Raw genomic sequence first — 72089 nt, forward strand, 5'->3', positions numbered from 1 at the left:
ATACCCTGCATACTTCTTCCATTTCAAAAATCTTTCTTCAAGAAAAAAGTTTCCTAAACGAGTGGATCCTTTGCTTCCCGCCCCGCCGTCCAATTGATAATGGATTCGTGAGACACACTCATAGGCTAATGCACGAAGATCATCATGTAGAAGAAGCGTGTAGATCGAGCAGAGAGAGATTAACCTCTTTTGTTCATACCATCTAACTAGGGGATATAGAAAATGTATGCTCCTTTCTTCTTTGAATCGACTCAGACAAGCAGTATTTTGATTCCCATTATTGACTCTTGGAAGTATCTTTTCGAGACGTAAATATTGGCTATTTTGAAGTTCAAATTTTTTCAAAACTATTGTATTGAATGGTATAAGAAATCCAATCAATCGATCTATTGGCTCATTCTTTGTTTTTGAATAGATTTGCAAAATAGAAGATTCTCCCCTATTTTGATGAGAATCGAACCCTAATGATGGAGGAACCACTTAGGATTCTGGAATAGATAGAGACTCCTATTGAAACTATTTCCCGCTAATCCCACTGCAAAAGGGAACAATGATTCAACTTGCTGCCGATGCACCAAATTCCTATACTCGAGTAGCATGAAGTCTAATTTTTTGAAAGGTAAAAGATTGCTCTTTTGTTTCATTACTCGTAGCCGATCAGAATCCTTTTGGTAACAGTCATTATTACGACGTACTAAAAACCTATAGAATTCGAAAAACCTGCGGAGATCTCCGGGATTTCTATCCATGGATCGTAGATGAATCCTATTCATCATCTTTCCGGATGTATTCCCGCTAGGATTCCTTACTGCCCAGACCTTGCACCCACCTGAAACCGAGGGATTCCTTACCTCATATGTAGGAAATTGTTGTTTTCTCCCCTTGAACCTGCAAAAAAATCTCCGTTCAATTTCGAGTCATTGTTCTGATATACTCCTTTTTTTCCATCCTTCGAGAATCCCACTGGCATAGGAACAGAATAAGAGAATTGAGAAAAATCTATTGATGGTTCTTTGACTGCGGTACCCCTATGAAGAAGTCTCGCTAAATCTATTGAACCTCTTTGTATCGAATCTCTCTCGTTCAAGCGATGCACAAGGATTGCTACTGCTAGTAACACGAGGATTTCCAGGGCGGTGCTATTACCCCTCTCCCGTACGGAACCGCACGGATCTGGTAGGAAACGTGAACCCAACATTCATAAGTCAAATAGTTTAATAAAAGGTTTATAGCTAGAGAACGGACCCATTAAGGATTCTCCTTGATTTTGGTTCTTGAATACTTCAAAGAAGTAGCGGAATCGATCGATTCCTACCGACTCCAAAAGGTTAGATAGGGAATATGAAGTTCTTACTTTGTTTTCTTCCACTTTTTCCACCTCATTCCTCCTCTCCATTGTATTTTTATGGAATAGATACTATTTGCTTATACTATTCTATTATAAGAAAAAAATGGGAAGTTTCAAGACCCAATGGAGTGAATGTTGCCCCGAACGTAGTAATTTATAGACATTTTTGGGATCCAAAAATTCCATTTTCCTTGGAATCTCGACCCGTTGCAAATTGGGGGAAACCCTATCTATTTCTTTCTTTTTTTTTCTATTGACCTTTTTTCGTTCACGCGAGAATCTTAAGGTATGCAACCGAATGGGCGAACGACGGGGATTGAACCCGCGCGTGATGGATCCACAATCCATTACCTTGATCCACTTGGCTACGTCCGCCCCTCCCCTTACTTGTTCTTGAAATGTAGAAGGGAATAGAATCTATTCTACTGGGTCATTCAATTGAGAAATGTTTCATTGGTCCATTTTTTGAATGGTAGATCCATCTCATAAATAATGTGTTTTCGATTCATTGCAATGAGCGCGGGATTACAACCATTTTGTCAATTGGAAGAAAAAAAATTGGATGCTTCTTACAATTGTAGAAGAGTATTCTAAATATTTTGAAGGATTCAGAATCGAGAGCCCATCACGTGGAGTCACGGCAGACAATAACAATTCTTTCTATCTGTTCGATAGGACTCAATTTCGTCTTAGTTTCGTGAAATACCAAGCCTTCTCTTTTTCAAAGGCTTGGTATTTCATTATACTACAGGACCAGGAAAGTATTATCCGTTTACAGAAGGAGCTTCAATAGAAGCTAAGTCTAGAGGGAAGTTATGAGCGTTACGTTCGTGCATAACTTCCATACCTAAGTTAGCACGGTTGATAATATCAGCCCACGTGTTAATTACACGGCCTTGACTATCAACCACGGATTGATTGAAGTTGAAACCGTTCAAATTGAATGCCATGGTGCTAATACCCAAAGCGGTAAACCGAATGCCTACTATGGGCCAAGCAGCTAAGAAGAAGTGTAGAGAACGAGAATTGTTGAAGCTAGCATATTGGAAGATCAAACGGCCGAAGTAACCGTGAGCGGCTACAATGTTGTAGGTTTCTTCCTCTTGACCAAACTTGTAACCTGCATTAGCAGACTCATTCTCAGTTGTTTCTCTGATCAAACTAGAAGTTACCAAAGAACCATGCATCACACTAAATAGAGAGCCGCCGAATACGCCAGCTACACCCAACATGTGGAAAGGATGCATAAGAATGTTGTGCTCAGCTTGGAAAACAATCATAAAATTGAAAGTACCAGAAATGCCTAGAGGCATACCGTCTGAGAAGCTTCCTTGACCGATTGGATAGATCAAGAATACGGCGGCACAGCTGCGACAGGAGCTGAGTATGCGACAGCAATCCAAGGATGCATACCTAAACGGAAGCTTAATTCCCACTCACGACCCATGTAGCAAGCTACACCATGTAGCAAGCTACACCATGTAGCAAGCTACACCAAGTAGCACGTACAGCTTTCGTTGTATGCAGCTTTCCATATGATTGAATAGAACAGATCAAAGTAATTTGAAAATACCTCAAAAAATCATATTGACTCGTTAGGCATCGAGTATCCGTTTCCTCTTCCTTCTCCTAGGACTATCTACTTATCATTTCTCTAGGAATAGAGAAAGATCAAAGTCTAGAAATAGAAAAGAGAAAATCTTGCATTTCAATCATCTGACTCAAAATGTCCGTGGGTTTCTCGATTTGATTACCAAATGCTGACAAAATCTTCGAAGAATCTCCGTAATGTTAGTCTGAACCCATTCCAAAAGAGAAAAGACATTTGAAGATCTTCGCGGTGGGAGTCCAGGTGAGACTCAGCCTACTAAAGAGTAAGACCTTGGACACTAAATTGTTTCACACAAATAGATGGATAATCATCCGTTTTTGCCATAGCAGGCTTCAGTCCCCTGTCAATACTTCCATTCTCAGGTCAGCTATGCGTTTGACATATCAAAACAATTGATACGGAATCATTGCGATGATACAAGTCACGACCGTGTTGTGCAATGCACTAGGATGCCCTTTCTTACGATCCTTCACTCCTAGAGCATCTAAAGTTCCTCTAACAATATGATATCTTACACCGGGTCTTTGTCAATCGTTAGATACATTTACGTTTACATTGTGGCTTTCTAAAATTTTTGATGCAAGAAAGAGAGGCAAGACTGTCATGTCCTCTATACCATCGGTAAGGCAAGGAGTGGCAACGGGACTTGCTTCAGCTAACCATGTTGTGTTGGAGAATGGAAATTGTGCTAGTGATTCCTCGAAGAAAAGAAAGCTTTGTTTTGGCTAGGCTCCATGTGAATTTTTTTATTTTTTTGTTCGCATTGGGGCCCTTTTTGTAAAATTTGGATACATATGCATAGACACAATCAAGGAGTGGCACTTTGTGGTTTGTTGATGCTTGACTTTGTGGTGCAAACTTATTGGCACAGTCTCTGGAACAAACTTTGGTTTTAGGCTCTACTTCACCTATGTGTATTATTAGTATTGAGAGTTTGTTTGTAATTCTTGGATACACTTGGACTTTGTAATGGCACAATCTTAGTGCATGTGATGTTCCAGTTGAACTACCAAGCATTAGGTCTTTTTCGATGACTTTTCCTAGTTGTGAGCACTAGAGTAAAAAATAACACATGTTGCATGTTGACAACAAAGTCCAATTGTCATCGCTTGGAAATCTTTATACAAACCTATTCAATATGTTTAGTGTACTCCCAACCATACATCCATCTCACAAGTATATCCCCCAAACTTTTTGAAACCCCCAAAATCATGTGTATGTTTGGAGAATTTACACACCTAGTTCAGTAAGCTGCAATGAGTCTCTAAGAGTGAAAAATGCAACCTATTGATTGTGAAAATGAAGTCAATGCCCTTGCTTGATCCTTCCACCTAGGTCGTTCATGTGGTGACATGGATTCATGTAGGATTTTCTACAAAGTAACTTTGGTGTTTTCTCTCTCTCTCTCTCTTTGTGATGTTGAGGATGCATGAATTATTCAAAATAGGGTTAGGATTTCTCTCTATGTGTGTGTGTGTGTGTGTGTGTGTGTAAGTGTGTGCATGCGTGCACACGTGCACGTGTGTATATAAACAAATTGGAATAGGAGAGAGAGAGAGAGAGAGAGAGAGAGAGAGAGAGCGAGAGAGAGAGAGAGAGAGAGAGAGAGAGAGAGAGAGAGAGAGAGAAAGAGAGAGATGAAGCAACCAAGAGCACACCCACAATGGAGACTTGAGTGCATAGAGAAGTATTGCTAAAAGCTTCCTCTTCTTCTTTTGTCTTCTTCTCTCACTCAAAGAAAACTTGATCTACAACATGATAGAAGATGAATATACAAGTATTAAAACATGTGTACATGTGGTTCGAAGTGTGAACCCACTAAGGATAGATTAAGTGGCAAAATGAATGTGCCATAACTAAGAGCTGAATATGTGGGCATAGTCCAACTATATAATCATTGGTATATCCTCCATATTGATCACCTGACACACTAGTGAGTAATGTCTTCCCACATCAATAAGTCATATAGTGGATCCCAACAACTCGACATCTCCACTCTGTGTTTGTTTCTTCCACTAGAAATCTTACTCCATATGCAATTTCCATCCTTGGGCTTGCCTTAGCAAACCTTAACCCTCCGTTGTGCCCCATTATTAGGGGAGTTTTGGACTCAAAAATTTCCCTTCTAGGGAATGCCATGTGACAATATTTGCTAAAAAGGGGGGCCATAGTAAATTTTTTCCAAATGAGCTCCAAACTTGTCATAGATTGATGATTTGATTCTACTCATCAAGATCTTTCCAATGATATATGCCTAATTGTAATATTCCCTAGGCAAAAGGGAATCTTTGGTATAACTTCATTGTCCCACTTTCAAACACTATGGTAATATTCCATAGGCAAAAGAGAATCTTTTGTATAACTTTATTGTCCCACTTCCAAACCCTATCAACCCATATATCACCGGAAAGATCTTGATGAGTAGAATCCAAATCCTTAAACTTTGATAAGTTTGGAGCTCATTTGCAAAAACTTTACCATGAGTCCCCTTTTCTAAGAAATATTATGACATGACATTCCTTAGAAGGCCCATTTCTAAGTTCAAAACTCCCCTAATGTGAGAGCCTTAGCTCAGATTCATAGCTTCATTGTGCTTTATGTTGACAAATTAACAAGAATTATAGGAGAATAATCAAAAGAAGAATCACCCATTTTAGCCTTGCATAAAAATGTAATTTAATTGGTATAGTGAATATATGGAAAGATTTTTATGATCAGATAAACTTTGTTGACAATCCCTACGTGGGAAAGATATGTGTGCTAGCAATACTAGCTAGGATAGCTAATACATTAAGTTAGGCCGAGGGGAAAATATATGAAGCATTATTACATGAAATGAAGGAAAACATCCATGAAGTTTGCATGGGATTGATTAAGTAGTTAGTTTATATGCCCTCTACTTATACAAAATGGTGAACATTTTCACTATTTAGTACTACAAAAATGAATTAATTATTTTAGTCTAGGAAGACTTTGCATTAACATAGATGTTCCTAACCAATAAATATTTTCAAGTGGGCCTTCCAATCTTGGAAACAAAATTTTACCTTGGTTTTCGTTTGCCTACTATATAATTTGAAAGTTAGGGGCCAAGGATTACTTGGAAGACTTCAATTTTCTATGTCTTTCTCGCTCTTTGCACCAAACTGTAGAGTTTTAGTTTCCCTATAGGTTTGGAAAGCCCCAAACTTTTAGCTTCCTAAACCTACCCCCTTTTCCAAATCTATTTTTTTAAATCAAAACCCCCTCCCTATTGAGATGACAAGCTCAACACATGCGGACATTGATGATGGATCGCCTGGTTAGATGAGTCCACACGTCTACACTTAGCACGTCAGTGGTCATTATGACTCTCACATGGCCACTGACTCATTAATTATTATATTGAGGTTGTTACACCTATTCAGCTGGCATAGTTATAGCGCCAGTCGACTAGTGTAGTCGGTTATGCATTGTTTGACTTAGTAGGCCACTTTCCTTTCTATTGTATCTTATCTATACTTTGTGTACATTGAAAAGAGTATGGAAGAAGAAGAAGAAACTAGTAAGAAAATGTTTTGGCCTCCATCTCTCTTCTTGTCTCTTGAGTGAGCTTCTCCTTGTGCATTCTGTGTGTGTTCGGCACAGCATCTTGAGCAAGTCCCCCCACCACGCGATTCTTGACATGGTATCAGAGCCGCACCACTGAGAGCGGCTGATTTCGAAGGCTGAAGTGAAGGAGAAGAAGAAAGGTTGGAGCAAGCAAGCCACGGGTAAGAAGCTCTCCCATTCTTCCACTCTTTCTCTTGGACAGTGCCTATGGAGGCACCAAAAGCAGGGCAGAGCAAAAAATCTCAGATTGCAGTGAGATTTGGTGTGTGCGAAGAGTGCTGTGTATTCTGTAGATAAGCCCTTCAAGGCTTACCCGCTACTATTTTGGCCATCCGAGGTTATTTCAGGCCCCATTTTAGAGCTACAAGGTTGCGACAACAGTTCGAGATACCCTGCAATTTTAGCTGTGTCTGCCATATACAGGTGCACAGGTTAGAGATTTCAGATTTGTAAGTTCAAAGGTGTTTATCAGCAAATAAACACAAGGTTTATCTGCAAACTGGTTGCCGATTGCATGTATTGTTGAGCAGATAGTGGAAAAGGCTGTATGGTGTATTGTTGTGCACTACAGGTCCAGGGTTGCAGAAGATTTACTTGTTGTTTGGTATTAGTTTTGTGATAATGGCGCAGAACAGTGGAAACCCCATTATTGAGAAGCTCGACAAGAACAACTACCCTTCATGGAAGTTCCGTGTCACGAACTTCCTTATTGGAAAAGGCCTCTACGAGTTTGTGTCAGGTGAAGAAAAGGAGCCGGAGGTGAGTGATCCTCCAACTACAAAAGAGACAAAGGTACGGAAGGAATGGAATGCAAAAGACAAAAAGGTCATATATTGGCTATCTATAGTAATTGACATTAATATGCTGGGACATATCAGAAATGCAGAGAATTCATATGCAGCTTGGACCATACTTGAAAGTATGTTTTTCGTAAATATAAAGGCACGAAAGATTCAACTCAAGCAAGAGTTGAATACATTGAAGAAAGGGAAGATGTCTATCAATGAGTATGCACTGAAGGTAAGGAGCATTGCAGATGCCTTGGCAGCGAGATTGATGCAATGCTTGATGATGATGATTTGGTTTCATCTACCTTGGGTGGACTTAACAATGAAAAGGCTTGGAAGTCTTTTGTAACTTCCGTATATGTCATATGTCAGAAAGCCATTTCCAGATTTTGATGAGTTGGTCTCCCTTATGATCACTGAAGAGATCAACATGCAGAGTGAGACATCTGAAAGAAGTGGTGAATAGGTCCAAGATTTCTACTCCAGTTCAGGAAGGGGACATGGCAGGTTCTCTTCGAGAGGCCGTGGTACAGGACGTGGTAGTGACAACCAGCAAAACAGATTGAATCAACAATTTGGCGATATGCATGTTTCAGGAGGTCATGGTAACTTTAGAGGCACTGGGAGCTTTAAAGGAAGAGGTGGATGGTAGAACAAAGGTTCTAACAACTCTGGTATTATGTGTCACTACTGTGGCAAAACAGGTCATATTGTAGCCCAATGTTATTCTAAGAAAGATAATATTCGCAGTGGTAAGTTATAGCAAGGAAACTATGCATCGTCTTCACGATTGTGGGAGCTTTTGCTCAATTGCCAAGACCCACAAACCGCTTATTGCTTCAAGCGTTCCAAGCGAGCTCTAATGGCTATCTCTCACCTAGCCGATGCGCCGTCAATCCGACGAGTGTAGTGAGCTTACCTTAGTGACGATATGAGTTGCCTCCTCTCTCACACACGCGGGTAGCTCGACTAGATGCAAGCTCAAGCATCCTCAAGCATCCTCCACCTCTAAGCTCCATCCTCCATAGCCGCGCACGCAAGAAGAGAGAAGAGAAGAGAAGAAGAGGAGAGGAGATGGCGAAGAGCTTCACCCTCTTGATCCCTCACTCTCACACACTCACTCCCTCACACTCTCACACTCCCTCTCTCAAGATCACACACAAGCAAGAAGATGAGAAGGAGAGAAGAAGAAGAAGACTCTTGTTGCCACACACCAAAGAATGATCTCTTATTCACTTTTTGAACTTTATATATACAAACCCTAAAATCCCATAGGCACCCATTCCTTTTTTACATGACCGGCCATTGTGGCAAGGTCATTTTTCCATTTCCCTCTTCTAGCCTTATGCCTATAGCCTACGCCCATCTAATATTTTACAATCGGAACATGAGGGAACCTGGCGCTCTTTTACAAGAGTTTTCCGAGTTTTTTGAGGTGCCTTTTTATTTTAAGTTGCGCTTTTTCCCTTGATTCATCTTTAGAGGCCGGTTACATGTCTTGCTCTTTTTCCATCTTCCTTTTGCTTTTTCCTTCATTTTTCCGCCATCTCGACCTAGGTTTAACATTACCCCCCTCCTAGACGGGGGCCAGCCCCATGGCACTTTGGTGTTGGGTTGGTGTAAGGGTTAGGGCCATATGTAAACTCAGGTGCTTGTGGAAGCTTAAGAATGATGTTTGTCGGGGCAGATAACTGGACGTCATGGGTGGACGAGGGCCTCCGAAGTTGGTGGTTTGGCGCTTTTGGGGTGCCTGAAGAAGAAGGTGCGGTGCTCTACCTAAGGGGAGTGTTGTTCTCAGCATGTTGGTGCATTGTGCTCGTGCTAGTGGAATGGGGAGGTGGGTCTAACCGCAGGCAAGCCTGGGTGATGTCCCACACTTGAGGACCCCATTTGTGCTAAAGGGGGATGCGGTGCCAGTGGCTTAGGGTGACAGGTCTAACCCGAGGTGAGTGTTACCTCCCTGGGTGTGTCCTGCCCTTGATGGGCCCTAAGCGTGAAGTTGTTGAGAATCACAGTTTGCAGTAGTAGAATGTGTGCACAAGAGGGAGAGAAGAGCTCAAAGTACAAGAATGAAATCTTGCATACTAAGTTTCTTAGAGTACAACTTGGGTACACTCTCTTACAAATGATAGTGACCCATAGGCTGTTTATATAGCTCTTTGCCAGCTAGGCTTAGGGTTTCCCCTGCCCCTAGGGCTATTCACACTCATCTGTCCTTATACTCCCTTGCTTACAGTGGGTTTCTATGCCCATCTTCTAACACCCCCCCTCAATGCCAGGGTGGCATTGGATTACAAGGCATGTAAAAGATCCCCCCCTTTTTGGGATGCCTTTATAAATCAAGCTTACAAGGTTGTTTTAGGTAGATGATTTAAATAGTCAAAACAATCGATCTTCAGATGAATTGGAGACATAGTTGGCCACCAATTATTTGGGTATTTCAGGAGTGTTGGGGCATTTTCTTGTTATATGCCCTGTCTTCTTGCATTTGTTACATTTCATCTTCTCGGGATACTTCTTCCAGCAGTTGTTTACAAGATGTCATTTTTTCTTACAGAAAGAACATTTAGTGAGAACTGTATGAACCAATACTTGTTCACGGGAATTTGAAGTTGTGTGACTGTTGCTGTTTTCTTTGTGGTTCCTCTTTTCTTCATCCAAACAGGACTGAATGGTACTTGCCAAAGTAGGATTTGGAATGTTGGTGAGAGTAGTTACAAGAGTAGGAAACACCTGCTTTACAACTTTTAGGAGAATAGCAATAGTATCTTCTTCAAGTATTGGAGCTTGTACAGAAGCAAGCTGTGCCATAAGTCCCTTCATATGAGAAATGAATTTTCCCAAATCTTCTCCTGAACAATATTTCAAGCTAAAGAATTCAATTTTAAGGAAGATTTTAGTATTCTTGCCAGTGGCTCCATAGAGCTTTTCAAGCTCATCCCATTTTTCTTTAGCAGTGTTTAGTTGATCAACATGATGAATCAGGGATTCATCTAAGTGTAGCATTATGATTGCTTGAGCACGTTGGTCATCCTCTATATCAATCATATTTGCAGAGTTTACAACTCTGCTGCCTTGAATAAGAGGCCAATACCCTCTCTCCATCATTTTGTATTTTATAATTACCTGCCATGGATGGAAATCCTTACCATCAAACTTTCGAATTTGAGGACGGACATCAGCATATGTTGTGGTCATTGGGAAGGTCTTACCACTTGTTAGGACAAGGGCAGTGTCTAGTCCCTTACAAATCTTTCACTGAATGCGGAAGAAAATTAGACAAAGTGAAGTCAAAGTTGCAATGAAGAGAAATGCTGAAAATCATATAAGTGCAATATTTCAAAGTATGACTTTGGTGGTCCTTTCTTATGTGCAAGCTTCTTCCGTGGTTTAATAGTCTTTTTAGGTTTTAATGAAGTAAACCTAGACTGGACTTCCGGCTCCTCCTTGTGGTACGGCTTAGTGGACGAAGCTTGTATTGGACACGGTTTGTCTATGATCTCAATGCTTGTTGCTGATGATTCTGAGAAGAGTATGATGACACTCATGCTATTGATTTCACTGACCAATGTACTTGAGACAATGTCACTTACGGTATGCAATACACTTCTTGTGCATAATGGTCTATGTGTTAATTTTACACATAACCTTACAACAATATATGAAGAGGAATAAAAAACTCACTGGGTTTTAGTGAATGCCCAGCAAGCTATTAACCTGATGATTTATGATTAGTGTTAAAAGAACACTATTGTCAAGCTAAGTGAAGTGCTTGAATGGAACCCGGTTGGAAGTCGGCTTCCCGATGCTTGGTGATGTCCGTTGAGCATGCCCAAGAGCTTTATACTCTGGAATAGGATTCAGAGACTCTGCTCAGTGATTAGAATCACTGTTAATGAAGCTCAAAGTGTAAAAATGCCAAAATGTCAAGCTTGGAGCTTGTTGGCTATGGCTACCCAAAAAAACACAGTTAGGGTTTAGCTTGTAGCAGCCAGCAGAAGAAGAATTTCTCAGAGCCCTCTTAGCTAAGGATAGCCCACTTGGGGTCTATCAAAGCCCTATGGTGGTGGCTGGGATTGTGCCTTCTACAGCCCGCGTTTCATCCCAAGATCTGCGCCTATCGAGACTGCACCATTTTTTGGAATCCACGCAATGCTACTCTTGACGTCCACCAATCCCGGGGTTTATCACTCCAGATTGATTTGTCCTGAGTTAGGAAAGAAGTTTCTAGAAGAACACAAGAGCTGATATGGCCTCCTTTGTCCTCCCCAAGTCCTCCAATGGAGGTAGGTTGCAGGCAGCTATGGAGAAAAGAAGGATAGGATGAAGAAAATGACAGCTCATGTGCACTTAGTGATGAGTGATGTTGAGGGAAACTGAGGGGATCAGAGATGGCTCTGATACCATGTTGAGAATCAGAGTTTACAGCAGTAGAATGTGTGCACAAGAGGGAGAGAAGAGCTCAAAGTACAAGAATGAAATCTTGCTTACTAAGTTGCTTAGAGTACAACTTGGGTACGCTCTCTCACAAATGATAGTGACCCATAGGCTGTTTATATAGCCCTTTGCCAGCTAGGGTTAGGGTTTTCCCTGCTCCTAGGGCTATTCACACTCATCTACCCTTATACTCCCTTGCTTAGAGTGGGTTTCTATGCTCATCTTCTAACAAAAGTGGGGGAGCAAAAAGGGCTAGGGGGTTGGGAGTGGAGCCGGCCAACCGAAGCCACCGGACACGCCTAACTTAAGAACCCCTAGGTGCAGTGATTGTGCTTTTTGTGGTGATAAGTGCTTCTACAAGTGGGTGATGTTGACTAGTCAGATTTCTTTTTTTTGGAATGAATGACAGCTAGGCCTAATCCTCTTTGTCTGAACGAGGGGGGGAAGGAGGGCGGATGGATTTGCACAAAAACTGGTGGCTTTGCATGTACCCTTTCAGGTTCATGCGGATGTGGAGAGAGGTGGTGGAAAGGAAGGGGTGATTACACCTAGTGAATTGGCTGTCACTCATATCTTCTAGGAGAGCTAGGAAAAAGGAAGGTAGTAGGCTAGATCTCATCATTAAGTGGGCCATAGCACAACTATCAATAGCATTGGGATCAAAAAAGAGGGGAGGCAAGCCATTTTCCTACAGTGCCGAATCTTTCTTGAGTAGGAGCTTAAGAATCCTAAGGTAATTATACGTAGTTATGAAAGCGGGATCGAGACATGAGGAGAATTCCGCGAGGAAGCATGTCATGGATTCGGTTAGGCTTCCTAAATAAAAAATTAGAGCATCCTCGAAGGAGGCGGCATTGGAGTTGTAGATGATGGGAAAGTCATGCCTCCCATGGAGGGTGGCGACAAAATCCACACCTACCCTACGAGGATATGCCATGAATATGGGGTTGTTCCTCTCGTAGGGTAGGGTGTTGCAAAATGCCATCCAGGCGAGCATGTTAGTATTGCATATTCGCCTTCTCTAGAGGGGTTGGCAGTCCTAGCCCCTCATGGTGTCTGGCACTTTGTACACTTTGTCTTGCCAAAATTTTGCTTCCTCTGTGCCCCACAGAGTGGGGTCTTTGCCCTATCATCCAGCCATTTTTGGCCTAGTTGGTTGCCAGCCGCGATCACCTCCTCCATTACTTTGATCGGAAGGACCCTTCTCAGGCTGTTAGGCATAAGAAGGAAGCTGAAAGAGAAAGGTTCCTTTTTTATTTCTTGCCGCTCACAGACCACCAACTCTGCATGGAATTGCATTGGGAGGTCATCGGGGCATGGTGGGAGGGATGTGGATGGCTGCATGACTGGCTTGGCCTGCATCCTTTTCCTGGCTTCTTCCACCAATTTTTTCCATTGCTCCTTGAGCGTGGCTTGTCTATCCAGGGGTGGGTCAAGTGGTTGATGTTCCTGATTGTGCAGTGAGGGGGGTTGTGGAATCACATCTTCCACGAATCTGTTCACATCGACTTCGAATTTGGCTTCCTCCCCCTGCTAGTTTCCCTATGGTGCTCTCTCTTCAAATCCTAGGGCATCTGCTTTGTGGGGGGTTAGGCCGGCCAGCAATAGGTATTTCCGTTGCTCGTCCAGGATCAACCTAACCTTCACAGGTTGGGGTGGCAATTGTAGTCCTACGTGTAGGGCTCTTCATGCAATTTTGAGCTTTCTTTGTGCCACCTCCAACGTCTCTCCCTCCTCTGAGTGGGTAGTGTCCCTAATGGTGTCGAGGAAGGCTTTTTGTTGGGCATTGAAGGCCACTTGGGCAGCTTCTGCCTTGCTCTCTACAATGATCTTTTCCTTTCCTACCAAAGCAAGGTGTCATGCCAGTGTCTTCACCCTCTTTTCATTATGCGCCGCCCACTCCTTTGCCTTCTTGTTCATGTCCTCCATGCTCTCCCCTTGCTTCACGGTCAGTATCATGAGCCTTTGCTCTTGGTCCTCCAATTCCGTGATTAGCCTCTCTTGTTCTTCTCTTTCCACATTCAACTGACCAGTTAGGTGCTCAATCTCTTCTTGCTGCTCCTCCATGTCCTGCTTTCTTTTCTCATCCCTAGCGTTGAGCTCAGCCATGAGCTCTTCAACTTTAGCAGTTTTTGTAATGAGCTCCTAGTATTGCATTATCGAGACCTTATGTTCTCTTTGCATCTTCACCAGCTCCTGTGTTTCATTCTCGAGCTGCTGCCTCTAGTGCTCCTCTCTATCATCCTTAGCCTTTATTTCCTGCTTGAGATCTGCGATCTCCCTTTGTTGCATGGCTATCACCCTTGTTTTGTCAAGCTGGAAGGTGGCTATTGATTCCTTCTCAGCTACCAACTCAGGCACCGCTACCTTACATTCCTCCTTAGCTCTCTCCAACTGCGAGAGTAGCTCGACGACTTATTCGTCGTAATTAGCTGGCGGTGTCATCATTGTTTGGATGGGTGTTGTTGAGGCCTGCACCTTTTGTTGCTTGGAATCTTGCCTAGACTCTGCGTCTGTGACCGGCCGCTTTTGTCCTATAGCCGTGGTTTTAGTGCTCATCCCCTGGGCTATCTCCTTGTTAATGAAATACTGCATCCATGCCACAAGATTTGATACATCTGTACTGGTGGGGATGCTGAGAGTGATAGTGGTTGGCTCAGTGGGAGGCACCAATAGAGTAGGAAATGGGTGGATCGGGGCCTTACCCTTACCCTTAGTGATGGCGGGCGGCACAATCTCCGACACATGTGTGCTTGGCCCAGGCCTTTCTTCTCTATGTGGGCTCAAACTTTCCAATTCATCAGCTCTGCATTGTTGTTCTATGGACCGGCGTGTAGCTTCCGCCAGGTCCTCTTCCTCCTTCCTTCTTAGTTCTTTCTCTTCTTCATTAGCCTTTCTTTGCCTTTCCTCTTCTTCTTTTCTTTGCTCTTCCTTCTTCTTCTCTTTTTCTTTCTTTTCCTTTCTTTTTCTCTCCTCTACCTCCTGCTTCGATGCTTTCTTAGCCTTATGTAATTGCTCCCTTTCCTTTTCTTCTTCCTGTTTTTTCTTCTTCTCCCTCTCTTTGGCCTCCCTAAGGGACTCTCTCTTGGCCTTCTCCAAGTCTTCTTTCTCTTTCCTGCGGCCCTCGTCATCCTTTTTCTTTTTCTTTTGCACTGCCTTCTTTTCGGTCTCCTTGACCTGCTTTTTACTTTTTTGTTCCTCCCCTTCTTCCTCGGTCTCAGTCCTATCACTGGACCTCTCCTGGTGTTGATGAGGAGGTGATCTGTCAGGTGTTTCCCCCTCCCCCTCTTCTGCCTCCTACGCCTCCTTCACGGCCTCCTGGGATAAGCGCCTTTAAGACACCTCCATACCCAGTGTAGGAGGCCTTGGATGAAGCTTTCTTCCTCTCTATAGCCTTGGAGGCTGGAGACCTTCCACTTGCTGGCACACTTCCTAGAGCCAATGCCTTAGCTGCATGGTTGATAGTTTTTCGTACATATCCGTTCGAGTCAACTTCGTCGAGAGTGTGTGCCGTTATGTACTCCAGAACAGGTACGCTGATTCGATGCATCAGGGAGTTGTAGTGTTGTCTAGAGAATAGGACATGTACTAGCTTTGCTTGCAGCCTAGCTTCTGCGTCGGGATGTCTAGGATGCTGATGCCGTCATTGGTGAGTACCTCCTCCTTTTTCATTTTCAGCATCGCATAGACATCCCTCTTCTATTTTCTCTCCTTCTTTGGCTCCAACCCCAATGCCTTCTCTACCAAGGCTGGGTCTAGACGGACCTGCACTGTCACTGTGCCACATTCTTGGTCTGGGTCATACGATCTAAGGAACTCTACACACTTCAAGTGGTCCGGCTCCTGTGAGAATTTTTCAAGGTACTTGCTAAGGTTACATTGCTCGGCCGCCCTCCTAGCCGCTTCCTTCCTAGCCACCACAACTTCTATGTTGCAGACGGTTCGAAACTTAAGCTAGCCGAAGGCATGGTTTTCTAGGTGGATGCGATATTGCTCTCTTTCCTCGTCTGTGAACGGGAGTCGGTGGGCGCGGTCTTGTTGCGACATCTTTTGTTCCTGTCATAAATCGTAATTTTCATTATAACTTGCGACATAATAATTTGCTGAAAAAGAAAATCTCTATGCTTTTGAATGAATTCATTAAGATCCAATGCAGATTCTCCTTTTTAGAATTTGACTTTTTGCCCTTTACTTCAAAATTTCCATGCCCTTTTCCTACCCCATCCGTTTTTCATAATATATGTCTATGTGTTTCACTGACTTTGATTTGATTTACTGATTCGGATTTGATTCACCTTATCCCCTCCCCTTCCAGCTTGAGAAGAATCCTTTCTAGGATTTAGGGTCAGAAGGTTAAGGGCTTTCGGCATGGAGGTGTAGGGGTTACTTGTGAAGGAACCAAGTATAGAAATTGGGATTGTATTCCAAATGAGCTTCGCAGTCCAGGTCAGAGGGTTAAATCCCCACTTGGGTGATGTATGTGAGAACATATGTTAGGAAGTCACCCGAGTTGACTCGGCTAGCAATGTGTAACTCCTCCTCGGTCAACAAGCGATCGAGGTAGGGGTTTCCTTTGATGTGTTCTTCTATAGGACGGCCCCAAAGAGTGGTTAACACTCGATATGAGGTTGGTGCGACATATGTGGGGTCGTACTCTGCTATTTTGATAGTGCGGCACTGCTCAGCGTTGGTCATTATTTGGCATCCTTCAACTTCCCATTGTACCCTAAGAGCATACCAATGCCTTAAGAGCTGGGATTCCGTCTCAGCAAGTCTTGACATCTCTACCACTTCTTGGTCAGTGATGGCAGAAGTGGTTCGCTGATCATACGACATGATGAGGCATTGTTTGATTGCTTGCTCTGTGGAGATCTCAATGCTGAGAAATTTAGCACTGGAGGTAGCAGCTTTTGCAAACGCGAATTCAAACGTTTTCTAAGAACAAGGCATCGTTTGAACTTCGATTGTGAAGGATTCGTCCAATAGGCCTAAGTCTAGGCGATCGTAGCTAAGAGCTAGCGACACAAAAGTGGCGTCCAGATGCTTAATGCAAATCCACCATGTCATCCCCTGTTTCTTCAGCTATATCAGCTGTTAGTGTGAGAAAGGATTTCCTCTCGTAAGAGGGTCTAAGGCTTGCGATGGGTGATTGGGTTTTGGTAGGACTCGAGCCTTTGGTGATGAAAAGTTGCGGTTGTGAGTGTTCTTGAGCTTGCGATTGGGTCGATGGGACTATGGCTGGGTTAGTAGCAGCCTCGAGTGATGGCCTGCTGCTTTCGGGATGGATTGGGGAAGTTGGATCGACTCTGGTAGGTGATGCCTCTTGTGATGGTGGCTATCGTGTGGGTCGATAGACTTGGGCGATTCTCTTGGATTCACGCATGGATGAACTTGATGGTTGCGGGTTAGGGAAGCTCTGCGGCTTGTGGTTTTGAGGTTTTACGATTTTTGGGATGATCAAGCTTGAGGCTGGTGTACGAGTGGTGCCTTTGGCCGTGTGGGCCTTTGGTATCCATATCCAAGCATTGCCCTCATAGTAGCCTTGAGCGTTCAAGAGGGCTTTGGGGACCCATCTTTGACTGATTACGCATCTATTTCTATAACTGTGTTTGGGCCTCCTAGGTGTAGAGTTTCTGGTCTTATGATGGTACGAGGGTCGAATCCTAGGCGGCTGTTGTGGCTGTTTGGGCATCCATTGAAGGTGAGGCTGTGGGGCCTTAGCTTCGGCTGCTATGGGTTACGGTCTATGAAATTCGGGGAGTGGTGGCCGTGCACTACCCCCCTCCGGTGTCTTTGTGGCCCGGGATGAGGTCGCGCAGCCCTTGCTGAAAGTTGTAACAATGCGAACGTTGCCTATTGCAAGGTGGATGCGCTGTGATGCGTAATCGACATTGCAAAGGGTCTGCTTTTTGAAAGTTCGCCCCAACAGTGACTCTGTGCCTGCGTTTTAGCATTTGGTAACACGTAAAAAATCACTGGAACAGTCTCAGACTCGATAGAAATGGCTGCTTTGCACTTGTCGAGTAGTGCGCAGAAATGGACCCCATATGGGCTTAATTTTGCATTAGTGGGTTGAAGTTGTGGTCTGTCAAGTTGAGTCCAATGATCGTGGATTAAGACATTGAAGTCTGCTCGCTCGTCGATCAAGACGTTGAAAGCGCATGTTTATTTTGCCGTGACCATAATACGGAGGTATGCGGGTTCTATGGCTTTCTCATCCTCGTCATCGATTTTATTGATTGTGGCTACTCATACTTTGACAGGCGGTTCTAACATTGGTGGCTCATGAAAAGGGTGCGTAGGAGGGAAGTACTTCTTGACACAACTGCCATTGAAGAAGCCTATCCCTTCACCGTCTAGGGTCTCAAGTTCGACATTGCCTGTTTGGCTGATTGCATGAACTTTAAAAGGTCCAAGACCTCTAAATTTCATTTTTTGCTTATGCCCCTTAACTGAGTAGAGGAGCACTAAGTCACCCTATTCGAACTCACGCTGCTTGATGTGCTGATCAAACCAACTCTTGCGTCAGGCTTTCTCACAGATCAGCGCATGGGTGGCTAGAAGATGAGTCTCCGAGAGGCGTTTGAGCTCAACTAAGCATTGTGTCCATGCGCTACAACAAGCAACAGTTATAGACGCGCTTGGCACATGTGCATAGTCGAGTGCATTTAACTATGTGTATATAAGCGCGTGTATATAGATGCAATTCATACTCTATATACACGCGCTTATAGATGCACTTTCAAATGCGCGCATAGATGCGCACTAAATTTTTTTAAAAAATTGAAAAATATTGCTGGTGTGTCATTCTTTTCAAAGTAGTCCTGTCTTGCATTTCTTTTGGGTTTTTTTTGACAGGCACACGACACAAAGAGAGGAGAAAGGAATGTTAGATATGATCAATGCCCCACCCTCATTAGGTGCTACCAATGATCCATGGTGCTCAAAGTTATAAGGCCCCCATTATGAGGAGAAGCCAAATGTGAGCCCGGACATTGGTTGAGTCCTGACTTGTATATTAGATGAGGTCTATGTGACCGAATGGCAAAAAGGTGACTGTTGTGGGTCTAATCTTTGGGTTAGACAGAGTGGTTAAGCTGGTAGCAACTCGAGGCGCATTGCATCGAGTTGCGGTGTAAGGGAGTTAAAAGGGGCCCCTATTGTGGGGTCCGGGGGCCGCGGAAGCGGCCCCTGGCTGGGGGGTCCCAGGGGGGCCAGCGGCCCCCCTGGCGGGGGTCCGGGGGCAGCACCCCCGGCCCGATGGTAAAGGGAATATTCCATGGAATATTCCCTGGCCGACTAGTGGAGGCTCATATGGTAGGTCGGTCAGCACGCCGACCTAACGACCTTCGCGGGCTATAAAAGCTAAACCTCTTCGCAGCCATCTCTCACTCATCTTTCACCCAGTCAGAGTTGTTGTTCCAGCTAGCCTTAAGCTCTTCACCTATCTTCTGTCTAGATCGCCATCTAAGCTTCACATAGTGGAAGCGCACGGGTGGACAGAGCCATCTTTGTATCAGTTGTTTGAAGTTAAAGAAGTTACTGATTCTCCTCTTATCTGTTGTGTACTCTCTATCTCTTTCTCAGATTCTGTTCGCTGCGCCGTGTAATATTTTACATGGTATCAGAGCCCAGGGGGCTCTAGAGATCGAAGAGCGTGCAAGAGGCAAAGGCTTCAACAGCAAAGAGAAACGATGTCGACTCTGGGAAGCAGTTCTGGCGCATCAGGAAGCGGTGCAGGAGGTGGTGCTGCTGTACCGGCTATTCAAACACTGAGGATTCGTCCACCAACCTTCAGCGAAGGCAAGTTAGATGGTACAAACTACACCTTGTGGAAGTTCAAAATTACAACTATCCTTGATTCTTATGAGCTTCTAGAGACTGTGCTGGGGACTGACGCAGAACCACAGCCTACCCCCGACCCATCAAATCCTAGTGTGATGATTCCTCCGAATGTAGATCTTCTACGAGCTTGGAAATGAAGGAATGCAGATGCATTGTGTGCCTTAGTTACAAGCTGTTCTGACAGTGTTTTGACTCTGATTCAGCATACAACCAAAGCGTCAGAGGCTTGGAATGTATTAAGGAGTCAGTACGAAACACGAAACCAAACAAGGATTCAAAACTTGGAGAATCAACTAGCAGCGGAGAAGTTTGCTGATGGAGAGACGGTTGAAGCATTCATCACTCGGATTAAGAATCTACGCGACCAGATGGCTGGTGCTGGGATACAAAAGACTAGCGAAGAGCTAGCTTGGAGGTGTCTTCGGATTTGTCCACAAAAGTTTGATGGACTAGTAACTGCCCTTAATACTCAGGTGAGACCTCAAGCTTTGACTTTTGAGGAGTTTTGTGCATTATTAATGGAGGAGGAGTTGAGGCTAAAAGCTCGAGAAGGAAGCAACAATGGAGATGCTGCATTCTCTGCCAATGCAAAAGGAAAAGGTGTCTCCTCCACCAAAAATGATGGTGACAAAAAGAAGAAGGGCGGCAAAAAGAAGTTTCAAGGAGAGTGCTTCTACTGCAAGAAGAAAGGACATGCAATTACAGATTGTCGTGTCAAGAAGGCAGATGAAAAGAATGGTACTCTTAAAAGTAAAGGGAAAGAGACAGCCAATACGGCTGAAGCAGAGTTGGAATTATTCATGGCGACCATTGAGGAAGTGTGCTCCTCAGCGCAAGAAGAATCTACCACTGACTCATGGGTGTTGGATAGTGGGGCCTCCTGTCACATGACCAACAAGAAAGGTCTATACAGTTCTATGCAGCCTCTACAAGAATCCATCACTGTGACGGTTGGAAATGATGCTAAATGCCCTGCTGCGGGCACAGGTACTATTTCTTTTGTTGCTGCAAATGGTGAAGTCAAAAAGCTTTCAAATGTGTTGTATGTTCCCGAAATCAGGAGAAATCTCTTATTAGTTGCTGCCATAACTGATCTTGGTCATGAAGTGAGGTTCAAGAAGACAGGTGCAGAAATTATTGATAGTGCTGGCACAATTGTTGGCAAAGGAGAAAGAAGGAACAACCTGTATGAGCTAAGTGCTCTTACAGCCACCGCTGGAGTGGGCACAAGTAAGCTTTGGCATGAAAGGTTTGGACACATTGGATTTGCAGTATTCAAGGAGATGCAAAAGCAAGGTATGGTTGCTCACCTACCTACAATAACTGAATTGAAGGAACCATGTGAAGCTTGTATGATGGGCAAGCAACAGAGAAAGGCATTTCCACAAGAAAGCAAGAATAGAGCACAGGCTCCTCTAGAGTTGGTGCATGCTGACTTGTGTGGTAAGATGCCTACACAGGCCTTGGGGGGATCTTCTTATTTCATGTTGATTGTCGACGACTACAGTAGGAAGATGTGGGTGTACTTCCTTCGTGATAAGGCTCAAGCTTTTGGTAAATTTAAAGAATGGCTAATACTTGTTGAGAATGAAACAGGGAAAAGTGTGAAGAAATTTAGAACAGATGGTGGTGGTGAGTTCAACTCAAAGGAGTTTGAAGGCTTTTGCAAGAGCAAAGGGATCAAGCATCAATTGACGACGCCTCACACACCTCAGCAGAATGGTGTTGTGGAACGCAGGAATCGTACCATTGTGGAGATGGCAAGATGCATGCTAAAGGGCAAGGGATTGCCTAACCATTTTTGGGCTGAAGCTGTTAATACTGCAGTCTACATTCTAAATCGGAGCTATACAAAGGCTCTCAAGGGAAAAACACCTCATGAGGCTTACACTGGTAAGAAACCATCTGTCTCACATTTTAGAATTTTTGGATGTGAATGTTATGCACATGTTCCAGATGAGAAGAGAAACAAGTTACAACCAAAAAGCAGAAAATGTATCTTCTTGGGTTATAGTGATGAGCAGAAGGCTTACAAATTATATGACCAAGAGGCAAAGAAGATCATCGCGAGCTGTGATGTGGTGTTCAAGGAGGAGCCGCATACAGTGGAGGAGGAGAAGGCAAGTTCTTCCACTTTATCATCAAGCGAAGAAGTAGTCCACTATGAACCTGTCCCGAGAGCTATCCCTATCCTTAAGGAGGAGGAAGCATCATCTTCAGATGATGAGGAAAAAGTTCACCAACCTGACATCACCCCACGGGAAAAGCCATTGCCGCGCTGGGTGAAGCAGCTCTATGATCACAATAATCCTATGCCTACATCTGTTGAGGAGAAGGCAGATGGACCAAGGAGGTCTCAGAGAATAGAGGAGCAAAGGAGGGCTTCTGCTCACATAGTCAATATGGCCTTGATGGTTGAGATTATGAGAGAAGTAAAGGAGCCAACTGACTTAGAAGAAGCACTTGCAGATCCATCATGGAAGGATGCTATGCAGGCGGAGTATGACAGCATAATGAAGAATGACACTTGGGAGTTAGTGGATCGACCAGCAAAGCGGAAGGTTATTGGCACCAAGTGGATCTGGAAGGTAAAGTACAAGGCTGATGGTACCATAGAAAAGTACAAAGCTAGACTGGTTGCCCAAGGATTTTCACAAGTTGAAGGGTTTGATTTTCAAGAGTCATTTGCCCCAACTGCCAGAATGACCACTATTCGCACAGTACTTGCAGTGGCTGCCCACAAGAAGTGGCCAGTGTACCAAATGGATGTTAAGTCAGCGTTCTTCAATGGTGACCTCAAGGAGGAGGTGTACGTGGCTCAGCCACCAGGGTTTGAGGCCCCCCATTCTGAGAACAAAGTGTGTAAACTAAAGAAGGCATTGTATGGGCTTAAACAAGCCCCCAGAGCATGGTACCAGCGGATAGATAGGTTCTTTTTAAACCTAAACTTCAAAAGATGTGCCTCAGATGCTAACTTGTATGTTTACAGGAATGGTAAAAAGTCTGTAGTGATTGTCCTATATGTGGACGACCTTCTTATTACAGGTGACTATGAAGATATGATCAACCAAACTCGAAAGGCTTTGAGTTCTGAGTTTGAAATGACAAACTTAGGCTTGCTGCACTATTGTTTGGGGATTGAAGTCTGGCAAGAGCCAGGAAAGATCTTCATCTCTCAGAAGAAGTATGCATGGGAGATCTTGAAGGCATTTGGCATGACCGAGTGCAAGGAGATAGCTACACCTATGGAGGTGAATGCAAAGTTATCCGTCGAGGATACATCAGCATTAGCAGACATTGGGAGGTATAGGAGGTTGGTCGGCAGTCTGATCTACTTGTGTAACACCAAACCAGATATCAGTTTTGCTATTGGTGTTTTGAGCAGGTTCTCAAACAAACCTCATGAGAGCCATTGGAAGGCTAGGATGCGGGTGCTCAGATACTTGAAGAAAACTCTTGACTATGGTATCACATACAGTTTCGGAACTTCTCTTGTGGGAAACTGTGACTCAGATTGGGCAGGAGACATTGATTCCAGGAAGTTAGTTTCTGGTTATTGTTTCTCTTTGGGTTCAGGAATTTTCTCTTGGATTAGTAAGAAGCAACCAACAGTGGCATTGTCTTCTACCGAAGCAGAGTACAAGGCAGCTTGTATTGTTGCATGTGAGGCCGTATGGTTGAGAAGGATTCTATGGCATATGGGAGTGCAGGATGAAGAACCAACTGTGCTGAGATGTGACAATCAAAGTTGCATCGCCATTGCCAAAAATCCAGTGTTTCATGCACGCACCAAACATATAGAGATCCAGTATCACTATGTGCGTGATTTGATGGAGGATGGGATAGTGGAACTGGTCTACTGTCCAACAGAGGAGAATGGAGCAGACATCTTCACCAAAGCACTTACGAAAGATCTGCTTCAAGTTCATCTTCAGAGACTCGGCATTGGGCCGAGGAGATAGTTCACCTATGGGTGGACATTGAGGGGGGGTGTTAGATATGATCAATGCCCCACCCTCATTAGGTGCTACTAATGATCCATGGTGCTCAAAGTTATAAGGCCCCCATTATGAGGAGAAGCCAAATGTGAGCCCGGACATTGGTTGAGTCCTGACTTGTATATCAGATGAGGTCTATGTGACCGAATGGCAAAAAGGTGACTGTTGTGGGTCTAATCTTTGGGTTAGACAGAGTGGTTAAGCTGGTAGCAACTCGAGGCGCATTGCATCGAGTTGCGGTGTAAGGGAGTTAAAAGGGGCCCCTATTGTGGGGTCCGGGGGCCGCGGAAGCGGCCCCTGGCTGGGGGGTCCTAGGGGGGCCAGCGGCCCCCCTGGCGGGGGTCCAGGGGCAGCACCCCCGGCCCGATGGTAAAGGGAATATTCCCTAGAATATTCCCTGGCCGACTAGTGGAGGCTCATATGGTAGGTCGGTCAGCACACCGACCTAACGACCTTCGCGGGCTATAAAAGCTAAACCTCTTCGCAGCCATCTCTCACTCATCTTTCACCCAGTCAGAGTTGTTGTTCCAGCTAGCCTTAAGCTCTTCACCTATCTTCTGTCTAGATCGCCATCTAAGCTTCACATAGTGGAAGCGCACGGGTGGACAAAGCCATCTTTGTATCAGTTGTTTGAAGTTAAAGAAGTTACTGATTCTCCTCTTATCTGTTGTGTACTCTCTATCTCTTTCTCAGATTCTGTTCGTTGCGCCGTGTAATATTTTACAAGGAAGAGGCAAAGAAGAAAGGGTAAAGAGAGGAGGAAGCAAGAGGCAAAGAGAAAGGAGAGGGAGGAGAAGAAGGAGTTTGTAGCCCTATCGTCGCGCATCACAACACCGATTCAAGGTGAGTCCTTCTTCTTGTCTCTCTCTCACTCTCTCTCTCTCTCACTCTCTCTCTCTCTCTCTCTCTCTCTCCCTCCCTCCCTCTCTTTCTCTCTCTATCTTTGCTCTGAGTTTTATTTTGCTACCTTCTTATCTTTTGGTATGTTTGTTGTGATGAGGAGAATAGCCAAAGAGCAAGGAGATGGAGGAGAAGAAGGAGTTTGTAGTTGTGTCGCTGCCCATCACAACAAATATTCAAGGTGAGTCCTTCTCTTCTCTCTCTCTCTCTCTCTCCCTCTCTCTCTCTTTACTTTGAGTTGTATTTTGGTTCCTTCTTAGCTTTGGGTATGTTAGTTGTTGCTTTCTTTTCCTAGTTTTATTTTGTGCTTCACTGCTAATTCGCGTCTAGAAGCGCGTCTGATATACAGAGTAGACGCACTCGTAGGCGTGTGTTGAAGATCCATAAAACCTCCTAGTTTTTTCTTAGTTTTTTGGACCTAGTGTGTGTAAGAGCATGTCTGATCCACAGAGTAGACGCGCCTGTAGACGCACTCGCATTAAAGAACCACACCTCCTTTGAGGTTTTTTTGAGTTTTGTGAACTTGGCGCGTGTAGGAGCGCGTCTAGCGTGCAGTATACACGCGCTGATAGACACACAACTTTGTTGTGCAAAATATACAAAGAGAGAGAGAGAGAGAGAGAGAGAGAGAGATAGACAAACATATCGAGAGACAAACAGACAAACATGTAGATAGAAATACTCACTACAATGCAATGGCACCTTAAGTGTAATGGATCCTTGCACTACAACAAAAAGGCTTCTTAGATGCACTTTTAGACGCGATTTTTGAATATCGAGAAAATCTTACGGCCGCGTCTATCCGCCCATCTATTTGCGCGTCTACAGATTCGCGTCTATAATCGCATGTATAAAGGAATTTACACACAGAAATAGACGCGCAACAGACACACATATACATGCGTAAATACAAGCGCATAAAAAAACCAAAATTATTATTTATTTAATTTATTCTGTGCATCTACCAGCGCGTCTATCTGGCAAATTAGACGGGCATATACACACGCCCGTAGACGCACTTTTACAAGCATCCATAGACACGAACAAAGAACAAAAAATCTCATTTTAAAAAAAAAAGATATTTATTTATTTTTTTAAATTTTAATTATCTAGTGCATGTATGAGTGCGTGTACTCTGCATTTTAGACACGCTTATAAACGCACGTTTTCTGCAATTTAGACACGCGGATAGATGCGCAAAACAGAATTGAGGAAAAAAAACCAGAGAGCACATGCTCTCTGGTTTTTTTTCCCCCTCTCATACATCAGATTGTGCATTTGGAAAAAAGACAATGGATCTGAAAGCATGAGAATTGAAAATAAAAGTCCATGTATTCATTATAGATCAAAAGCATTTACATGGGGAGTTTAAGTACTTGCGACCTAAAGCGTGGCCGCAAGCAGTAGGCTCAAAGATGGATAATATATATACAAGAAAACAAGGCCATAGAGGAGGTATGGTGCTCCTCTACGAATCTGAAGAAGCAACATCTTCGCTAGCACCACCATGGCTACTAGCATCATTATCCCCCTCACTATGCTCCACATCCGGGTTCGCCTACACACACAAAAGATCAAGGTTGCTTACATAGAGATGGTGGAGAAAAAGTTATAATTAGCTATACTTTTAATAGGAAAGTAAGAAAAACATACCTCCTCTGGCTGTCGAATCCTCATAGCCCAGTTGTATTGGTCCTCAGTGATGAGACCCTCCTCATAGAAGTGAAGCCATGTGGCTGCGCGGTTATGGCCTCGATGGTAACCTACCTCTCTAGGAGTAGGTATCCTACCAATGATAGTAGTCTGCAAAATAATCATGATATATACAAACAATTATGAGACAATGTATTAGAACAAATTATATAAAGAATTGAAAGAAATATAAATTTTAAAAAACTAGAAATCAAAATATACTTACAAACTCTACCTCCCATGACTCTTTGCCGCTCGATCCATAATGCGACGATCCCATGGTTTCCATTTGGATGCGTCGCGCCTCTGCGTGCTGGCCACTCTTCACTTTCTCTACTACTTTCTTCTTAGCTATTTTCCACTCTATGCGGTGGCACATAGGTGGTTGGCTATAGGCTCCACGCCCCTCCTCCTGCCTCCGCAGTGAGTCCCTGGCACATGTCATGAGGTGGGATCTTTTGTTGTGAAGCAAATCCCTCACTTTTGTGTGCCCCCAATCATCCGAGAATCACTGACCCTCAGGATTTGGGTACCTCCTATGGACTGCCCTCAACACCTCCTGCCACAAGCCGCTTTTCTGATTTTTGAAGTAGAAGAAACAATCTTTATACGTCGCATGCACGACGCTCCTCATGTAAGCCATTACATCCCTTCCTTCATCATCATGGAAGATGCCATCAGTATCTGTAAATCTATAGTAGTGGCGTATAGGCTCCTCTACGTGATCTACTGGTGAGGGTGATCGCTCGCCACCTCCTAGGCAACCCCCACACAAGCCTCGTCCTCCCCCTCGACTCTCCCTCCTCCCTCTCTGTTGACTACCCTCTGCCTCGCTGGATGCATATGCTTCTACAGATGCACGTGCGTCGGCTGACGCTTGTGCTTCAGCCGATGCATGTACAGGTGCTGCACGTGGAGTACCTGCATGTGGAGTACTTGCAATTGGAGTTTGGAAAGTAGTGCCAGGCAAAGACGTCAAAGGCGTTCTAGACATGACGATGAACACCTCGTCTACTATGGGAGAGCGGCCAAGGTGTCTGGTCATCTCTCCCATGAAGTCTTCCCTACTAGGAAAACCTCCAAAAAATGCATTGATCCCCCTGCCGAACAAGGCCAATGTATCATTCATGCGATCCAAATCCGGGTCATTACTAGATGAACCAGGATGTGATATCTGCAAAAAAAACATAGAAAAAAGACAAATTTGTTTGCATACAAAAAATCATATATTACCTTCATCCACACCTAAACATTTTCAAAGAGCCATAATCCTTGATCCAATCCAACATTAATTATGAAAAATCATTCAGTGAGCCTAGAATTATTATGTAAGAGAAGGCTTTTGATGCTCACATATTTTCATTTTCTTCAAGTGTATTTTGCAAGCACTTACTAAGGTCCATTTAAGTGAAACAAAGATGTGAAAATCCCATAGAAAAAATATATGGATGCTCATGGCACTTGAAAGTGCTAATAATCTAGCTTTCTTTAGACATTGAGTATAAAACTTAAGTGCTAATGCTTCTCATAAATAAGAAAACTGATAAATACAAACATGGGATTGGTCACATTCATCATTGCAAAAATATATTGTTTAGGCAATGAAAATTGTTATTTATCAGAGCTGGCTGCCACCTGTATAACCGCGTCTAAAATGCAGGATAGATGCGCTCTCAGACGCGTCCCTAAAGTCAACTCTCGGTCCAGAGCACGTCTATATCCGCACCTGAGATGCAGTATAGACGCGCTGTCAGACATGGTTTCTAGGTCAATGCTTCTGGCGCCCGCGTGTATCCTCGCGTGTAGACTGCAGAATACACGCGCCTGGAGACGCGACTCTGAAGTCAAAGCCTCTGTGTAGAGCGCATGTATTCTCGCATCTCCGATGCAGAATACATGTGCTCTGAGACGCGGCCTCAGACGCAATGAGAGAAAACATTTCTTTGCATCTATCCTTGCATCTGCACTGAAATGTAGACGCGCTGGCAGATGCACTCAGTTGGCCCGACGACCACCATTCATGATTTACAAAATGCAATACATAATGCAATTAGAAATCCTAATACAAAGACAAAGAAAGAGAGAGAGAGAGAGAGAGAGAGAGAGAGAGAGAGAGAGAGAGAGAGAGGACTCACCTTAGGTGTTTGGTGTGGCGGGTGGTGGCGTTTCTTCCTTCTCCTTCTTCCTCTCCTTGGTAAGTTACTCTCCCTTGATGCTTGCTTGCTGCTTGTTGTCTCTTCCCTTTGCTTCTTCTTCCTCTTGTTCTTCTCTCTCTTGTTCTCTCTTCTTTCCTCTCCTTGGCTTTCCTTTTTCCCTTCTTGTGTTTGAAATGAAAGAAGAGGTGAGTCATGAGGAGGTGAGGCATGAAGAGACTAGGTGAGGCATGAAGAGATTGCATGTTGGCTAAACTCGAGCTTCAAAACCGTAAAAAATGTAGGAAAGGAAAGGCATAGTTTGAAAATAAATGATTTAAGTATGTTTTGAATTTTGACTTATGCATCTATTTTGGTGTGTATATGCACGTCTAAGTTTACGTAAACACGCGTATAGACGCGAACTTAGATGCACAAATAGACGCTAATTTAGACACGTACGTAAATGCAGATATAGACGCGCATTTAGGTTTTATCATAATTTTTTGTTTTTAAGATAAGTTTTGATAGTGAATTCTTATCATAAGTTTTAATGTATTTATGATGAGTTTTGTGTATTTAAAATTGAGATCTTATAATAATTAATACGCCAGCTTGAAGTTTTTATGTAAACATATGAATGACAAATATTTTGATGTTGTCATGAATTAGGTTTAATCATGTCGTCGTCATCACCTAGTGTGGTGCATGCTGATGAGTCAACGAGCACATCCTCAAGTGAGGATGAAACATTACGTCTTCATAATCGAGATGCATGGCTACGATGAAAAATTAAATGTGTGTGTGATCATTGTCGAGGGTATATTTTTCGAGCACGTCGAGTTGCAATATCACACCTCAGCTTGTATGGAGAATGGGACCGAGAAAAATCACCGGTATTCATTGTTTTTTTTAACACTAAGATTGCTAGTCTATGTTACTCAATATATATCAACGTACATGAAACTCCCTTTTGTGGTTGAGCAGGATGCGGTGCCACATCCTGAGATGCTTCCTCCCGGGCGTCGAGAGGCTGCAAAACATCGACGCGAGGAGGCAGAGTCTTCAAGAAGAGTGGAGACTAACAACTATGATAGTAGTCCTCATGAAATGCCCCATCAAGTCATAGAGGATGTGATTTTGGATAACATGGTACACCATCTATTTTCTCAACTAGTTCAGGGAGAAGGTCACTCTACAAAGCTAGATGATCCACTATACGTAGCGTCATCTACTCCGTTGTATGAAGGTTGTACATACTCCATTGTTTGTGCGTCCCTCGAGATACTTAACTTGCAAACAATTTATGGATGGAGTAATGTCAGTTTGGATGCGTTATTGAAGTAGGTATCAATTCAGTTTGGCTTATGAATCATAATATTAATTGTTCTATTTTGGAATCAGATAGAAATATATGTTGGTGGTTTTTTAACTCACTTTTAAAAATATATGTAGATTATTATCACAAATGCTTCCAAAAGGAAACAAATTGCCAACTAAGAGAGAGCAAGCAAGACATTACTTGACATCTTTGGGAGACCTCGATTATGTCAAGATCCATGCATGTGTCAATGATTGTGTCTTATTTCATGGGATTCATGAGTTCGCACGAGAGTGTCCTATTTGTGGCGAATCAAGATATGAAGTGGAGATAAAGTCAATGGATATGCCTCGTAAGGTTTTGCGACATTTTTTGATTGTTCCACATATAAAACTTATGTTCAAGTGTAAGTCTATTGGAAAGCTCATGTCATGGCATGCTAGTCATCGTTCAAGTGATGGAAAATGGAGGATCCCTGCAGACACAACGGCATGGCAACATATAGATCATTTGTGGCCCGTTTTCAAAGAAGAGCCAAGAAATTTGAGATTTGGTTTAGGTATGGATGGAATCAATCCATTTGGCATCAAAAGCACATCATACAATGTATGGCCAGTGGTATTGGTGAACTATAATATTCCTCCATCCATGGCAATTAAAAAGGGACATGTAATGTAGTCCCTTCTGATTCTTGGAAAGCACAAGGTAAAAAACATGAACATTTACTTAGAGCCTTTGATTGAAGAGTTAGAAATGTTATGGGAAGATATTGAGATGCAAGATACAAGCGCATCTGCATCCTCTAGAGATTTCACATTGAAGGCCATGTTGTTGTGGACCATGCATGACTTTCCTAGATACGGAGAGTGTTCAGGTACATGTATATAACTCTATATTTGAAATTCAAGACTTGAAACAATTGCATTTTATTAATTCACTTGTTTGTTTAGGTTTAACCACATCAGGATATCATGCATGTCCTATTTGCGGTCCCTCTCTAGTTTCCTCTAGGTCGGCACATTTAAAGAAGGTTATCTACGACAATCATCATTGATTTCTTCCTATTGACCATCCCAAATATGTTTTCCCTACTAATGGAATGACTCCACAATCTCTAACCATTCGAGATTGGAAGGAGAGATGGATTAATGCCGACAACCACCCTCCACTCGACATGAGTCGGTAAGAAGTGCATTTCTCTTGATTGACTTTAAAGTATTTAGCATGATGAATTGTTTACATAATATATTGTTTGTTTGTTAGGTTCTCTATATTTTTTCATCTTCTTTATTGGACCGAACTCAAGATCAATCACCTGTTGGACCCCATGCACATATTCAAAAATGTTGTATCTACATTATGGGATCACTTGATAGGGGCTCATGATTCAGTCAATGTAAGGGAGGATTTACGTAACATTGGTCACATGAGACGAGCCTAGCCTGCAATCATCCCTTGTTTATATCTCTGAATATCTTGCTGAAGTGGACTCCTCTCAACCACGATATGGAAAGATGAAGAAGACTTGAGGATGACCTCTATAATACCTCAAGGAAAAGGAACGAGTAAAGTGCTAACAAAAGAAGAACTTTGTAAGTTAAATAGTTTTTTAATGCTCAATAGTGATGTAATGAGCAAATGGGTGACACTATATAATGAAGCAAGGGTAAGAAGAAAAAGCGAAAGACAAGTATTTCGCACCAGATATGGACGTAATGTCTCATTTTCAGATCATCTAAATGCGCTCCCATGTCATATTGATATAGATTGGTTATATGAGGAAATGGAGAGAATAGAAAAAGAGGAGGAAATTAATATATCTCAAGAAGAGTGGGAATACGCACGAGGTTGCTTATCAAAGGTGAGACACACTATCAATTAATTTGTTTCTATAAGTTATATTTTATATAAATAATTGACATGTTTGATCTTAATCTTTTACTACTAGTGCACATTATTCAATGCTATTTGGTGTGAGGGTAAACATCTTCGAACTCAACGTATAGATGAAAAGAGAAATACCCAAGATTGTTGCGTCCTTTCTCACTTCGAGGATGCCAATGGTACCATGGAAGGTTATTGTGGCTTGATCCAAGATATTCTGAAGCTTGACTTTAGACGATTCTTTATATATGTACTAGATGTGAAGTGGTTTAAAGAAGTGGTAACAAATGGTGAGCATTGCATAATCAGACGTTATCCAAGTGGTTTTGTAATCATTGACTCCACAAAATTTCACCAAAACAAGAATAACACATTAGTACTACCTCAACAATGCGAGCAGGTATATATGCAAAAGCTAAATTTTTTATATGTATACATGTGATACATATACACAATATAATAAGTATTTAAGTTTATTGCTTTTGTTTTTCAAATACAGGTTGTGTATCATCCAATGGTAAATAATAACTGATGGTGGTATGTCATCCCTATATCTAATCGTTCAAAACCAATATATGGTAATATTGCCGACATGGAGATAGCATATGACAATCCAACAATTAATGATGATGTACATGATGACACCATAATGAATGACATGCGTGATATAGTACAAGATGAACCTCGCGAGGATGTTCAAGGAAACACATAAGAAGATAATAATGTGATTGTCGATGATATTGATGACGTTATTGAGCAATATAGCAACACATCTGATAGTGGGATAGACTTATTTGTTTCGTTACCTCTTGGTAACATAGACCTAGAAGTAGATATTTTAGCAAGGGTTGATCTCATTGAAGATGAGGTGGATCATTCATTGTAATATACTTAATATGCTTAATGATTCAATGTGTATTCTTAATTCTATGGTTTTTATCATGTGCACACGTGCATACTCAAGAATCAATAGTCAAGTTTAAAGCTAAATTGAATTTTCCATAATAAAAAGGAAGTATTTTTTATCATCTTCAAGTAGAGAAATTACGAGATACATATTGCAATGCTTGCTACTAATTGTATAATAAGGTTTCTATCACTTGCCGCTAATTACTTATATCAGGCTTGTCAACTAGAGAAACTGTCATTCATTAGAGAGCAATGCAAAAATAATTATTAACTCTGGTTTTTTTATTCAATGATTCAATGTGTATTCTTAATTCTATGGTTTTTATCATGCGCACACGTGCATACTCAAGAATCAATTTCAGGTGATTAAATAATTATTAACTCTGGTTTTTTTATTATATTAAGTACAATTTCAAGTGGTTAAATAATTGTGCATCTGAAGGCGCGTCTATATTGGTGTCTATTTACGCAAATATATAGAGGCAAAATTCGCATCTATTTATACGCTCTTTTACACGCACATATAGACACAATGATAGACGCACCCGACTTTGCACGTCTAATATGCGCGTCTATGCCTTGTTTCTGTTGTAGTGTTGCAATGGATCCTAACTTATAAAATCACTTTTTTTTGTTGTATTAGCTACCTTGTAAAATTACTTATCTCTCACACTGGTACTACACGATCTTTGCAATGGACTTTTACGATAAGGGGCTCATCATAGATAAGGTATGTTTTGTTATTGCATGAGAAGTATGGCTAATATTCTTGAGTAATGTTCTTGTGTTTTCCCCAAACACACAAAATTTGATGGGGGAAAAAAAGCCAGAGAGGTTTTTTTTTCATACACTGTTTTGCGCGTCTATATTTGCATCTAATTTGCAGGTGAAATCGCATCTATGTGCACATGTATATACGCGTGTATATGCGCATCTATAAGTGTGTCTATAGGAGCATCTATATTCGGGTGTATATGCACATCTATATGTGCGTGTAGTTTTCACTATAAGCGCGCTTGTAGATGCGAAATTTTAGACGCGCTAGTAGACGCAGTAATAAACACACCCCACATTTTTAAACGGAAGCATCGATATGCACGTGGAAGGTAATGGTCCAATCTAGGGCTTGCAGGATTGGTGCTGTGGTTAGAGCCTTCTTCAACTCTTCGTATGCCCATTGCATGCTTCGGTCCATTCGAAGATAATAAGTAGCTTGTACAAGGGTCTGGCGATCAATGCATAATTCAGTACAAACCGCCAATAGTATCTAGTATGACCTAGGAAGCATTGAATCCCCTTATAGTTGTTTGGGGGTGGAAGGTCAACAATGACCCTAACCTTCGAGAAGTTAGCGGCAATTCCGTTCTTCGACACCACATGCCCTAGGATGCATCCATGCTTCACCCAAAACTGGTACTTTAAGGGGTTCAAGGAGAGACGATATAAGTGACACCGCTTGAAGACTGCTTAGAGTTTGTCTAAGTGTTCGATCCAGGTCGAGTGGACACAGAGGTCGTCGACAAATTCTTCTAACTCCTTACGAAGTATGTCCTTAAAGATGGTGCACATGAGGCGTTGGAAAGTGGCAGGGGCATTAGTCAACCCAAAGAGCATGACCATGTAAGCAAAGACGCCCCACTCAGTGGGCGAAAGTAGTCTTATGCCTATCCACAGGGTGCACTTGCACCTGGTTGTACCCTGAGAAGCCGTCCAAAAAACTGTAGGCTTCCTTGCCTATCACTCTCTCAAGCATGTACTCGGTGTACGGCAATGGATAGTTGTCCCTCTTGGTAGTAGTGTTTACCTTCTTGTAATTGACGCACACTCGGATTTTTTCATTCTTCTTCATCACGATGACTATGGGTGATACCCAGTCTGTGTGCTCAATTTCATTGATGAATCTTGCTCTCATCAACTTATCGATCTCCTCTTTGACAGCATGAGCGTGTTTTGGATTCATAGGGTACAGTCGCCGCTTGACCGGCATTGCGTCTGGCGTCATGGGTATGTTGTGAGTCACAACACTCGGATCTACCTCCTTAAGCTCTTCTAAGGACCAAGCGAGCACGTCTATGTACTCTCACAAGAGAGCGACAAGACTCGTTTCTTCTTCATCAGTCAAGTCATCGGCAATGAAGACTAGTCGAGGTGTTTTCCCTTCCTGGGCTAGGTCCACCTCCTTGACCTTGGATGGTCACTCGATTGGTTCGCTTGTGCGCTTTACATTTGGCACCTAACAAAACTACCACCCTATCCCCTTTTTTGAATTTCGTAAATCGTTTAGGGAGGTCCTGTGGTTTTCGTTGTTCTATCATCCGTGTATCCCTGGGTTGTTTTGCCTTTTCCTGCCTTGATCGTCTGCGCCTCAGGTGGAAAGGTAGATCCCCCTTGGTTCGTCTGGTTGTGGGCAGCCTACGGATTTCTGGATCACTCTCCGAACTAACCTCCGATTTGGAGTCGAACCCTCCGTCTTCACTAGAAGAGGTGGTCTCCCCTGGTGGGCGCAGTTCAGATGGTGATTCAGTCCTAAGCACTGATGTCATTCCTGGTTGGGCTAGGCCTGCTTGCTCAAGGTCTATGGCTCCTACGCGTTCGAACTAGGCATGATCACATTCCACGCGCATGACTCCTTGCTCCATCCTGAAGATACTCTTTTTCTACGGCTTGGATTTTGCTCGTATTTTATCTATTTCTTATCCTTCAGTGTCGTACTCCACGGTATCTACCTCACCCTTACTTTCCTCATTGAAGGATTGGCAGTCTTCATATTCATCATTAGAATTCTCTTCATCAGACTGCTCGTTGTCTCCTAGGGCTTGGTATATCTCTGGTCGTTGGTCAGGAACCAGGGTCCAGTTATACATGAGGTTTAAGTCATGCACTCTGGTCCATTACCACTTGGATTCATCTAGGAGATCCTAGAGTGGTTTGAAATTTGCAGCTGGATTTGCAACTAGCTTGTCCGTTAGGTATTCCAATATCTCCTGGAGTTCCCTTTTGTTGGTTGGGATCACTTGGAAGTTGACTGGCTTCGATTTCCTACGAAGGCTTCCTGCCATCATGTAGACTAGTACGGAGGGTGTGTTGTTAGCCTCGCCAATTGTTTTGATGGCTTGCTCATACACCTCGTGATCAGAGAATGGCAGGTTGATTGTAGCAAGGACATGCATCCAATCCCGCTCATCCTCTGGGCATGGGATATACTTGGTCAAGGGCCCATAGGACTTCTTGACCTGAGCATTACCCTTGAGCATAGCAGAGATGGCATCTAAGTCGAATGGTGAGGTTTTCTAGGTGTCCATCTCTACTCTCACGGCGTTCATCCTATTGCCAAGGAAGATCAAGCCGTTACCCCAAATTTCGATGACTCTAGCGTTGCGCATCCAGGGTCAGCCTAATAGGATGTCTAGTCCACTCCCTTCATGACTATGAAGTCAACGGAGAACTGGACACTTGTAATCTTCACTGGCCAATTCTTAAGCACCCCGAATGGCTTGACTCTCATACCGTTTGCTAGTGTGACATTAGACCTAGCAGTCTCAACAGGTGGGTTTTTCCAAGTCTGAAGCACTGCATGGCTAAGCACACTAACCCCAGCCCCCGTGTCCACAATTCCCTTCCTCGTTGTATCGCCTAGGTCTAAAACCGGTAAGACCGTATGCATCTCGGAACCTTCCCAGAAGGCATTGACGTGCAAGGATTTAGGCATAGAGTGCGCCAGCGTCAAACTCGGTATTTGCATCTCTGCATCATGGTCATGAGGGTCTGCCGTGACCTACTCTTGTGACCCTTCAACCCACTGCTTAAGATCTTACCATAGGGTGGGGTGCTGCCTAACCAGATCTCCCAAGCTAAGTGTTACAGGGGTCATTACCAACGTGGTCAGGAGACCGTGTTACAGGGATCGTCACCAACGTGGTCAGGAGACCGTGTTACAGGGATCGTCACCAACGTGGTCAGGAGACCGTGTTACAGGGATCGTCATCAACGTGGTCAGGAGACCGTGGGTATTCGTCTCTCTCCCAACCTGGATCGTCTTGACCAGTGGCCATGACTAAACCGCGGCCCTGTAGCACCGAGGCTCGGCATAAGCGGCACTGCTTGTGGTGCAGTTGCTTCTCCCGACTTTGGTTATGGAGGTGAGGTTGGCATACCTATGCTGGAGAGGTCATCGATTTCGTCCTCCAGGATGGGCTCATCATCTTTTAGATGCTCTTGAGCCTCCTTCACCCTTTCTATGGCCTCTAACTGTCGCTTTAGATGCGGGTATTCCCCTTCCTTAGTGCTTCCTTTTTCAGCCGTCTTAGGGGCTAACATCTCCGTCTCTACGTCAGAGACCTTCTTTCCAGCAGGCAGAGTTGTAGCACTCTCCATTTTTAGTGTGATTTTAGCTTCCGACCTCTTCCTCCTCCATCTACGGATCTTTTTCCCTATCAAGGCTGCATCGAGATTGCTAGGTCCTAGCAGAGAGATGCCGGCCTGCTTCATTTGGGCATGGGTCATGACCCGCAGTGGAATAGGCATGGCCTCCCCATCGTGGTTCTCGACACCAAACAACCCCAATGGGACTGATGGCTCATTGGCTGAGCTAGACGACGGCTTTCGCCTTGGGCAATCGACAAAGAGATGGGTGATTCCGCACTCAGCACACCTTTGTTTAGTCTTGTTTCTATTTTGCTGCTCCCTTTCAGGGCAGCGTGATGAGCCATGACCTGGGTGACCACAAGCCCAATAGGTGATTGGATCATGCGTCTGCCCTCCTAGGCATTTACCTTGTCCTCTTCCTAATGCCATCACTAGTACGGAGCAATAATCCATGAGGACAACGTTGCCCTCATCGTCATGCAAGACATAAGGGCATATGTAAGCTTCTTCCTCATTTGGTTCTTCCACATAGTGGACAGGATCATCACTCGGTGGATGGGTTACGTAAGGACTAGGTGGTCTAGGAATGCCTGTAGGATTTATTTCCATCATAGGAATAGTCGGCTTAATGTCATTAGGCGCAGGGAGGGCCAATGGGGCACCCCTTCCAAAAAATGGTTGTGGCCTGTTTGCTAGGTAAGACTGGATGTATGGTTATGAGTATGGAAGTCTTCTTGGCAATCTACAATGCGTGATGTCATGACCAAACCTATTGCAGTTTAGCGCAAGGTCTTGACCTAGGGTCTTGACACTCAACTGGTAAGTGGTTTTTGCCACAGAACACGCATTGGACGTGTGGGCGCGTTGGTCATCTCAGCATGTCTTGCAACTTGGCTAGTTCCATCTTAACATCAGCCAACGTCTCAGTGGTTTTCCCCTTATCCTGGGATGATGAGGCTGATCATCTCAGCATGTCTTGCAACTTGGCTAATTCCATCTTAACGTCGGCCAAGTCTTGGTTCGTCTCGGTGGTTTTCCCCTTATCCTGGGATGATGAGGCTGATCACTCACTCAAGGCTGACGCTCTCTCTGAGCTTCGCGAGTTGGTCTCTTCTAGGTTCGCGCTTTTAAAGCTCCGCTCCTTCAGTTGATCGTCAACTCGGATGGCTTCCTCAAAGACCCTAGCTAGCGCGTCTCGCTGCAAGCTCGAGTTGCCTACCAAAGCCTTGTATAGTTCCTCGTTCTGAATCCCGTTGATGAATACAGTTGATACTCCTCTTTCAGTCGGTCGCTCTCCAGTAGGGATTCTCTTGAAGAGACTCTGTACATGGGTCACGTAATCGTGAATGTCCTCCTTCTCTTTCTGCTTGACGTTCATCAAGCGTACAAGTAGATTATCGGAGTATCCAGGCTTGGCAAATCTCTTAATGAAGAGATCCTTGAGGCCATCGAAGTTCGCTCGCTCTATGTTATCTAAGCTTGTATACCACGTCCTACTCTTGTCTCCCAAGCAAAGCCCGAACGTTTGAGAGCATTGAGTCAGGTCATTGAGGCCGTTGGCTTCGCAGACTTGCTCAAACTACTCAACAAAGCCATATGGATCGTCATGGGATTGGTACTTATCGAGTTGCTTGGCAACAATAGGGATTTTAGACTGGCTCTTTGAGCCCTGTTTTGCTCCTAATCCTGCGAGCAGCGATGCCACTAGAGCCGTGGCACTTTGCTCTGCAGTCATGTTATCGAGCAGCTGCTTCATGAGAAGCTCACTCAGCGTTAAGTCTCCTTCTAGTGCTCTCTCATGGTCCATTCGATTTCTTCTAGCCAGGTTCAACACCCACCGCACCTCTCGCAACTCCATGCTTTGCCTTTGGCTCCTAGCCTGCTGATCCCTATTGTATTTAGCCATGCTTTGCAATGCTTTGCAGGCCAGCTTTCTCTCCTCTTCTAGATCTGCGATGATAGCGTTTGTTGTCCTACCGCGGTGCTTAAGCGTCATAATTGCTGACCAGCTCTGTTGAATAGCATCTGGAAAGGCTCCTAAGTCGAATTCCTCATTAGATCTGCAGTCTGAACTTTCTTCTGTCATTTTCTAGTTATTGTGCTCCACCAAGCTATCGATCAGGTTCAGTAGACTTGTCAAATCCACTTCGTCGGCGTCCCTTGCTTGGTCCTACTTTTGCACGTTGATGGTTTGCCTATGTCTTGGGTCCTCCTACTAGTGGGTTCCTTGAGTGGTTTATCTGTGTGAGTTCCTTTAGTTATTGAATACAGTCCTCAATTTATGACCACTCAATGTGTGTGCCTTTTCCTGTGCACTTGTGCTCAATCAGGCTTTCAGTTTTCTTAAGTGTACTTCAAGTGTGGAAATTCAGGGTGAGTGCAGCAACCAATTTCTAGGCGTCTTACGCACTCTCGCATTGTTTCGGGCCTAATAGGCTTGTTGGTCAATTTTCTGGCCGTCTTGGCAGGGTTTAGGGTTTCTCTAATATGTTGCCTCATTCGTTTTTGGTCCAATCGGGCTTTACAACTCAACAGTTTGCGTCTAAGCCTCTGGGTTTCGCAACTGCCTACTTCTAGCTGCTAAGCAGCGGCACCCTATGATTTTGCCTATTCCGTGTGCCAAAATCAAGTTCTGAGCGTCCTAAGGGCTTTCGACAGTTTGCACTACTGAGTTCTAGCCGGGTCAGGTCAAAGTTCTGAAAATTTGGTAAAAATCTACGCTCGGCCCAACTGGTTGGAATTGCAGGGTCTGAGTGGGTCACTCAGACGGGCCGAGGCGCGTGGGCCGAGGGAAAAATTTGGGGCTTGGACAGGGTGGACTAAGATGAAGTCACTCGGACGGGTTGGCTCGGACGGGCCGAGTGGTCAATTCGGAGGAGGTCGCTCAGATGGGCCGAGGCAATCTGTTCGAGGGAAGTGGGCCGAGGGTTGAATTTGACACGTGGCAGAGGGCTGAATTGGTCCACGGTCCGAATGGTAGATTTGGAAGGGCAAAGTAGGTTTGGGCCGAGTGGGCCGATTAGGGTTTTGGCCGAATGGACTGAATGGTAAGAGGCCGAGGGCCAATTCTGGGACTCGGCCCAGAAGTGACCGTTCGGACGGGCCGAGTGCAGCGCACGTCAACAGTGCGAGTTTGATTTCGATCATTCCTTGTGATTAACTCAATCGTATCAGGCACAAACCTCCCAATCCTACCTAAGGGGATAAGGGAAGGGATTCATATACCTGGATAGAGTGGTGGGCTCATCGTTGGTGCGATCGAATCGAATCGGGCAATAGCTCTCTCTCTCTCTCTCTCTCTCTCTCTCTCTCTCTTTCTCTCTCTCTCTCTCACTGAAATGGTTGCAAATGAGTCCTCCCTTGGTCTCTTGGCTCTTATACCCCTTCCTGCGTATGGTATTGATGCCCCCAATCACTCACTTGCTGATCTTGGGCATCACAAGCGAGCTTTTTGCCATTTTTTGCACAATTTTTGCCATGTTTTACCCTGTTTTGCAACAGTAAACCCTACCCTTCTCCGATGCGATTTCCTAATCCTAACCTACTCTAAATACAACAATAATCGAAAGCAAAACACTGAAATGATTTCTTCATATTTCCTAATCATCAAACAAACAAAATAACCCAAAATACTTACTTGTTCTAAAGATCGAAAACACCCAAACTTCCTACCTATCTCAAGCTCCGTTTCGGGGATGAATCCCTTACTTCGATGCTCGATATGAGGCGCGCAAGTGCTCAAGCTTGAATCCATTGGTCCTGGCAATGGAACCAAAATGTGGGAGCTTTCACTCAACTGCCAAGACCCACGGACCACTTATTGCTTCAAGCGTTCCAAGCGAGCTCTAATGGCTATCTCTCACCCAGCTGATGCGCCGTCGATCCTACGAGTGTAGTGAGCTTACCTTAGTGCCGATATGAGTTACCTCCTCTCACAAACACACCAATAGCTCCACGATTCTAGATGCAAGCTCAAGCATCCTCAAGCCTCCTCCACCTCCAAGCTCTATCCTCCATAGCCGCGCGAGCAAGAAGAGAGAAGAGAATAGAACAAGAGAAGAGGAGATGGCAAAGAGATTCACCCTCTTGATCCCTCACTCTCACACACTCACTCCCTCACACTCTCACACCCTCTCTCAAGAGCACACACAAGCAAGAAGATGAGAAGGAGAGAAGAAGAAGAAGACTCTTGTTGCTACACACCAAAGAATGATCTCTTATTCACTTTTTGAAATTTATATATACAAACCCTAAAATCCCATGGGCACCCATCCCTTTTTTACATAACCGGCCATTGTGGCAAGGTCCTTTTTCCATTTCCCTCTTTTAGCCTTATGCCTCTAGCCTACGCCCATCTAATATTTTACAATCGGCAGAGGAGAGAGCCTGGCACTCTTTTACAAGAGTTTTCTGAGTTTTTTGAGGCGCCTTTTTATTTAAAATTGCATTTTTTTCACCGATTCATCTTTAGAGGGCGCCTGCGTGTCTTTGCTCTTTTTTCATATTCCTTTTCCTTTTTCCTTCATTTTTCTGCCATCTCGACCTGGGGTTAACAACGATAGAATGAAGACAAAAATGAACATCTATTTGTTATGCAGCATATGCTGAATGTTGTTGCAAGAAAGGGAACACATGATGATGTTTGGTATGTTGATTCAGGTGCATCCAATCATATGACCAGCCATGCAGAATGGTTTGGAGAGATACATGATTTGAAAAATGCAGGTTATGTGCAGACGGATGATGATTCATGCCACCCAATTTCACATATTGGAAAAGTTCCCTTGTCCTTGCATGATGGTAAGACAAAGAGTATTTCAGATGTATTACATGTGCCATCTATTATAAAGAACTTGGTGTCAGTCGGTCAAATGGTAGAGCAAGGGCTGCAAGTTAGATTTAATGCAAAGGGCTGCTTTGTAGAAGACTTCAATGACAAGTGCATGTTAGTTGAAAAGGGAAGTAGAGTTGGGCGTATGTTTACTTTGGATGTTGGAATTCCTACTATGAATGTTGTTATGTATGCTAAAGGAAAAGGTGTTGTTGCAGATATTGAAATTTGGCACAAATGCATTGGACATGTAAATGTACAAAGGCTGAAATTAATGCAGTCCAAAGGGTTGGTTACAGGTTTGCCTACATTTAGAGTTGTAGAATTTCATAAGGTATACGAAGCATGTCAGTTTGGTAACCAGGCAAGACAACCCTTTTCACATGACAGAGATGTAAGCAGAAATATCCTTGATATTGTGCATACAGATATTTGGGGGCATACACAAAATGTATCTCTTGGAGACGGTTCATACTTTGTCACATTCATTGATGATTGTTCTAGAAAGCAGTGGGTATATTTTATAAAGGAAAAGAGTGAAGCGTTTGAGCACTTTAGAACTTTCAGGGCTGCAGTTGAAAGAGAAACAGGCTTAAAAGTAAAGTGCTTGAGGTGAGATGGAAAGGGAGAGTACCTCTCGAATGAGTTCAGTGATTTTCTGAGGTCTCATGGGATAAAGAGACAGTTCACATGCAAGTATACCCCATAGCATAATGGGGTTGCAGAAAGAAAAAATAGGCATATTGCAGAAGTTGCACGCGCCTTGATGGCTGAAAAGAATATGCCTAAGCATTTTTTGTCTGAGGCTGTTCATACTGTTGTTTATATTATGAATAGAACTCCCACAGCTGCAGTTCATGGGATGACTCCTGAAGAATCCTTTACTGGCAAGAAGCCTGATGTATCGCACTTGAAGGTATTTGACTGTGTTGCATATGTTCATATGCCAGATGAGCTACGGAAGAAGCTTGATCCAAAGGCAAAAAAATATATCTTTACTGGATACTCTTTAGAGCAGAAAGGGTATCGTTGTTATAACCCTATCACATATAAGTTCAGAGTGAGCAGGGATGTCATCTTTGATTAAATGAGCAGTTGGTATGCATCTAGTGGTGATGCATTGAATGATGATGATGATCATGACACTCATGTGCAGGCTGAAAAGCAAGAATCATAGACTCTTAGTGGACCAAAGACATCATCTGGTAGTCCATGGTCTGGGAGACTAAGGAATAGCTCTACATCTTCATGTGCATCTAGTAGCACTACAGGTAAAGACAAAGGAAAGAATAAAGTGTCAGATGGCATTGATGTAGTTCTTGATGGAGACTCCAGTGGCTCAGAGAGCTTGGATGATGAGCTTGGTATTTCTTCTATCAGGACACCAGGTGTACAGAGAGCTCATAATAATGTAAAGGCTCCATTGAGTGATTCGGTGGTACACAGATCTAGCAGGGTTAGATACCCTATTAAAAGATTTGGTTTTGAAGGTTATGCAGGTCACCAGTATGCTTATATGGTGAAACTAGTTGAGGATGCTGAGCCCACTTATTTTAAGGATGCTATTGGTCATACTCATTGGGATGCAGCAATGGATGAGAAGATGGCTGCATTAGAGACCAATAAGACTTTGAATCTAGTATCATTGCCGAAGAACAAGAAAGCTATTGGATGTAATTGGGTTTATAAGATTAAGCACAATGCAGATGGTTCTAGTATCATTGCCGAAGGACAAGAAAGCTATTGGATGTAAGTGGATTTATAAGATTAAGCACAATGCAGATGGTTCTATTAGTAGGTACCAAGATGGGCTGGTTGCAAAAGGCTATACCCAAACATATGGCATAGATTATGAAGAAACCTTCAATCCAGTTGCTAGGATGGCAACTGTCAGATGTGTGATTGCTTTGGCAGCAGCCAAAGGTTGGAGGTTACAGCAAATGGATGTGAAGAATGCCTTATTGCATGGTGATTTGCAGGAAGAAGTGTATATGGATCAGCCAGCAGGTTATGAAGATTTAGAGCATCCCACGTATGTGTGCAGGTTGAAGGAGGCGTTCTATGGGCTCAAGCAAGCACCTAGAGCATGGTCTGATAAGATCAGAGAGTATCTTGTCAATATTGACTTTTATGTTTCTAATGCTGATCACTCACTTTATGTGAGAAAGGGAGATGCAGGTTTGGTCATCATAGTCATCAATGTGGATGACTTGATTATTACAGGTGATAGTGATAGTGGGATTGCTAAAGTCAAGGACTTTTTGAAGAATAAGTTTGAGATGAAGGATTTAGGTGAACTAAGGTACTTCCTTGGCATTGAGGTGATCATATGTGATGATGGTATATGGCTGTCCCAAAGACAGTATGGCTTGGATATGTTGTCCAAGTATGGCATGACAGCATGCAAACCACTTTCAGTCCCATTGGAGCAAAATGTAAAGTTGAGTGCTGATGTTGGGGATGAGATAGAAGACCCTAGTATGTTCAGGAGAATAGTGGGGAGTTTGATCTACATGACCATTACAAGGCCTGACTTGAGCTACGGTGTTGGTCTTGTGAGTCAGTTTATGCAAGTATCTAGAAAGCCACATTTGGATGCAGTCAGATGCATATTGAGATATGTGAAGTTCACATTACATTATGGACTTTTCTATGAGGCAGGTACAGATGTACAAGTGTTTGGATACACAAATGCAGATTGGACTGGTAGTATGTCTGATAGAAGATCTACCAGCGGATACATGTTCTCTCTTGGTAGTGCAACAAATACTTGGAGTAGCAAAAAGCAACCTACAGTTGCTTTGTCGAGTACAGAGGCTGAGTATAGAGGTGCTGTTGTAGCAGCATGTAAGGTAGTATGGCTACAAAAGTTATTGGTTGATTTAGATGTGCAGGTGGAAGGTCCAGTTGTCATTTATTGTGACAACATGAGCAGTATATAGTTAGCTAGGAACCCTATGTTCCATGCCAGAACAAAACATATTGAGGTACAGTACCACTTTGTGAGAGAGAAGGTACTAGCAGGTAAAATTGACTTGGTGTATGTCAGCATACATGATCAAATAGCTGGCATTTTCACGAAGGCATTGGGTACAGAGAAGCTTCAAAAGTTTCGAAGCTTACTTGGAGTTGCAGAGATGCAGTTGAGCTTGAGGGGGAGTGTTGAGATGACAAGCTTAACACATGCGGACATTGATGATGGACCGCCTGGTTAGATGGGTCCACACATCTACACTTACCACGTCGGTGGTCATTATGACTCTCATATGGCCACTGACTCATTACTTATTATATTCAGGTTGTTACACCTATTTACAGCTGGCATAGTTATAGCGCCAGTCGACTAGTGTAGTCGGTTATGCATTGTTTGACTTAGTAGGCCACTTTCCTTTATGTTGTATCTTATCTATACTTTGTGTACATTGAAAAGAGTGTGGAAGAAGAAGAAGAAACCAGCAAGAAAATATTTTCGCCTCCATCTCTCTTCTTGTCTCTTGAGTGAGCTTATCCTTGTGCTTTTTGTGTGTGTTCGGTACAGCATCTTGAGCAAGTCCCCCCACCACGCGATTCTTGACACTCCCCTCCCCTCTTTCTCACGTGTAATCTTTTATTTTCTCTTTCCCCTCCCTTTTTTCATTAAAGCTTTTCCCCCTCTTCCCCTCACATCTCTTTTTAAAACTAAAACCCCTTCAACTCTCTCTCACTTCTGATCTCTCTCTTTCTTTCTCTCTCCCCCTTTTAATTAAATTCCTTCCCCCTTCCCCCTCTCTCTCTCTCATGTACAGGGCCTAGGTTCTCTCTTACCCTCTCTCTCTCTCTCTCTCTCTCTCTCTCTATCTCTCTCTCTCCTTTAATCAAATCAAACTTCTTTTTAAATCAAAAGTTTCTCTCTCTCTCTCTCTTTGTTAGATTAAACTTTTAAATTTAATCTTGTCTTTTAATTATTTATTATTTATTTTTTTAATTTAAAGTTTTTTTAACATAGTTTTTCACACACTTTGAGCGAGAGAGAGAGAGAAGAAGAAGAAGAAGAAGAAAAAGAAGGATAAAAAGAAGAAGGCAGAGAGAGGAGGGGGAAAGAGAAAAGAGAATAGTCTTTTTTAAATTAATATTTTCTTCTCCCCTTCCTCCTTTCTCTCATGTGTAGGGCTTAGGTTCGCTCTCTCTTTGTGCTAGATTAAACTTTTTACTTTAAAATTTTTAATTAAACTAAGGGGATATATAGGAAGAGAGAAAGGGGGGAAAGAAAAAAGAGAATTATAGAGAGGAAACATAAAATTTATGAGAGAGAGAGAGAAATAAAAAAGAAAAAGAGAGGAGAGGGGAGAGAAAAAAGGGGAAAGAGACAGAGAGAAGAAAAGGAGAGAAAAAATAAGAAGAGAGAGAATTATAGAGAAAAGAAATATAAAATATAAAAGAAAGATAAAAGAAAAAATTTAAAGAGAGAAGAATAAAAAAAGAGGAGATAGAAAGAAAAGAGAGAAGAGGGGGGAGAGAGAGAGAGAGAGAAAGAAAAAAAGAGAGAAGAAGAATAAGAAGAAGAAAGAGAAAAAGAGGAAAAAAGGAAGAGAGATGGAGAAAATAAGAAAAGACAAAAGTCTTTTTAAAATTTAAATATTTTTGGGGAGAGAGAGAGAGAGAGAGAGAGAAAATATAAAATTTAAAAGAGAGAGAAGGAGAGAAGAAAAAGATAAAATTTAAAATAGAGAGAAGGAGAGAATAAAAAAAGAATTTTAGGAGAAAGGGGAGGAGAAGAACAGAGGGTGGAGAGAGAAAGAAAAATAGAAAGAATATAAACATAAAGAGAGAATTATATATAGGGAAAATATAAAATTTACATACTTTAAGAGAGACTAAGGGGGTGGGGGAGCGAAAGAAAGTAAAAGAAGAAGAAGGAAAAAAAAAAGATAAGAGGGAAAGAGAAGGAAAAGAGAGGAGGGAGAATAAAAGAAGAGATAGAGAGAAGAAAAGCAAGGAGAGAATAAAAGGAGGGAGAGAGAAATAGGAGAGGAGAAAAAATAAACTAAAATAAAAGCCAACGAAAGAGAAAGAGAAAATTAGATAGGGAATTTGAAGGAGAGGGAGTAAATTAAAAAGTTAAAAACAAAAAGGAAAAAAGGAAAAAAAAAGATAAAAAATAGATTCACTCACGAGCAAAGCGGCTACAAAAGCGACCTAGCATTCCATCCTAATATATATTAATAAGGTAGTGGCAAAAGAACGGGCTCCAAAACTGTTCCTCAAACTCGACACTCTTTGAAGTTTCGTGAAAATCACGTCAGGACTCGGAAGAAAAATGACACCCTTTGAAGTTTGGTTCGAAAAGGTCAACGTTCAGCTTAGATATCTGGTGACTGGAGTCTGGTCTTTAACTCAAAGTGGTGTAGCAGATTCAGGATTCAGAACGTCCAGTCCAGACTCCACAGAGCGAGAGAGAGAGAGAGAGAGAGAGAGATATCAAAATGAAAGCATTGAAGCACGGAGTGTCGGACGTGGGATGGAAGGGAGGCTTTCGTGGGGCTTCTCGAATTCTGAGGAGCAATCCGAAGGATCTCATCCAACTCTCGGGAGCGCTAGTGCTTCTGCCCTACGCTATCCTCTCAGCCGTCACCTACAGGCAGGAAGCTCTCAATTCTGCCATTCTGTGGGACCTCATCTCGGGCCGCTTGGTATCTGACTATTACAAGGCTTATGCCGCTGCCATGGCAGATCCTGCAGCAGCAGACAAGCTTGTAGATATCACACATCGGATCGAGCAGTTAAGCATCAAGCATACGTGGCCATCCATGCTCTGCTCCCTGTTCATAGTCTATGTGTCGGTGCCGGCGTTGACAGTGAGCCTCTGCAGGGCATACCTGGATATCGATGCAGGGCCAGCGCCGGGCGGCCACTTCCTGCAGAGCCTGAAGGCCTCTCTTGCGGCGGCGCGCAAGGCGTGGAAGAGTATCTTTCTCACCGCGGTGTGCAGCTTCCTGGGCTGGCTGGGCTTCATGGTAGTCGCGTCGATAGTGTTTGCCATAGTCCTGGCGCTGGTCACAGGCGCATCGACCAGGCCAGAGAGGGTGAAGCAGGCCGTGCTGGTGGAGGGGATCTTCACGGTCGTGGCTGGCATGTGCCTGGCGGCACTGTGGAGGTTGGGCGACGGCGTGGCCGTGCTGGAGGGCAGGTCTGGTTGCGGTGCCTTGGCTAGGAGCGCTGATCTTGTGGCCGGCCGGTCGCGCGTATCAAGAGCCAGATCGTGGGTCAACGCCGCCGCCGCGCTCTGCCTCGTCGTCTTCCTTCCCGTTGCCGACATCTCTCTGACCCGCTTGTTGGCCGCGGCCAAGGATATCCCCCCGTCTCCGTCTCCCGCTCACTTCGCCGTCGCCGTTGCGGTCGTAGCCTTCCGCAGTTCCGTCATCCTCATCAGCGTGCTCGCCACTGTCCTCTTGTATCTCTCCTGCCGAGCCCACCACCAAGAGCCCCTAGAGACCCTCCTCGCATCATTGACTAGCAGCCATGATATTCCGTATGTGGTCTTGACTTCTATCGAAGTTGCTCCACGAGACACAAATCACCAAGGCTGAATTCCGAGGCAACTCCGAAGCATTCTAAGTTCTTGTGTGATGTAGATCATGTACCTTTAGAAACGAAAACGTATTATTTGTATTAATAAATTGCAAAGAAACAAAGTTTAGGGCGCATTGCTGTAGCCTGATATCTCCTACACACATTGATATAGGCTACTATGGCCTGGTCTCTCTCGCTCTCTCCGATCCTCTCCAGCTTACAAGCAATACCTCAAACCATTGAGCCTTGTTTCTTTCCACCCATTGCGAGTTCCAAGATGGTCATATGCTTCATCCTTCTATCCACCATATACATCTTAAGAATGCAACTACATGTCATAAAACCCAAATCAGTATATTGACAGGCCATGCTAGGCCTAGAGATGTATTTTCAACTTAATGTACAAATATGTAAAGTATTTCTAATTATTTGGACTTCAAATCAATGACAATGCACGTGTACATGAGCATGGCCATTTCTTTTCCTTAATATGATCAACATTCAAGGTAAGGTTGTTGCTAGTTAAGTTGGAAATTCGAGTCGCCTATATGAATGCTCACTACTTGGGCATATGAGCATGCCCATTCCCTTTTCTTAATTGGGTTAAAATTTCGGGCTAAGGTTGTTGCTAGGTAAAATGTTAATTGGAGTAGGCTATATGAATGCTGAGTACGATACCATCAATGCAAAATCTTGTATACCTAAGATTTTGCAAAAATAATATCGATGTGGTGATACAAAGGGCCAATCCACATTACTCTTTTACTTGGGCTATTACTTTTGCCAACATTCAGTGCTTCTGCAAGGCCAATAAGATGGAGGAAATATAGAAAATGGCTAGCTCGGGGTCACTACTCTGGCTTTCTGTAAGCATGTGTCCCTCTCATGCAGGACAAGGGGTCTCAACCTAGTTTGTCGATGGTGAAGAGGCGAGATGGCATGCATTTCCCACATGCAATGGTTTAAGATATTAATAGGATTCAATGGCCTGCCATACCGTAGGCGTAGGTGGCATAAGTTATTAAATTTCCTAGCATGACAATCACCTTATGAGCATGGACTGCAAGAAAATATTAATAGGATTCAATAGCATGCCATACCATAGGCGTAGGTGGCATAAGTTATTAAATTTCCTAGCATGACAATCACCTTATGAGCATGGACTGCAAGAAAATATTAATAGGATTCAATAGCATGCCATACCATAGGCGTAGGTGGCATAAGTTATTAAATTTCCTAGCATGACAATCACCCTATGAGCATGGACTGCAAGAAAATATGCATCCTCAAAAAACTCCATGAGGAAGTCCTCTGCAATCTATTGAAGAGATAGAAGTGTAGATATGCTCCATCTCATGTCAATACCCCATTCCTTGTAGATTTCTCAAACCAACCTTTGGAACTATAGGTGTGGTATTTCAGGGTGTATGCAATTTTCTTTTCTAAGCAAGTAGCTCTCCAAGAACTTCCTGATGAGCTTGGTATCTTATCCACCTTGAGGGAGATAGAGGCATCAAGCCTGAACCAAAGACCAAAGAGAGTTACTACCAAGCAATACAAGCTACTTATGATCTACACACCGCTTGGTGTTGACTGTCGAGGAAAATAACATGGGATGAGGGCCATCACCAAAGCAATATAGCCATGCAACGCTTGTGGTTACCCTAGAAGACAATAATACTGGACGAGAGTCATTATTGAGAGATGGAGGCTTTCCATGGTAGTGGGTAACCACGCACCACTTGGTGGTGACTCTTGAGGACAATTATAGGGAATGAGAGCCACCACCATACCACAAAGGCTTCCCCTTGCGGATTGTGGCCGCTAGGCACAGTAGCTTGCTAACCGCCCCAAAGACATGGAATGTGGGTCACCACACTGAGAGAGACGAAAGCTTTTGCTCACAATGGGTTGCAAGGGAGGGTTTTGTTGGCAATATTTGGCCATGCATCGCTTGATGGGGACCATCGAAGTAAATAATAAGGGACGAGGGCCACCATTGAGTGAGGGAGGTAACCCGTGGAAAATGGGTTGCTATTGATTACTCCTCCCTGATGTCCCTGAACGACCATCCACCAAAGCAAAAACCTGGTGTAAGGATCATAACCATGGGGGGGAAAATCTCAAATATGCATTTCTTGAGGATATTTTTTGAAAACAAATAAATGGCCTTATGAGTGAATAGGTCATGACGGGATTGACACTAGAGTGGAAAAATCTCTTTATTAGGAGGCTGATTCTTGGTACGGATGTATTGGAGATATGCTCCTTCTAGGAGAGGGTTCAATAAGAGGGCTTAACAGACAGATTTTGGGCTAGAGGTAGAGTAGAGGACCAAGTAAAGGTAAGAGTAAGAAATCTTCAAAATGCTTGCAAAGTCTAGTTTGGAGGAGCTATTGTAGTAACTAGTTTACGACATGAGGATCAAGTATTTTGCATTAATCTGTTAAGGGTGTGGGCAACTCGTAGTGAGTATTTTTACATCAATAGGTAAAATTTTGAGGCTTTATTTTGGATGTGTGCCAAAAAACATGATTATTTCTAGGGGTTCAATGAAAAGTAACAATCAAGTATTACAGGCTGAGAACAGTCGTGCATATTCGGGCCGTTGGTCCCCACTCTCTATTGATCAATTCAAGCCATTGATCCTTATGGGATATAACATTGTGGCCCACCGCCACCACATTGGGAGAAAGGGAGATAGAAATCAGAACCCTAAAAAGGGATGCCCCCATCATGATGGGTATCATTTAAAGAGGGACCGTTGCATGTATATGTGCGAACAATTTATGGTTTAGAGTGTGCCCTACACTTGTGCTTTTTGGACTTCCTTGGATCACATGTGATCTCTTGCACATGGTGCATCTACTCTCATCTTGTTCCTACTTTAGGCTTGCTCCATCACCCTTGCTTCGTCGATGTGGTAGATCAAGGAACCAACCCTTCCAGCTGTTGGAAGAGAGGGAGAGAGACAGAGTGGAGTGGAAGATGAGCCTCAGCTCATTGTTGTTGTTCTTCCATTATACTTCCATCATATTAACTTAAAGAGACTTACACACATAGGTATGACTAACAAAGACTAACTGTGGTTAAGTCATTGACTACACCGACTTATTGAATGCCACACACGTGTACAGCTATATCCTCATATACATAAAGATTGAGTGACTGAAGAGTGACGAGAGCTTGATATTCTAATACTCCCCTCAAGCTCAAACCATTTGATAAACTCCAAGTAGCTGTCTGAAGTATATGAACTTATCTTTACCAAGAGACTTGGTAAATATGTCTACTACATGGTCTTCAATCTTCACATGAATCAAGTCAATCTGCCCTGTAAGAACCATTTCTCTGATGAAATGGTAGTGAACCTCAATATGTTTGGATCTAGCATGGTACTCAGATTCTGTACTAGACAATGCAACAGTATGTTGTTTCTTACTCTGCCAACAACCGATCATATTGCTGCCCAATCCAAATGCATAACCATTGGTTTAACCCCTGTCATAGGCATAACCAACACAATTAGCATCAGTAAACCCTGTCAAGTCAAGGGATTTTCCAATTGCATAAAACATCCCATAATCTATAGTACCCTTTACATATCTCATGATCCTCATGACTGCATCTAAATATGGTTTGCGAGGCTTCTGCATGAACTGACTAATCAGCCCCACAACATAACATAAATCAGGACAACACCATATTGGAGAATATGAGAATTTTTCATAAGTTTGGGACACGTGGTCAAATCTTTGGGTTTGTCATAACTTGAATACTATAACTCCAAATCGAGCGCTCTATAGCTCAATAGATTTCATTTTTCAAGTGCTTTCCAATGATAGGTCACATCATATGGTTTTGAGAAATATATGAGCATGTTATCTGGGTGCCACCTTTTTAGCATTCAAAAAATGGAAATTGGGAGATTCTCAAAATCACTAATATTGTGTTGGACGGGTAACAGTCAAGTATATCAAGCTACCCACCATCTATCGATACATGGTCACATTCTGTATGTCATTCCCAACATCAATCTGCAGCTTGACATTCTGATCAAGAGGTGTCTCCATAGGCTTGCATTCAACCATACCATACTTCTGTAACATGTCATGAGCATACTGCTTTTGTAGCAGCCATATACCTTGAGGCGTAGAGACTACCTCAATCCCAAGAAAATACTTTAGTTCACCAAGGTCTTTGACTCTAAATTCACCCTATAAACATGATTTAATTTCAAAAATGTCCTCATCATCATCTCCACTGATGATAAGATCATCTACATAAACCACTAGAAACACATATCCATAATACATCACCCAATCTAAATCCGTGTTGCTCTAAATAACTGCTGATCTGAGCATTCCATGCTCTAGGTGCCTGTTTCAATCCATATAAAGCGTCTTTCATCTTACATACATGTGTAGGAAAGTACGGGTGAACATAGCCTTTAGGCTGCTCCATATATACTTCCACAACCAAATCACCATTCAAGAAAGCATTCTTGACATCCATTTGCCATAATTTCCAGCCTTTGCATGCTGGCAAAGCAATGACAGTTTTGACTGTTGCCATTTTAGCCACGAGATTGAAAGTCTCCTCATAGTCAAGGCTATATTGATGTGCATACCCTTTTACAACCACCCTGGCCTTATAGCGTTCTAACAAACCATCTGACTTGCACTTAACTTTGTACACCCATTTGCAGCCAATGGGGACTTTGCCTTCAGGAAACTCAACCAATTTGCATGTCTCATTTTCAACAAGGGTTGCATACTCCTCATCCATGGTAGCATACCAGTTATCATCTGAACTGCATCATCAAACTTTGTAGGTTCTTTGTAACCTATCACACTAGCCATATATGCATAATGGTGGGCTGAATAACTAGTGTATGTAAACCTATCAATTGGTTTTTTGACTCTCTTAGATCTCCCTAACTGTGGCTCACTCTGAGCTTGCCTCTCATGAGGTAGTACATAACGACTCTGCCTTGCTCTAAGCATCATAATAGACAGAATTCCCAACTCACTATCCAAACTATCACTGTTAGTTGACTCATAACCTACTATAAGTGGACTTGTCACATCCTCAAGCATCTTTTCTTTTCCCTTATCCAATCTCCCTTGACTGACACATCTGTGTCACTATGACTCCGCAAGCGTCCTGACCAAGGACTTACTGTAGGTGATGCATCACTTGTAGGATCGCTCATAGATGTACTCACTGTAGGTGTATTTTTAGCATTACTAGGGCTGACTAATCCATCATTAGCCACTGCAACTAGATTACCATACCACGATGCCATCTCATAAAAAACAACATCTCTGCTAATCAATTTCTCATGTGTAGACGGTATATAACACTTATAAGCTCTCTGGTCTTGTGCATAACCAAGGAACACACTCTTGATAGCTTTAGGATCCAATTTCTTCCTCTTTTCATCAAGAACATGCACATATGCAATGCTGCCAAATACCTTCAAGTGTGAAATGTCAAGTTTATGACCATACAATCTCTCATATGGAGTTATATCATGAATCCCTACTATAGGAGTTCTAACAATCACTACTACTTCAGCTCAATAACCATTTGGCAAACTCTTCTCATTCAGCATAGCTCTTGCTGATTCCATCAGTACCCTATTTTTCCTTTCTGCTACACCATTTTGCTGTGGTATATAGTTGCAAGTTAACTATCTTCTGATCCCATATTTAGCAAGGTACCTGTCAAAGTAATTAGAGACATATTCTCCACCTCCATATGATCTAAGACATGAAATTTTACAGCTCAAATCATTTTCAACATGGTCCTTGAATGCATCAAAAACATCATCCTTATGTTTTAGTATTTTGTAAAGTCAAGTATACCTGTGTTGAAATCATCAATGAGGGATACATAGTAATGAGCACCACCAAACAAAGCATTATGAGACAAACCCCATACATCTAAATGTACCAACTACAAGGGTCATGAGCTATTCCGTACATGTCTCATAAATGAAAATTGTGCTTGCTTTCCTTATTGACATGCATCACATACATGTCCAAAGTCATGATACTTGAACTTAGGCAGTCCAAGCACAATCTCCTTCTGCTGCATAGATTTCAGCTTTTTTACATTCACATGGTCAATCCGCTTATGCCATATCTCAACATCCCGTATAGCACCATCATCATGTGCAAACATGGTTGCTTTCAATTCTAGAATTGACACATCAAGAGTAAACATTCTGCCATCTCTTCGGCCTCTAGCAATCAATTTGCAGCCATTACCATATTCTTCAACAAAGCATCCATCCCTATTAAATCTCACCTGCAGATTATGTTTCGCCATATGTCTAACAAAAGCTTCTTGGTTATTGTAGGTACATGTAGTACATCTTGCAAGCTCTTTTTCTTGCCATCAGGCATCAACAAAGATATATCTCCTTTATGTTGAATAGTATGTTGGGTGTCATCCCCAATACAAACATATCCATGCGAACCTGCAACCATCTCATCAAACAATTCTCCATGGGGTATTATATGATTGGAAGCTCCTGAATCAATGTACCATCTATCATCTCTGGTTTACCTAGATGCATTCTTAGACACATGCTGCATGGCAAAAAATTTGTCAACTTGCTCATTATGAGCACTGGTAGAAGATGCATAGTGCCCATATTGTTTTCTTTTTGCCTTCATATCTCCTTGCTTCTTGTAACAATCCTTTGCAATGTGTCCATATCTGTTGCAGTAATGACAATCCTTATCTCTGTTTGACTGATCATTTGACTGCCATGAACCAGATCCGCCACCTCTACCATGGAGTGATCTCCCCCTGCCTCTAAAACCGCCAGATCCACACAGGCCCTATGTATTTGTGCCATGCTAGGCATTTTGCTGATGCTGTCCATAAGCATTTAGAGTGTCTTCTCGACCTCGAAAAGAGCCATGGCCTTTGCCGCCTCTAGCTTGCTGGCTAGAGTAAAGAATAGTGTCTTTGTTTTGAGACGTACTAGAACATGTATTCAACCCAAGCTTAACTTCCTCATGTAACAAAGCAATCAACTCATCCCAATCAGAGGATTCAGCTCTCACAGAAATAGACGTATCAAATGCTTTACACTCTTTGCCAAGTCTATTCAATGTCACTGCAATCATATCATCCTCAAACACTGAAGATCCAATGGTGGCAAGCTGATCCACTATGTTCTTGATCTCTATAGTGTAGGTTGAACTATTGCGTTAGTTGAATCTTTCTTGCATGTGTTACATTTCCATAATTCTTCATGTGTATGTCCCATGCATCCTTTGGGAAACTACATCTAGTAATCTGTATAGCCATAGCATCTGATATACATAAGGAAAACCAACGTAACACCTTGCATGCTCTCTCAGTCCATAGCTTATGAGCCCTTTTCTGATCATTTGTCGAATTCCTTTCATGTATTTCAAGTTTCGCCTCATCACCTGTACATAAGTCCCAAGAACCTTTGCCAACCAAAACATTCTTCATATGGAACTTCCATAAAGAAAAAATTTTGTTGTCCATCTTTTCTTCCACAATTTGAGTGATATTGTCAATGCTTTGAGCATTTGCCATAGTTGCAACGTAGATATTCAGTGATGTGTACAACCTGTGAGTATCTGACTTCTTTTCCTACAGTTCAAGATCAGTTTCTTGCTATTCATGATAGTTTCCTGCAATTCAGGACAATTTTCCTGACAACCTGCTTGCTGTAATCTGTATTCCAACAATGAAAAAACATAGTCAACTAAGCATAAACCAAGCTCAAATCAGTTCAAAACATTTTGGTAGTGGCAAAACATCATAGCAACAAACTATATCCATATAAGTATCAATGTTTGTACTGTATGCAAGTAGCAGTACCAAATACAGGCAGCCCACTTCTATAACCAGCAATATTTTCTCTATTAAAAAAAGATTATTCAGACCTCAAAACATCCCCAAGACATCTCATTCAGTTGCCACTTAATGCAATAGTTGATACATGTCCAACCAGTCAAAATATATTGCATGTATGTCAAGTGAAAATGATAGGTATCCTTCTTGTAGACAATAACTAGTAAATACCCTGGTATAACCAGCAACTCAATCCAAAATTTGGACTTTCAGCACTCACAATATCCCAAAAAGCATCTACCACTCAAATGGTATGATTCAAGCATTCAAATGACATCACATATACTTCAACCATGTATGTATATTGTTTCCAAATTTAGAACAACAACTAGTTCACTGTTTCCAGCCTGCAAATAAGCTCCAAAACTAAGCATTTAACACTCCAATATCATGCTCAAATGCATGATAATAAGGGCATATACATTGTTAGGATGAAAGCTACCAATGCCCTGGAATCACCTACTATTTACTGCAGTAAATAGCCTGTCTGCACAGGTCTGTGCTGAATATCTCAAAATCTGTGAGGAATTTGCAAAAAACTTAACCTTGCAAAGTTGTACACCATGTGGAAACGGTCAAGAATCTCATGTCATTTCTCCAAAAACCATTTCTGTAGTAAGATATAGCTTCTTCAAAAAAATGAGCTACAGACAGAGTCTCCTTTGATGACATTTTCCTAAGATTTGATGTCTTGATGTCATCTGATGTCTTGATGTCAAATGGCCACTGCCAAGCCTTCAAGATTTAGGTGTTCAAGCTCTGATACCATCTTGGAAGAGAGGGAGAGAGACAAAGTGGAGCAGAAGATGAGCCTCAACTCATTGTTTTTGTTCTTCCATTATTCTTCCATCATACTAATTGAAAGAGACTTACATACATAAGTATGAATAACCAAGACTAACTGTGGTTAATTCACTAACTACACCAAATTATTGAATGTCACACATGTGTACAATTGTATCTAGCTAATGATGGTTACACACATAAAGATAGACTGACTGAAGAGTAATGGGAGCTTGATATTCTAACACCAGCGATGGACATCGGCTCTTCACACAAGGTGCCATCTGACAATGCAGTAGGTGTGGGATACTGCTAGCTTTGTGCTATTTCTAATTCTGTGCATGCCAAGTAAGAGGCACCTCCACGAATTTTTAGGGTTAGGGGACCCCCATATATTAACACTTCACATGTTGCTTGTTTTTTACATAGGTGTGCATTGGATGCCACATGGGTAGACCCTCAAGTGCACTTGAATGTAGTATGGAATGCTACCAAGAAAGTGAGGCTTCTCCCTAGGCTTGAGAACTCGCTTATCACTTAGTTTTGAGCCTCGTGTACACTAAATGCAGTATGGGTTACCACCAAGTGATGGGGGCATCTCCCTAGACTCAACGGCCCCCACATTGCTTGGTGTTGATCATCATGTACTCTTGAATGAAGTGCGGATCACCACAAGTCAAGGAATGCTTCTATCTAGACTAAAGAGATCCTCCACTACTTCGTTTTGATGTCATGTCCACTTGAATGTAGTATGGATTACCACCAAGCAGGGGAGGCTTCTATCTAGCTCCCATATTTCTTGCTTTTGATTTAGTGTTCACTTGAACAGACCATGGGACACCACCAAGTGAGGGAGGTTACCTAGGCTAAAGAGCTCCTACATCACTTGGTTTTGATGTTATGTCCACCTAAATGCAATATGGGTCACCGCCATGCAATCAAGGCTTATCCATAGGGTCAAGGGTCCCCATATCGCTTGGTGTTAATCCTCATGGGTCACCACCAAGTAGCAAGGGGGGCTTGTATGTAGGCCACAGAGCTCCCACATTGCTTGATTTTGATACATTATTCACTTGAACGCAACATGGGACACCACTAAGCAAGGGAGGCTTCTACCTAGGCTTAAGAGGACCCACATCACTTGTAATTGACCATCATATGCATTGACAATAGTATAGGACACCACCAAGCAAGGGGGGACCCTCACCTAGTCAGTGGGCAAAGGGCATCGCTTGGTATTGAGTCTCCCTGGCACCAAATGCAATATGGATCACCACTAGGAAAATGAGGCTTCTTCTTAGGTCTAAGAGCACCCACATTTCTTGGTGATGACCCTGGCATGCACTGAAAACCATAGGGATCTCCATTGAGCAAGGGAGGCCTCTCTCCAGGTGACTGGCAAAATGGGTCACTTGGTTTTGACCCTCATGTGCACTTGAATGCACTATGGGTCACCACCAAGTGAAGGATGCTAGATTTAAAGTGGTTTGTTTGGCTTGGAGAATTATTTTCTACTTTTGGATTTTTTGTTGGATATAGAAAATAGCAAGATGAAGCTCGTATTTGAGGATGATGTGGAGGAGACCCCAATGAAAAGCTATATATGTTCCTCTACAATGTTGGCACTCACTCCCATGCTCTGGAGTTGTCACGCATGTTCAAGTCTTCACTTTCTAGTGAGAAAGTATTGACTTACAACTAGGATGTTGAGCCTAGGTCATGAGCATACCACATAAAATCATCTCACACACACTCTCTCTCACACACAAGACTTGGAGCAAGAAAGTAGAGAAAGGTTTCCACATACAACGATAGCCATTTCTATTCAAACTCATCACTTTTATACATGAAGTCTAGGGTTAGGGTTTCCCTTTTCCCTTGGGCATCCTACCCAACCTTTGGCCAATAGATCGGTCTTCTTGCTCTTGCACACTCTTAATCCATTTTCCTATGCTATTGTTGACAAATTGCATGTGAGAGGAGCTTGGCTCTCGATAAAATTAATACAAAACTTTTACCAATTGATACAATTTTCAGAAAATTGTGGCTACCTTTTTTTCAATGTCTTTATGTTCCAAAAATCCATAACCGTCCCCCCCCCCCCTAATGGAGTGCCAGTCCCATGGTATTTGCTCTCAAAATGTGGGATGTGTTGGCGAGAAATGTTCGACCAGTCAACGGAGAGATCTTGGGAGGATTGTGCTATTATAGTGAGAAGTTTATTGGTTAGATGAGGGCCATTGATATTGTTGGTTCTTCATGCACTACTTGTTCATGTCTTTGTGCTCTCCTTGAAGGTGTGACTACTTGTCCAGTGATGTGAATTTCCTTGTAGAGGAATTGGGAGATGGGTCAAGCTCCAAGTAAACTTGGAACATTGTCCCACACTTGAAGACCCAATTGGTGGAAGGTTATGGTGTTGTGCTAACTTCTGGGATAAAGGTTTGACAAGCAAGCTTGGGATGTCCCACCCTTCATGTTCCCTAAAATGGTGATGTTGGGGGATGGTGGGCTAGGCTAATCCCTAGGTGTCATGGATGTGTCTCTCTCTTTCAATTTTTTCTTTTTTCTTTTTTTTTCTTAAAAAAAAAGGCAAATAATACATTACTCACATATTGACCCGAGCACATGTTGTAGACACACTAAGCTAAGCATGTATTATTTTAATTAACTACACAACTCAAGACTTGATTGGGGTAGAAGGGATGTGTGCAAATCATGAACCTACTGTCTACCATATCTCTTAATAGATCACTGCAATAGGTTGGTAGCAGTAGTGCACTGAGATGGAGGCATAGATCATGGTTACTCAATAAATACTTGCTTTCACATCAAAGAAGAGTGGTGGGAGCTGCTCCTCATATGGTGTGATAGGGTGCCAAAGTAGCATGATACGCAATCAAAATGTGTATAAGTTGTATCAAAGATGGGATCTAGACAATCAGTGAACTTTTTTGAGAAGTGCATGAAGGATGCGATATTAAGAGAGAAATGCTAGAATAGGTAAATCTTGGCTTTCTCCACAAACTTCACACTAAGAACCTTTGGGAAGTTTTACCTCCCATGCTTTTTCTAGTCAAAACATGTGATGTGCCAATGGGAATAGAGAAAAAAAAGTGGGTTCACTCACTCAAGCTCACTAGAGTAGTTGAAGGCATTCCAAGTTGCTTTATCCTACTCCAAGGTTGTGTACTTCTACTCCAAGTTCCCTAGCCAAGCTTGTCTTCATTTCAGAAGGATGTATATGCTTATGCCTCCTTAGATTTGATATGATGCTCTGAAGGTATTAATGTCAACTAGTCGAGCCCATTTCTCAACTATATTTTTTGCTACTCTCATCACCACATGAGTAGCTTGTGGCAGTAGAGCATCCTTGTACTTGGTGATGATGTCATCTATCTTGAAATCAAACACTAGTGCTATTTGAGACTCTTCCTGAATTCCACACCTTTGGAACTTTTCCTCAATTCATTCCCCTAGGGTGCATTCTTCTTCACTAACTGTAAGGACAGGATGAAGGGGATGGTTGACTACCTTTTGTGGTTGCGCCTTGAGTTTGTTCACCATGGCATTGTAAGCTTCCCTTTGTTCTACTAATTCACATAGAGTTAGTCATATGGAGAAATCATCAAACGATGGTAGGTTGGCAAAGTCAGTGGTGGGTGGCAACATGAGTGCTAGTGGCTCTAAGATTATTGGGGACTTAGGGGGGGAGACTCTTCATCCATCAGTCCCATCATTTCTATCTCTTGCTCTTGGTATCATTTTTGTGATAGATTCCTTATGGCTTCTTGTCTCATGGGCTCCGTGGTAATCAAGCAGAGTTCCTTGATTTGTTCAATTCCTACCAAGAGACATTCAACTATGCTTAGTTGGGTTTTAATCTCATTGGGTTTTAAGCTCATTGGGATTTTTGGACACTACAAGGATATGGAGGTATAGCAACGACGCTTTCCGATGCAAAATAGCAGTGCTAATAGCAATGCAAATAGCAACGGTGCTCAGACAAAAACAACGTGAGCTGAAACCTGAGTGCGTTATTTTGCATGCATAACACGAAAGAGAGATCGAAAGGGAGAGTGAACTTCATCTTGCATTTGAGAGGGAGAAGGAGAGAAAGAGATAAAGAGGGAGAAGGAAAGCTTCTCATCGTTGTCGCCGCCGTTCGCAAAGAAGAGGAGGAAGTGTACGGAGGGTGAAGAGGAGCTGCCATTGTGAAGAGGAGCCACCAAATCCATCCTCGAGCCTTTACGGTGAGTGCATTGTTCCTTCTTGCTTTGTTTTTGTGTTTTCTCTTTCTCTTTTACTTGTTTTTGCTAAAATTCATGTGTATTGAGAGAGGGAGAGGAAATGAGAGAGAAAGAGAGGGAGAGGGAGAGGGAGGGAGAGGAAAGAGAGGGAGAGGAGAGAGAGGGAGAGGAAAGAGAGGGAAACATTAAACATAATAGGGAAAGAGAGAAAGAGACAGAGAGAGAGATGGAGGGAGAGGAAATGAGAGAAGGAGAGGAAGAGAGAAAAAACATTAAACATAATAGGGAAAGAGAGAAAGAGAGAGTGAGGGTGAGGGAGGGAGAGGAAATGAGAGAGGGAGAGGAAGAGAGAAAAGGAAAGAAGGAACGAGAGAGAGAATGAGAAAACATTAAACATAATTTTCTTGTTTGTTGTTGTTGTGGTCGTGGTAGTAGTGGTAGTAGTGGTGGTAGTGGTAGTGATAGTAGTTTTTGTTGTTTGATTTCTTCTCTTCTAGTTTGTTGTTGTTGTGGTAGTCGTAGTTGTGGTCATAGTAGTAGTACTAGTAGTAGTAATAGTAGTTTTCTTGTTTTTTGTAGTAGTAGTAGTAGTAGTTTTTTTCCTTTTCTTGTTTATTTTTGTTTAGTTTTCTTGTTTGTTGTTGTTGTTGTTGTTGTTGTAGTTTTCTCTTCTTTTCTTGTTTGTTGTAGTAGTAGTAGTTGTTGTTGTTGTTGAGGACTACTTCCTGATTGAGCCGGCTTATGGAAGTCAATATTGCTCCTCCTTGCTATTGAAGCCTTTGCCTCTCATATACTCTTTGATCCCTAGAGCCCCCTAGGCTCTGATACCATGTAAAAATTACACAGCATAGGAAATAGAATTTGAGCAAGAGATAGAGAAAGAGAGTGCATAGTAGATAAGAGGAGAATAAAAAATATATTTAACTCCAAACAAGCTGATACAAAGACAACTCTATCCACCCATGTGCTTCCAATGTGAAGCTTAGATGGAAATCTAGAGAGAAGATAGGCAAAGAGCTTAAGACTATCTAGAATAACTCTGATTTGGCAATTGAGTGTGCAAGAAGGAGAACATTGGCCAATTGTGGGCAAGATTCTCAAGGGAAAAGGGAAACCCTAACCGTAGATATCATGTATAAAATTGATGAGTTTTAATAGAAATGGTTGTTTTTGTGTGTGCAAACTTTTCTTCTCTACTTTCTTCCTCCAAGTCTTGTGTGTGAGATTGAGAGAGAGAGAGAGAGTGAGTGGTAAGGAGTAAAGGAAGTGAAACCTCTAGCCTTCTCTCTTGTACTCTCTCATGCCCACCATGCCTTCTCTTGCATGATGAGTACTGTAGAGGGCTGAGGGGCCATGGAGTGTTCACTTGAATCATGGAGCTAGAGCATGCAACCTTCTTGGTAGGAGGCATGAGACTCAATGCTCAATACAATGGTTTGTTCTCAATCCATGTGTGAGTGACTAGGTATGAGGTAGTCTATGATACACCCATTCAGGATCTTGAAGGAATAAGATGTGCACAATGGTCCTAACATATTGAGTGTGTAGCATAACATTTTTGCTTTGTTGTTGGGACTAAGGGCATGGGAATTGTGGATCATTCGTAATACTTTTGTAGCCAAATGGAAGGGTGCTAGTTACATCAACTCTGAAATGCATGCATAAGTTAATTAGGTCCAAAAAAAAATTGTGTTGTTATGTGTTTGACATTTGCATTGTACATGGATTATGAATTTGATAAGTTGACATCACTTTTTCTAGTCTAAGAAATGTTAAAATGCACACTTTCCTTGTGATTCTTTTCACTTTTAATTCTAGGAATTAGTGCCAACAACACCCTCTCTTGTGTATAAGTGGAAGTGTATGATACAAGAGAAAGAGAGTCGCACGAAAGGAAATTTCCATCAGTAAGATTTTCATAAACAATGGCAAATCATGCCTTATAGTGTGAGAAGGGAAAAAACAGTTAGTTGGGGTCTCGTGCACAAGAGAACATGCAACAGAGGGAAACCCCATCACGCTTGTGCCCCTGCTATGAAATATGTGTTGTCTAGCTCACATAGTGTCAATGATCTAGTAAACCAAGAGGCTCCAAAAGAAACAGTCAATAGGATGGATAGGCTAGCAAACTTATGAGAAAGTTTGGATGACTTCCAAGCCACAATATATAGCTTCTGGCAGACCATAAGTATTGATGTCTCTAATATGACTCCTAAGGTTTTGTCATAGAAACTAGCCGAGCTAAGAAGGGAAGGACAAATCACCCTCAACCACTTAGTGGACCTTAACAATGACACCAAGCTACAACTTGCCACCATGCAAGTAGAAATGGATAACATTTGTAGAATGTTGTTAAATGTAGAAGCAACTTGCTCTTTGCAAGACTCACTCTCTAATCTTGTGCAACATTGATTGTTCAACTAGATTGACATTCTTCAAACGCTACATGAACTAGCATCTACTACATGTCTTTGTGATGTGGCATGATATTATCCATTGGCATGTTAGGTGACCAAGATGAACAAATAAAAATAGCTAGGCGTCTCTCTTTATCTTTTCTCATGAGGCATCGAATATTGCTAGAAACTTGCACTCTCTGCATCTCGGACTCCCCGTTAGTATTTTTCCGCTCCTGCACCAAACAACCCGCGTTGGACTCGAGTCCGGCCCATCGATGGTGCCGGCGAAGGATTCAATACTACGGTTTTCTAAACCTTCGCAATGAATGAAGGAAAGATCTCCTTCCCTTTTTCTAGATCATCTTAAATGCTTGTAGGGACCCGTGTTTGGCGCAACTTCTTTTGGAATTTCCACTTTGCAATACTGAATGGAACGGTTAGAATGAAAAGAATCAATTATTGGCCTCGTGAGAGTCGAAACAGATTGAAGGCTTTTCTTTGTTTTTCCTGTTCTCAACTAGGCAGTAGTACCGGAACTCGTTTCTTGGAAATGCTTTTCTTTCAGTTTCTGCCGATATTCCAAGAGTGCCGATCTGTGACCATGTGGAGCTCGAATCGATTCTATCCCCTCCCCAAACATCCCATGCGAAATCCGACCCGAAAAAGAACCAACGAATTCCTTAGATATCCGTAGAGATTCCTGAGTCTCAAACTTGCTATACAGTAGCTCTTATATCATTTGATTTCGGTGAATAATAAAGGGGCTATGCTTTTGCGTCCGAAGGGAGCGAGTGCACATATCTATCAAGGATTCCTTGTGGAAAAGTAGGATGTTGAAGCACCATGATCCTTTGGGAGGAACGACTTCCCAGACCCCCTAGACCATATTATTAGCCTTCTCAAATTCAATAGACTTTTCTCCCTCTCTAGAGTGAGGAGACTATGAAAACAGAAAAGGATCCAACCAAGATTTGTTTGTCGTTCGAAGCATAATAAGTAGGAGTCACCGAATCGGTAACAGTAAGGGGGGATATCTCTTCCCCCTACCGTTACCAATTCAACCTACTGACGGTTCTATATAGCTAGAGATCTAGGATGAATAAGAAATATATAATAATTTTTTTCTTTTCATACTGAACTTTCATTTGAGAATTCTTTTGCCATTCGATCCAACGAAGTTCCATCGAACCAGAATGGATTGAGGAGATATTGGTAACTCTCGAGCAACATATTATAAATAAGAAAGTCTTTGAATTGGGAACGGTTCCGCCTCATCCATCTATTTCTATGAACCAAAAGCCTAGGACAAATGAATCGCTCTTTCCAATCTTCTACTACAATGTTTTGATACAAGTGAATAGGGCGAGATATGTGTGGATATTGCAAATGTATATGCATAAACCAAGTCTCTTTAAGGTATTTGGAATCGGAATGTTGCCCCTCGTCCGAATGACCATTATTCGACTGCTTCTTCAATAACTCAGTAGTGATCGATTTTCGATCATACCCACGATTGAGCTTCACTAAAAAACTACGACGTGAGGAAGGAGGGTTAGGATCCGACTGAAAGAGAAGCGTGGGGTCCCAGACGAAACATCCCCCTACAAATAGACTTGGTTCATCAGATCGATTCCATTGGGTTTCGTATGGATTCGACGAGTCAAAGATTCCCAGTTCAAGGAATTGCTCGCGTAACAATATGGTCTCGAACCGATCCTCCAATCTTTTGGCCTGTCTTTGTTTCAATTTATCCAAAGTTCTTTCGTAACTGAAAAAAGATCCTTTTGTATCATATGATTCAATTTGGCTAAGTTTTATAGTGTTCCAGTCAAGTTCCCGTTGGTAGATTTTAGAATGAATCTGGTGAAGAAGTATTACGTTTTGCAAATCATCGGATTCAGACGATAATCTTATCGATTCATAAGTACCACTTCGCATGAAACTGAAATTCCAAAGCTTGGGAGACCCAGTCGTTTCACGCGATACTTCTTCCGAAATCAAGTCTGTTTCACCTGACTGTTTGATTTCATAATTGGTTCGAAGTCCCTTTTTTCCCGTAGATTGGGAAAAACGACTTGCATGTATCATATCCGGGGAACACCCCATAGGAGAAGGAAAGGAAAGGCTATTCTCAGGTTGATTTCCACTTCCAAAAATTTCTGGTCGTGGAAAATCCCTCAGAAGGTTTTCCAGAATACCACAAGCTAGATGAAAACCATTCTCTAAATACTTATTAATAATAATGGGATTGTCTCCCTTTATTAGATCCATTCTTAACCAGTAATCATGAGCCGCTAATACACCCAGTAGCCCCAAAATATGCGGAAATAGGGTGAGTTCCATAATGGTTGACTCAATTCTTGGAGACTCTAAATACCAGTCAGATAAGTGATAAAATTGCTTCTTTAGTGTATTAGTACCAATCCACAAAGAATCTGTGGTAGGAGTATCTACCAAACTCTTTTTCGGAATAGCTTTTCCTATCCTATGAAAAAATATTTTGTACTCCGAACCGGATTCAATTGCATTATCCAGATAAGTCACAACCACGCGTTGTCTATGTAAAGCAAATAGAATTGCATTACTACATACAATTTTTTCTCTTCTATAAGTACTGATTAATAACGCTTCATGAGCAAGAAAGAATAAATCTCGTTTACTATAACCCGTAGTTCCAAACCTGGTTCCTTTAAGAAAATATGGATCAGCCTGTATGTTAAATCCTTTGACACATGATAGAATCGACAATTCTTTCTAACGCTGAAAACTATTAGGTTTACGAAGATTTATCAATTGGTTTAACCGATTTGGGGCTATCAAAGCTGGATCTATCTTTGCAGGCATGTGAGTCGAAGCCATGACAAGATTGTTACAAATGCGAGAATCCATGTTCTCATTATGAATATTCCTCAATACTAGGCAAAGTAAAAATCTGGGATCAGCTTCTAATTTGTGATACGAACCATGAACACTCAATTCATGAATATCTTGAATCCATATTGTACAGGGAGACATCTCCTTTGCTATTCCAAAAATAGAATTGACTCGATGTACGCTTTCTTTTGAGATAAAAAATCCACGTACATTCTTCTTAAAATAGGATCAATTGTATAGCAATTTTCTTATCGGTAGTTTCACCAACGGGAAGTGGGAATTGGATGCTATATCCCTAATGAGATAAGACCTTCCAGTTTCCTCGGACCCTACTAATAGAATTCCCTTAGATGGTAAGAATCCTGATTGGAGCGAAATAGGTGTTTCGCGACATGGCCTATGCGGTACACCGCTCTGTCTCATTGTCAAAAGTTTTCTTTCAAAAGCAGAAGAAACCCACTTCTCCGCGGGATCCAACTTATGGATCTTGTAGTTCCATAGATTATTTTGACGTATTTGAAGTAGGTATGACAAAAAAAGCAATCCTTCTTGTGGAGAAGATTCATGATTCATCCCGCTACTTGAGCTAGAATTCCATTTTGATTCGTACTCGGAAACAGTCTCATTCGTAACTAAGTACTGAGTCAGTAATTCCTTACTGGTCCTAAGGGTATCGGGGCTTTCCTTATGAAGCATCCATGACTCGAGTTCACTTTTCACTAAGGAGTAAAAGAATATATTATTGAGATAGTTCAGGAATCTCTTCAAAGAATGTATCAGTAGATCCCTCGTTGTCATTTCTTTTATCGAAGGGGAATACATTAGCTTTTCCAGATGGGATCTACGCCTCGGGTCCATCAAGTATTCAATCGTATTGAAACGTTTCCATAAATAGAGGGAACTAAAACCTGAAACAGCAGGCCAAAAATGCTTGGAAGATGCTAGAACAAAGAGTATCCAAAGAATGAGGTAATATAGGATAGACTGATTTGGGAGTTTCACTGTTGACCATCCCGAGAATGAAACCTTCGTTTCATTCATTTCTTTGACAAGAAAAAGATCTATCTTGGAGAATATGTTATTGATTGAATCGTTTCTGAATCTCTTTCTGAATCTCGATGCTAGTTTTTGCAACAAGTAAGAGCTAGCACTGTCTATACGATTCGCCATTCTTTCTCCGATTCTGGGGATATTGTAGCGTAAATCATCATTTACTTTTAGTCTCACTTCTGGATATGTCTCTTGAATCAGATCGTAAAAGTATCTCCACGAGGTGATGGTGAAAAACCAGGGTATATATTCCCAAAACAAGCTCCATTTCTCCGATATATTGTCTCTCCAACAAATCCAAGAGATCATATACTCGTTGAAATCCTTTAAGAGTTCCTTGAAATCAATGGGATGATACGAACGGATAGGTTCTTCCCAGACATCTAGATCTGCTAGCTTCTCTTTGTGCAAAACCCCCCTTCCAATCAATTCCGTGAAAGATCTTGTTGCACCAATGCGGAACAATGAGGATTTTTTCGACCAGTAAAGTGTTTCCAATTCTTCTAATTCCCAGAAAGATCTGATAGATGAATCACTTTGATCGAGCCGATTTCCAATGCAATCATTCACCAAGCTTGATCTCTCTTCAATAGACTTCTCTGAATCGACTTGATCCAAGCCCATATTCTTAGGACGGGGTCGAGGTCGCCGATCCGTCGATAACTTAGAGTTTTTCGATGTTTCGCACGAGGAATTCCCACTTCTACTATACGAAAAGAGAGAGGAATCTCCCGTTTCACGAGCAGATGGGCTCAGCTTCGACAGGAATCTCTTTAGGTCCAAAATTGAATGGAAATGCCTATCTGAATGGATTGGGAATACTGTCAATTTATCTGGATCAGACAGAGTAGGTTGAATTGTCGCACATATAGAATCCTTTATTTCCCTTTCTGCTCGTTGCAAGAAGTTGGGGAATAACCAATCAGACACGTGGGACTGAATTGATGATATTATCTCCTCCCTACCGAAGGATCCTATTATCAATAGGTAGATGACTTCATGGTCGAAATCCACAGGAAAATCATCCAAGAGATTGGAATAACTGTTGCTATATTTTCCAATGAGGAGATGCCTTTTGATCCTGAGCTCCGGAATAGAATCTTTCTTGGCATGGTTCAACAGAAATAGATGAAATTGGTTTAGAAAATCTCGTGTATTCATCCTATCGAGAATATGTCTCGAAATATTTTCAATACTCTTGTTTGAACCTTTTCCGCAACTCCAATTCTATAAAAATAGATTCCAATTTTGCTTTCCTGTGATGGAAAGAGCATGATCAGAGAAGTTGGTTTGCATAGATTCGATGCATGAAAATTCAACAAGAGAGAAATCTACTGTGTGCTCGAGAAAGATCGAATAATCTGCGGGTTCCTCGTTCATTAACAATCCGGAATCTATAGATAAGCGATCTTTTTCTTCGAGAATTCCTTTTAGAACAGAAATTTTTTTCTCAATATTGAGTGAATCCAAAAAGGGATCGAGCCACGTCATATCATTCAGTTTATCAAGCCAATAATCAATTGTATCTCTCAGAACCTTTCGGCAAAAAACCTTGGAAAAAATCGATTTGCAAAGAAATGACATATTGGTCAATTCGTGGGAATACCTTCTGTTCCTTTCAATCGCCATATCAGTATTACCAATAGGACTCATTAAAAATCTGTTTTTCCATATTGATATCTCGCGAATCGATGTATCCAAGTCAGATTCGATTCCTAGCAATACTTTCCCTGAAGTGGAAAGGGAAAGGTTCCCTATTGTGTCAAGCCATCCGTGCGCTTTGGACCAGGCATTCATATCCTCATCAATTCGGAATGGAATACGCTTGCTCAAGAGATACCCTACGTACTTCTTCCATTTCAAAAATCTTTCTTCAAGAAAAAAGTTTCCTAAACGAGTGGATCCTTTGCTTCCCGCCCCACCGTCCAAATGATAATGGATTCGTGAGACACACTCATAGGCTAATGCACGAAGATAATCATGTAGAAGAAGCGTGTAGATCGGGCAGAGAGAGATTAACCTCTTTTGTTCATACCATCTAACTAGGGGATATAGAATATGTATGCTCCTTTCTTCTTTGAATCGACTCGGACAAGCAGTATTTTGATTCCCATTATTGACTCTTGGAAGTACCTTTTCGAGACGTAAATATTGGCTATTTTGAAGTTCAAATTTTTTCAAAACTATTGTATTGAATGGTATAAGAAATCCAATCAATCGATCTATTGGCTCATTCTTTGTTTTTGAATAGATTTGCAAAATAGAAGATTCTCCCCTATTTTGATGAGAATCGAACCCTAATGATTGGAGGAACCACTTAGGATTCTGGAATAGATAGAGACTCCTATTGAAACTATTTCCCGCTAATCCCACTGCAAAAGGGAACAATGATTCAACTTGCTGTCGATGCACCGAATTCCTATACTCGAGTAGCATGAAGTCTAATTTTTTGAAAGGTAAAAGATTGCTCTTTTGTTTCGTTACTCGTAGCCGATCAGAATCCTTTTGGTAATAGTCATTATTACGACGTACTAAAAACCTATAGAATTCGAAAAACCTGTGGAGATCTCCCGGATTGCTATCCATGGATCGTAGATGAATCCTATTCATAATCTTTCCGGATGTATTCCCGCTAGGATTCCTTACTGCCCAGACCTTGCACCCACCTGAAACCGGGGGATTCCTTACCTCATATGTAGGAAATTGCTGTTTTTCTCCCCCCGAACCTGCAAAAAAATCTCCGTTCAATTTCGAGTCATTATTCTGATATACTCATTTTTTTCCATCCTTCGAGAATCCCACTGGCGTAGGAACAGAATAAGAGAATTGAGAAAAATCTATTGCTGGTTCTTTGACTGTGGTACCCCTATGAAGAAGTCTCGCTAAATCTATTGAACCTCTTTGTATCGAATCCCTCTCGTTCAAGCGATGCACAAGGATTGCTACTGCTAGTAACACGAGGATTTCCAGGGCGGTGCTATTACCCCTCTCCCGTACGGAACCGCGCGGGTCTCGTAGGAAACGTGAACCCAACATTCATAAGTCAAATAGTTTAATAAAAGGTTTATAGCTAGAGAACGGACCCATTAAGGATTCTCCTTGATTTTGGTTCTTGAATACTTCAAAGAAGTAGCGGAATCAATCGATTCCTACTGACTCCAAAAGGTTAGATAGGGAATATGAAGTTCTTACTTTGTTTTCTTCCACTTTTTCCACCTCAGTCCTCCTCTCCATTGTATTTCTATGGAATAGATCCTATTTGCTTATACTATTCTATTATAAGAAAAAAATGGGAAGTTTCAAGTCCCAATGGAGTGAATGTTGCCCCGAACGTAGTAATTTATAGACATTTTGGGATCCAAAAATTCCATTTTCCTTGTAATCTCGACCCGTTGCAAATTGGGGGAAACCCTATCTATTTCTTTCTTTTTTTTTCTATTGACCTTTTTTCGTTCACGCGAGAAACTTGAGGTATGCAACCGAATGGGCGAACGACGGAGATTGAACCCGCGCGTGATGGATCCACAATCCATTGCCTTGATCCACTTGGCTATGTCCGCCCCTCCCCTTACTTGTTCTTGAAACGTAGAAGGGAACAGAATCTATTCTACAGGGTCATTCAATTGAGAAACGTTTCATCGGTCCATTTTTTGAATGGTAGATCCATCTCATAAAGAATGTATTTTCGATTCATTGCAATGAGCGCGGGATTACAACCATTTTGTCAATTGGAAGAAAAAAAATTGGATGCTTCTTACAGTTGTAGAAGAGTATTCTAAATATTTTGAAGGATTCAGAATTGAGAGCCCATCGCGTGGAGTCACGGTAGACAATAACAATTCTTTCTATCTGTTCGATAGGACTCAGTTTCGTGAAATACCAAGCCTTCTCTTTTTCAAAGGCTTGGTATTTCATTATATTGCAGGACCAAGAAAGTATTATCCGTTTACAGAAGGAGCTTCAATAGAAGCTAAGTCTAGAGGGAAGTTATGAGCGTTACGTTCGTGCATAACTTCCATACCTAAGTTAGCACGGTTGATAATATCAGCCCACGTGTTAATTACACGGCCTTGACTATCAACCACGGATTGATTGAATTTGAAACCGTTCAAATTGAATGCCATGGTGCTAATACCCAAAGCAGTAAACCAAATGCCTACTATGGGCCAAGCAGCTAAGAAGAAGTGTAGAGAATGAGAATTGTTGAAGCTAGCGTATTGGAAGATCAAACGGCCGAAGTAACCGTGAGCGGCTACAATGTTGTAGGTTTCTTCCTCTTGACCAAACTTGTAACCTACATTAGCAGACTCATTCTCAGTTGTTTCTCTGATCAAACTAGAAGTTACCAAAGAACCATGCATCGCACTAAATAGAGAGCCGCCGAATACTCCAGCTACACCTAACATGTGGAAAGGATGCATAAGAATGTTGTTCTCAGCTTGGAAAACAATCATAAAATTGAAAGTACCAGAAATGCCTAGAGGCATACCGTTCAAAAATACTAGATTTTTGGATAATTTTAGCCAATTTTTGATATTTTAGATATTATCTCTTCTAAATATCCAAAAACTATAGATAACTTCTAGAATAGGATGACATGTAAAACTAATTTAAAAAAAGCAA

General features: G+C 42.3%; 1 protein-coding gene across 1 annotated transcript; it reads left to right on the plus strand.

The window, feature by feature from the left end:
• Window positions 1-47007: 47007 nt before the first annotated feature.
• On the plus strand, window positions 47008-48678 carry LOC148022462 (uncharacterized). The gene has a single exon (XM_087695435.1). It carries the CDS (start codon window positions 47116-47118, stop codon window positions 48217-48219), a length of 1104 nt encoding a protein of 367 aa, XP_087551561.1. The 5' UTR covers window positions 47008-47115; the 3' UTR covers window positions 48220-48678.
• Window positions 48679-72089: the final 23411 nt, after the last annotated feature.

The sequence above is a fragment of the Lygodium microphyllum genome, chromosome 16, assembly GCF_053477565.2.
Source record: "Lygodium microphyllum isolate KBCC chromosome 16, Lygodium_microphyllum_v1.1.10, whole genome shotgun sequence".
Lineage (NCBI taxonomy): Eukaryota > Viridiplantae > Streptophyta > Polypodiopsida > Schizaeales > Lygodiaceae > Lygodium > Lygodium microphyllum.

Coding starts and splice junctions, on each gene's coding strand:
- LOC148022462 (XM_087695435.1), top strand. CDS start 47,116: ATGAAAGCATTGAAGCACGGAGTGTCGGACGTGGGATGGAAGGGAGGC.